This window comes from Nicotiana sylvestris, chromosome 8, assembly GCF_000393655.2.
Source record: "Nicotiana sylvestris chromosome 8, ASM39365v2, whole genome shotgun sequence".
Classification (NCBI taxonomy): Eukaryota; Viridiplantae; Streptophyta; class Magnoliopsida; order Solanales; family Solanaceae; genus Nicotiana; species Nicotiana sylvestris.
The window spans coordinates 220,158,299-220,222,540 of NC_091064.1; the positions used below are offsets into that span (position 1 = coordinate 220,158,299).

Below are 64,242 nucleotides of genomic sequence, written 5' to 3' on the forward strand. Positions count from 1 at the left end.
AACAAGTAATTACATAAAGGAAGGGAAATAAATTTGAATGACCTCAAAACAATATGTCATGAATTGGACATATGTGAATATAAAGTTTTTTAAACGAACTCAACAGTGATGAATTATTCCTTAGATTTATTTCGATATATAACTTAATATTCTTCTTCTTTCTCGATAATTCATGACGTTCCTAATATATATAAAAAAATACGTCACCTGCAATATCGTTCCTTTGGCTTGGCACCTATGATAAAGAAGAACTTTGATAAAGTACACATTCCTGTCAAGCACAATTATTCGAGCTCTAAATTAAACATATATATCAAATTATTAAAAAATTCTATCAGAAATCTGAATCCACATATCTTTGTTGGCCACAACGTCTCTCCAAATGTTGGAAGTCCAAGGCATATCTTCCTCCCTTCCCCACCATTCCAAAGAAAAATAAATACTAGGAAAAATCTTGTTCAATTTGGCTTTATCTTGCAATAACAATAATAACATATCCAGTATAATTTCATAATTGAAATACGAGACGGACTCAGGATTTTTACGCGATGGGGGCATAATATCTACTCAACCAGTGTCCTCTTAAAGTTTTTAATGTTCAGGGTGTCAAATGCTTTAAATTAATCATTTTCAAGGTATATACAAGTATATATACAAAATTTCTGCAGAAGTTTACGGGGTCCGATACACTATGAAGGTCGGCCTCTGGATAGAAAGACTATTTTCGATAGACTCTAATCTCAAAGCAAGCATGCACAATTAGTTACAACAAAATACCCATTAGTGAAAAAGTCAAAGAAGCAGTAACATCAACAAGATAATAGAAAAACCAAATCAGGTAGTAATAGAAATCTGGGAATATGAAAATACGAGGATAACATTCCTACTACTGTTAGGACCGAAAAAGCAGGTGTCATGCGGAAGCTAGCAAAGCAAACCTTGAGCGACGATAAAATCATACAACAAAGGAGAAATATACCAAAAGAGACACAAACATTTAACGTGGTTCGGTCAACTGACCTACGTCCACCGCGAAGATGAGCAATCCACTATATAAAAAGAGAGTACAAAATATCGAGAGAACAACCTCACGAAGAGGCAAACACAAGTGACACACTAATACTTATCCCATAAAGTTCTCCCCCTAAACACGACTCTCAAACCCCATATGGCTGCATTGTGAATGTTGCTGAATGAGAAGGAAGGATCCTCAATTTATAGAAGTCCAAACATTTTCCTACAAGAAAAAGGACTAGCCAAGTATAGAAGAATTATAATTTTATTCTACAAAAAGGAAAAGCCAACTAAGGTAATTATATTGCCCTTTCCTTCAACAAATAGAAAAACCAAATATGGTAAGATAATCATGACAAACACCTAACAATTCTCCCCTTGGTTAAAATTTTCTAACAAAATAAATTTGATCCACCTTCTTCACATAGCCTTCAACAGGTCGCATCTCCAAATCTCCACCACAAAGTTTGTCTCAACGTGCGTAGCACACCGGTCAAATTTCTCAGAAAAAAATCACGATTATCGTCAAATATGTTGCGGCTAGAACTGAACCCGCCAAGATGAACCTGTCTTGAACTTCGCTCTAATACCACTTGTTAGGACCGAAAAAGCAGGTGTCATGCGGAAGCTAGCAAATCAAACCTTGAGCGACGATAAATCATACAACAAAGGAGATATACCAAAAGAGACACAAACATTTAATGTGGTTCGGTCAACTGACCTACGTCCACCGCGGAGATGAGCAATCCACTATATAAAAAGAGAGTACAAAATATCGAGAGAACAACCTCATGAAGAGGCAAACACAAGTGACACACTAACACTTGTCCCGTAAAGTTCTCCCCCTAAACACGACTCTCAAACCCCATATGGCTACATTGTGAATATTGCTGAATGAGGAGGAAGGATCCTCAATTTATAGAAGTCCAAACCTTTTCCTACAAGAAAAAGGACTAGCCAAGTATAGGAGAATTATAATTTCCTTCTACAAAAAGAAAAACCCAATTAAGATAATTATATTGCTCTTTCCTTCAACAAATATGATAAAAAAATTATGGCAAACACCTAACAACTAATACTTAAATGAAAGATTTGGCTTTATCCGAGACTTTCTAAAATTATTTTTCAGGAGAAATAGCCCATGAATAACGGGGAATTAATTAAGAATATGTAAGAATGCATCATTATAGGTTTGATATTTAATTGATCTTTCAATTATTTTCCCATTCTGCTATTCATCATGTTATCTCTATCCCAATCACAATGCTTGGTTGACAGAAGACAGACATGAAAGAAGAGTGGAAACAAAGAAAAAGAAATGCCTCAGACATGTTCTCCCGTCAGTCACTAGCTGTAACAAAAGCTAGAAAAAAAAAAGTAGTAGTAACAATTACCAAAGAGGTAATTAATCACGAAAGATTATGATTGAGTGATAAATATTTTTTTATTTTTAATTAGAGATATCGAATTCGGGGATTTTGAATATATTGAACACCTTGTAATAGGAAGCGTTTTATCTGAAAGTATGGATTTCCTATACAAATCCGATTTAATCGGACCTTAGGCACCAAATAAAAAAGAATTTTGAAAAAAATACGAAGGTAACCTCATACTATGGTTCAATGGACAAAATGGGGGTTGTCCCATGAAATGACCTTTTACTGTGGACATGTGTAGGCGTTTGATTGAAAAATTGGTTAAAACATTTGCAATTGTTTTTTGTTACACTTTTTTTTGGAAAAAAATAAACATCTTTTAGACTTTGAAAAATAATTTTTAATATTTTTTAAAGTTCCACCTACGTTTTTCCAAAAACTTCGCAAACAAAATTAAACATAGTAACAAAAGTTAGAAAAATATTTTTCAAAATTGTTCAATACCACTTTTCCAAACAAACGCTAATATTAGAACTTTTCGCCAAGGAATTGGAGTATAAAGCTACGCATTATATCACATACTCAAGAAGAAGAAAATGCATGAATGGACAAGTACATTAAGGAAAAGGAGTTACTTAATACCAAAACGCGTGAATGGGTGGGTAAGATCTCTTAACTCTTAATCATAATCTCTAATTTAATTTGAGGATTGAAAATGGAATATTTTGGTATAGAGAAGTTTCTTAGGTGACAATATAACGATTTCGAATTAATCCGACCAATATAGTTCAGATATCAAATGCACAAAGAAAAAAAGAACAGTCTCTAGCTTGTTTATACTGTGCTTTTTAAAGCCCAAATACCACTATGTATTCAATAATATTGAAAAATGATAGCACAAAAAAAGTTGGTCATATGACATACCTTTGCCGATAACCATAGCGTATCGTTCTCGCAATGTAGTTCCTTTTTAGGAAAATTTAAAGCTAAAAAGTAAAGATAATAGCTTTCCTATTTATTTTTGTGATAGTACAAAGTATAAATTTAAGATAAATATATATAATTAGAAAATATGAAGAGGAACCTTGGAGCAACAGTTTACTTATAGTTTACAGGTTCGAGTCGTGGAATCAATCTGATACATGTTAGGTATTTGTCCATATTTTCTTACCATAATTGATTTTCCTATCTCATGAAGGAAAGGACAACATATTTATCATAATTGGGTTTTTTCTTTTCTTAGAAAGAAAATATAATTCTTCCATATTTAGCTAGTCCCTTTTCTTATAGGAAAAAGTTTGAAATTCTATAAATTGAAGATTTGTCCTTCTCATTCATCACCATCCACAATGTAACTATATGGGGTTTGAGAGTTGTGTTTAGGAGGAGAACTTACGGGACAAGTGTTAGCGTGTTACTTGTGTTGCCTCTTCGTGAGGTTGTTCTCTCATTTTGTACTTTCTTTTATATAGTGGATTGAGCAATCTCCGTCGGAGATGTATGTCAATTGACCGAACCACGTTAAATGTTTGTATCTCTTTTGGTAGATTTCTCTTTTGTTGTCTGATTTATCGTCGTTCAATTGTTGATTTACTAGCTTCTGCATGACACCTGACTTTTTCGATCCTAACAATACATGCATCAGTATAGGCTGCTTATATCACACTCCTCTGGGGTACAACCCTTCCTCGAATACTGCATGAACGCAAGATAGTTTGTACATCGAGCTGTCCTTTTTTTAAATATACAATTCGAAGATATGTCCCGGTAAATTGAATTTATGTCTACCACTAGCTATGCCAGTTTATTTTATCAATTTCATTCTGGTCAGCAGCTTTATTCTCTGAATTAATTTTTCTTTTTTTATTTCTTCCATCATCATCATCATCACCTGTTAAATCCAACCATCTTCTCCTTTGCCAGCATAATACAAAACTGCCCACATGCTACTGTCCCTTCTTCAGTTGATATGTATCTTCCTTTTTTCTTCTACGTTTTCATTTCATCAACTGATTATTCGTTCTTTCTCCTGCACAATCCCAGCATTTGCTTTTGCATATTGTCATTCTCAAGTCTTTTCTACTCTTCTGTAGTTTCAATCTTTCAGTTACAACTTAACAACACATTGAAATGGAGAACTGAAAATGCTCCCTCCACTTAGTTACACTTCAAGGAAATAGAAATTTTGTGAGCATATGTGAAATTGCAAATTTTGAACCATGAGAGTCAGCTCCTTAATTAAAATAGTTTCTTTTAGTAAAAATATTATGCGACATAACAAACATATACACTGTATTTTTCATTTGTAATTAGACTTTCAGAAAATTACCATTCATTGTTATATTTTAATTTTTGTGATGATCCAAAAGGTCATCACTTGCTTTAAATTAAATTTTGTATTTCCTAGGCCTTGAAAATCTCATTTAGAGTCACTTCGATATGTGTGTGCAGTCCGAGCGCGTAGCCGGAAAGCTTAAATATGATAATCTGTGAAAAACGATAAGTTTTGATTATAGAATGAGCTAATTTGACTTCGGTCAACGTTTTGGGTAAACGGACCCGGACCCGTGATTTGACGGTCCCTGGGGGTCCGTAGGAAAATATGGGACTTGGGCGTATGCCCAAAATCGAATTACGAGGTCCCGAGCCCGAGAAATGAATTTTCAAAGAAAATTATTTTCTGAAATTATTTAAAGAAATTTGAAATGAAATTTAAACATGATGGTATTGTGCCCGTATTTTGGTTCCGGTACCCGGTACAGGTCTTATATATGATTTAAGACATTTATGCGGAATTTGGTGAAAAACGGATGTCATATGACGTGATTTGGACTTAAATTGCAAAGTTGATGTTTAAAGAAGTTTTGAGAAGATTTTATTGATCTTGAGATTTGATTTGATGTTCATGAGGTTATTTTGATGATTTGATTACACGAATAAGTCCGTAGGATGTTCTTGAGGTTTTGTGTGCACTTGGTGTGGAGTTTCGAGGGTTCGAGTGAGTTTCGGGTAGGCTTCGGGATGTTTTAGGCTTAAAAACAGGAAAAAATTGCAGGTTTCTGAACCCCACCATTGCGGTGCGCGGTCGACCTTGTGCGGTGCGCGGTGAAGGCTGTGCGGCCGCGGTCGGCTTTGTGCGGTCCGCACAGGGCGCTGCAGTGTGGTCCGCAGTCGGTTTCGTGCAGAGTGCGGTGGAGACCTGTGCGGCCGCGGTCCATTTCATGCGATCCGCACAGGGTACTGGACCGCAACACTTCAGGAAGGCCTGTGCAGCCGTAATCCATTTTTTGCGGTCTGCACAAGGGGTCTGAGAGGGGTATAAATAGACGAGATTTTCAGTCATTTTTCATTTTTCAAAACCTCAAAAACATAGGAGGCAATTTTTCAAACAACCTTCCTTCTCCAAATCAATTGTAAGTCATTTTTTAACTAGTTTTCTCTAATCATTAACATCTTTTAACATGATTTCAACTTCAAATCAATGATTTCATGGGGGAAATTGGGTGTTTTGGGTAGAACCTAGGTTTTTAAAAAATTGGGGATTTGGACTTCGATTTGAGGTCCTATTTCAAAACAAATCATATATTTGGGTTCGTGGGGGAATGGGTAATCGGGTTTTGGTTCGAACCTCGGGTTTTGACCATGTGGGCTCGGGGCAATTTTTGACTTTTTGGGTAAAATTTTGGAATACTCATTTTTATGCATTGGGGTTGATTCATTTAGCGATTATTGATGTAATTAAGTAATTTGTGACTAGATACGAGTGAATTGGCGGTGGAATCAAGAGGTAAAGCTATAATTGAAGCTTGAGTTGTGTTCGAGGCATAGAGGTAAGTGTTTGGTCTAACCTTAGCTTGAGGGATTAGGAGTTGTGTTCTATTTGCTATTTGTTTCTTATTGAGTACGACGAATAAGCATGGTGACGAGTATCTATTCGTTGGTGTCAAGCATGACCGTTAGGGGTGTTCATAAAAACCCGAACCAAACCGAACCAAACCGAAAACCAAACCAAACCGACCAAAAAACTGATACTTTTTAGTTGGAGGGCTTCCTTCAGTCCACTCGGAGACCCAAGGTAGACCTGCAGGCGTCCGCAGGCCCTGGCGTCTCCCTCTATCTCTATTTCATGTTTCTTTTTCTTTTGCTCAGAAACAGTGTATTGTATTTTCTTCAGACCTTGTATGTAGTAACTCTTAGACAGTCTGTGACACTGTGACACCAGGTTTTGGGTATTTGAGGTTTTAAAAGTTGTAATAGACGTAGACTTAAGATATTTAATTGTTGACTTCCGCTTATTTACTTAAAATTCCGTTGTTATCATATTATCACCTTGTGTTTGTTAAAATGAAGCAATATGAAAGTATAGTAGGTAGTTAAGGTTTGGCTTGCCTAGCTCCCATTAGTAGGCACTATCACGATTCCCGAGGGTGGGAAATCCAGGTCGTGACAAGTTGGTATCAGAGCTCTAGGTTACATAGGTCTCACAGTTCACAGAAAAGCTTAGTAGAGTCTGAGGGATCGGTACGGAGACATCTGTATTTATCCCCCAGAGGCTACAGAATTAGGAAAAAAAACTTCACATTTATTCTTTCCTATCGTGCGGTTTTGTTTCTCAATGCTAATTGAACTTCTACTCTGCTCTTCTGCAGATGGCGAGAACACGCGCTTCCTCATCCTCCGCTCAGTAGCCCGAGCCCCCAGTAGACGCTTCCACGAGGGGCAGAGGGCGAGGCCGAGGTCATGCTAGAGGCCGAGGTAGGGGCAGATCTCAGCCCAGAGTAGCAGCCCCAGTGACAGAGCCTCAGGTTGATTTTGATGAGGAGGTTCCGGCTCCAGCAGTTCTGGTGGGCCCAACTCAGGTCCTAGAGGGGTTTATTGCTACCCCAATTCTTCAGGATGCTCTGGTCCGATTAGTGGGCCTCATGGAGAGTGTCACCCGGGCAGATTTGCTTCCTGCAGCACCAGCCGTCTCTCAGGCTGGAGGAGGAGCCCAGACTCCTTCTACTCGCACTCTGGAGCAGGTTGCTCCTCAGATTCAGACTCTAGGGGTTCATCCAGTTGGAGCAGTTCAGCCGGGTGTAGTAGCTCAGACCGGTGATGGAGCGGCTATGTTTACAGATGCTTTATGGAGGCTAGATAGGTTCACCAAGCTCTTCACTTCCACTTTCAGCGGTGTATCTACTTTGGATCCCCAGGATTATCTAGACAACTACCACGAGGTTCTCAAGAACATGAGTATTGTTGAGACTAATGGGGTTAATTTTTCTATATTTCGCTTGTCTGGATCCGCCAAGACTTGGTGGAGGGATTATTGCTTAGCTAGACTAGCCGGATCACCAGCCTTGACTTGGGAGCAGTTCACACAGCTATTTCTGGAGAAGTTTCTCCCCATTACTCAGCGAGAGGCTTATCGGAGGCAGTTTGAGCGCCTCCAGCAGGGTTCCATGATGGTTACCCAGTATGAGACTAGGTTCATCGACTTAGCTCGCCATGCTCTTGTCATACTTCCTACTAAGAGAGAGAGAGAGAGAGAGAGAGAAGGTGAGGAGGTTTATTGATGGTCTTATTCGGCCGATTCGCCTTCAGATGGCTAGGAAGGCTGGGAGTGAGATCACTTTTCAGGAGGCGGCCAATGTGGCCCGTAGAGTGGAGATGGTCCTGTCGTAGGGAGGTGGTCATGGGTTGGATAAGAGGCCCCGTCATTCAGGTAGATTCAGAGGTGCCTCGTCTGGAGGCAGAGATTCATATGGTAAAGGTCATCCTCCTAGGCCCTTTCAGTCAGCTCTTCAGGTCTCTCACGGCACTTTAGGTAGCCGTGGTCCGTAAATGCGCTATTCCGATCAACAGTCCTACAGTGCACCGCCGCTCCAGAGTTTTCGGGGTGGTCATTCGGGTCGCCAGGGTCAGTCTTAGTTTCCTCAGCCACAACACTCAGGTGGATGTTTTGAGTGTGGCGAATATGGTCATATTAGGAGGACTTGTCCGAGGTTGGCGGGTACTCAGTCGTAGCAGTAGGGTTCCCGTGCTATGATTCAGGCACCAGGTGTTCCACAGACCGCCCAACCTGCTAGAGGTGAGGGTAGAGGTGTTAAAGGTGGAGGTAGAGGTACTAGAGGTGGAGCTTAGGCCGCCAGAGTTGGAGGCCAGCCAGCTGCAAGCCGTCCCAGAGATGTAGTTCAGGATGGTAGGGTCCATCCCCGATGTTACGCCCTTCCAGCCAGGCTTGAGGCTGAGGCCTCCGATGCAGTCATTATAGATATTATTCTGGTTTGTGATATGGATGCTTCAGTGTTATTTGATCCAGGGTCTACCTACTCGTATGTGTCATCTTATTTTGCACCGTATCTGGTCATGCCTAGTGATTCATTGAGTATTTCTGTTTTTGTGTCTACACTGGTGGGTGACTCTATTGTAGTAGATCGAGTCCATCATTCTTGTATTGTGGTGATTGAGGGTCTTGAGACTCGTGTGGATTTGTTGCTTCTAGACATGGTCGATTTTGATGTTATATTAGGGATGGACTAATTATCACCTTTTCACGCTATCTTGGACTGTCATGCCAAGATTGTGACCTTAGCTTTACCGGGTATGCCTCGTTTAGAGTGGAGAGAGACTCCTGGTCATTCCACCCGTAGTGATATCTCTTATGTGAAGGCTCAGTGTATGGTCGAGAAGGGGTGTTTGGCCTATTTGGCATATGTCCGTGATTCTAGTGCCGAGGTTCCCTCTATTGATTCTGTGCCCGTTGTTCGAGAGTTTCCTGATATTTTCCCTTCAGCCTTGCCGGGCATGCCACCCGACAGGGATATTAATTTTTGCATTGATTTGGCTCCGGGCACTCAGCCCATTTCTATCCCGTTGTATCGTATGGCCCCGCTGGAGTTGAAAAAGTTGAAGGAACAGTTGCAAGACTTGCTTGAGAAGGGTTTCATTAGACCCAATGTTTCGCCTTGGGGTGCACCGGTGTTGTTCGTTAAGAAGAAGGACGGATCGATGAGAATGTTTATTGATTACCGGTAGTTGAACAAGGTTACAATCAAGAATAAATATCCATTGCCGAGGATCGATGATTTGTTTGATCAACTTCAAGGTGCCAAGGTGTTTTCAAAGATTGAATTGAGATCTGGCTACCATCAGTTGAGGATTAGGGCATCTGATGTCCCTAAGATAGCTTTCCGCCGGTACAGGCATTATGAGTTCCTGGTCATGTCATTTGGGTTGACCAATGCCCCAGCAGCTTTTATGGATTTGATGAACGAGTGTTCAGGCCTTATTTGGACTCGTTCGTGATAGTCTTCATTGATGATATTTTGATATATTCCCGCAGCTGGGAGGAGCACGAGCAGCATCTTAGAGTGGTTCTTCAGACCTTGAGGGATAGTCAGTTATATGCTAAGTTCTCGAAGTGTGAGTTCTAGTTGAGTTCAGTTGCATTTCTGGGTCATGTTGTATTAGCAGAGGGTATTCAGGTTGATCCGAAGAAGATTGAGACAGTTAAGAACTGGCCTAGACCAGCGTCAGCTATAGAGATTCAGAGTTTCTTGGGATTGACAGGCTACTACCGCCGGTTCGTGGAGGGGTTCTCATCTATCGCAGCCTCGATGACCAGGTTGACTCAGAAAGGTGCCCAGTTCAGATGGTCAAACGAGTGTGAGGCGAGCTTTCAAAAGCTCAAGACCGCTCTGACTATGGCACCGGTGTTGGTTTTGCCCACAGGTTTAGGGCCTTATACAGTTTATTGTGATGCATCTCATATTGGGCTTGGTGCAGTGTTGATGTAGGATGGCAAGGTTATTGTCTATGCTTCACGACAGTTGAAGACTCATGAGAAGAACTATCCGGTTCATGATTTGGAGTTGGCAGCCATTGTTCACGCATTGAAGATTTGGAGACATTATATGTATGGCGTGGCATGTGAGGTGTTCACGGATCACAAGAGTCTTCAGTATTTGTTCAAGCAAAAGGAGTTGAATTTGAGACAGAGGAGGTGGTTGGAGTTGTTGAAAGATTATGATATCACTATCTTGTATCATCCGGGAAAGGCCAATGTGGTGGCCGATGCGTTGAGTAGGAAGTCAATTAGTATGGGCAGTCTTGCTTATATTCCGGTCGGTGAGAGACCGCTTGCTTTGGACGTTTAGGCTTTGGCCAATCAGTTCGTGAGGTTGGATATTTCTGAGCCTAATCATGTATTGGCCTGCACGATCGCTCGTTCTTCTTTATTGGAGCGTATCCGTGATCGGCAGTATGATGATCCCCATTTGTGTGTCAAGCAGGTTACCTTAGATGATGATGGAGTTTTAAGTTTGCAGGGTCGAGTTTGTGTGCCTAATGTGAATGGGCTCCGAGAGTTGATATTAGAGGAGGCCCATAGCTCCAACTACTCTATTTATCCGGGCGCCACGAAGATGTATCAGTATTTGCGGCAGTATTATTGGTGGCGGAGAATAAAGAAGGATATCGGTGCATATGTAGCTTGGTATTTGAATTGTCAGCAGGTTAAGTACGAGCATCAGTGGCCTGGTGGCTTATTTCAGATGATAAAGCTTCCCGAGTGGAAGTGGGAGTGGATCACTATGGATTTCATTGTTGGACTCCCGCAGACTCGGAGGAAGTTCGACGCAGTATGGGTCATTGTTGATAGGCTGACCAAGTCAGCGCATTTCATTCCTGTGGCAGTCTCCTATTCATCCGAGAGGTTAGCTGATATCTATATTCGGGAGATTGTTCGCCTTCATGGTGTGCCTGTGTCAATTATTTTGGACTGAGGTTCACAGTTTACCTCGCATTTCTGGAGAGCAGTTCAGCAAGGGTTGGGTACTCAGGTTGAGTTGAGTACAACATTTCATCCTTAGACGGACGGGCAGTCCGAGCGAACTCTTCATATTTTGGAGGATATGCTCCGAGCTTGTGTCATTGACTTTGGAGGCTCGTGGGATCAGTTTTTGCCTTTAGCAGAGTTTGCCTACAACAACAGTTACCAGTCGAGTATCCAGATGGCCCCTTATGAGGCTTTATATGGTAGGCAGTGTCGATCTCCGGTTGGATGGTTTGAGCCGGGAGAGGCTCGATTGTTGGGTACGGATCTAGTTTAGGAGGCTTTGGACAAGGTTAGGATTATTCAGGATAGGCTTCGTACAGCTCAGTCCAGGCAAAAGAGTTATGTAGACCGCAAGGTTCGAGATGTGGTTTTTATGGTTGGAGAGCGGGTATTGCTCCGAGTGTCGCCTATGAAGGGCGTGTTGAGATTTGGGAAGAAGGGCAAGCTTAGCTCTAGGTTCATCGGTCCATTTGAGATTCTTGATCGAGTGGGAGAGGTGCCTTATAGACTTGCATTGCCGCCGAGCTTATCAGATGTGCATCCAGTGTTTCATGTGTCCATGCTTCGGAAGTATCACGATGATCCATCTCACGTGTAGGGGTGTTCATAAAAACCCGAAAAACCGAAAACCAAATCAAACCGACCAAAAAAATCGATACTTTTTAGGTTTGGTTTGGTTTTGGTTTTAAATTTTAAAAACCGTTCAAATTTGGTTTGGTTTTGGTTTTAATAAAAAAAATAACCGAAAAAACTGAACCAAACCGACTATAAAAGTATCTATTTAAATTTATTATTACACCTATATATATGTATTCTTTTATACAAAGTTTCTAAAATTTTATAGTACATCTTAGTCACTTGTATTTTTAGTCTAGTTCTTTGCTATTATAATAATTTAATTCTTTACTTTTACATTCTCGTTTGATTGGTAGTTTTCTTTTGCTAAATACAAGAATTTATTTCATGTAAAAATAATCGATTTTTTAATTGAGTACTTAAATTAATCATCACTATTTGATTCAATTATAATCTATATATCTTGGTAAATGATAGATTTCTCAAAGAGCAATTGATCTGATAGTGTTACATTGAAAATGTAGTCGCCGGAATATGTGTTTGGTAGTGTATGTCTCATATTTAAGAAAAAAATCGATAAATAACGGAAAAACCGAAAAACCAACAAAATCCGAATCGATAAAAAACCAACTTAATTGGTTTGGTTTGGTTCCAATATTTGAAAAATCAACTTACTTGGTTTGATTTTTTTTTTTTGGGAAAAACCGACCCAAACCGAACCATGAACACCCATACTCACGTGTTAGATTTCAGCACTGTCTAGTTGGACAAGGACTTGTCTTATGAGGAAGAGCCGGTAGCTATTCTAAACCGGCAGGTTCGTCAGTTGAGGTCGAAGAGTTTTCCTTCTGTTCGTGTCCAATGGAAAGAAATGGAGTCAGTTACAAGCACATGGAGTCAGTTGTGCTGATACTACACTCTGCACTGTGTGCAGATTCAGGAGCAGCTTTTGGACAGTAGTTGGAGGGCTTCCTTCAGTCCACTTGGAGACCCAAGGTAGACCTGCAGGCGTCCGCAGGCCCTAGCGTCTCCCTCTATCTCTATTTCCTGTTTTTTTTTCTTTTGCTCAGAAACAGTGTATTATATTTTCTTCAGACCTTTTATGTAGTAACTCTTAGACAGTCTGTGACACCAGGTTTTGGATATTTGAGGTTTTAAAAGTTGTAATAGACGTAGACTTGACATATTTAATTGTTGACTTCCACTTATTTACTTAAAATTCCGCTGTTATCACGTTATCGCCTTGTGTTTGTTAAAATGAAGCAATATGAAAGTGTAGTAGGTAGTTAAGGTTTGACTTGCCTAGCTCCCATTAGTAGGCGCCATCACGACTCCCGAGGGTGAAAAATCGGGATCGTGACATTTTAAATCACATCCGCGTGAAAGTACTGAAACAATAGAGATCAATTGTTTTGGACTGAAACAAGAAAGCAACAAACTCTCGTAACTTAGTTGGTTAAACCGGTTTTGGGTTCGACTCTCAACGAGAGCATTCTATTTTTCTATATTTCACGTTGGTTGTATGCGTTAGCCGTTATGCGAACGAATATAGTCGATACAGGTTGTATCCTTAGTATACACCTTTGTATTTCGTCTTGATTGTATAAACATAACAAATACAGTTAACACAAGTTGTATTCGTTGTGCTTGTGAATACAAATAATACAAGTCGGTAACAATTGAATAGCAACTACAAATACTAGTTAGCAAACTATAGTCACGCATGTCAATAAAGCTCTAAATTTTAGTGCTTTATGAAAATTCTCTTCGGTTTAAGGTCTTTCAACATGTATTCTGCAGGCACCATTAATCTCTTCCCTTAAGATGCTGCTGCTATTTAAGTATGATTTTTGTTTGATTCATAAATAATGTATTTATATACCATGTGTAATAAGGACTTATTCCCATCCTTTTTTTTTTTATTTTAACTTTTAGCTTGTTGAATCAAAAGAGAAAGAATAACGAATTTCATGAAGCTAATTTACATATTTCATAATTAGAAAAGCATACCAATTTAGATGACATGACAAGTATAAAAATATATTATTAATAGAGTTGCAATATATATACCATATATGCTAAGGCTGCCAACTTCCACGATCCTTGGTATAATCCATTTAATAACAAAGTTCTTCATGTCTGGCATTTACCAATAATATATAATTAAAGTATTAAACAAAGAATTCCACTCCTTTTAATAGTTAATAAATCCAAACCTTTTATCATTCTTTCTATTGCTATGTTCCATGAGAAGACAGCATTCCACTTTGGTACTGTATTGGAATCAATAACGATAAGAAATTATTGAAGTTGTACTAACAAAAGTATAAATATGAATTTATATGACCCAAAGGTACCGATATTTAGCAGCATTTTAGGTATTTAATTAAGAAAAGGAAAAAAGCCTTCTAAGTGCATATTAACATCACCAAATCTTTTGGATGGAGTTCTTACTCTTCTTTTTCTTCGATCTTCTTATTTACTTCTTTGTTAAAGTACGAAATTGGAATATTTACCCTTTATGTGTTATATACTCTACAAGCCTGTTTGGTACGAGAGATAATGAATAATTAATCGTAGGACTAAATTTAAGAACGATAATTCATATTTGGTTGGGAGAAAATTGCGGTGTAATCAATGGCGGATCTAGAATTTTCATCAAGGGGTGTCAAAATATAAATAATTAAATATATCGAAAAGTCAAGGGGAATCAACGTATAGTAAATATACATAAAATAAAAAAATTTATCTAAACAAATAATGTAATTTTCCGGCGAATGGGTGTCGTTTGACACCCCTTGCTTCAATGTGGCTCCGCCACTAGGTGTAATTAATCCAAGAATTAGTTATCCTCGGATTGTAGTATTATTTTATTCTCATGAAAAAGTGGAATAGCTAATCCCCGGATAATTAGTCCCGAAATAATTAATCCTTGAATAACATCTTTCCAATCAAATGACCCCAAAGAGTGTGATTTGATGTGCTAATTCTTGTTTAGTCTACAAAAAAGGGAAACTCAACTCTTTTTTTTAGGTCCTGTTTCTTTACACAAAAAATCAACCAGATTTAATGTTTACTTTTCTTAGCCAGTATACATAGGTATCCATTAATTATATATGATTATACCTATATTTATATGAATTATACATATATTATATATAGTCTATTATTTTTAGCTTAAGCAGTAGGGCGGCTGACTATTTAAGTTATTTCGCTTTTTTTTTTATTTCTCAGGAAATTACATAAAAAAAATGGATATATTTGATTTTTTGATCCTCACTTGCCCCATTGGCAAACCGTTAAGGTCAATTGTCATGAGGCAATCAAGGTTGTGAGAGGCAACACTACTTAAACTTGGCATTTGCATCTATATTCGTTTTTTGTGTCACGTTTTAACTTGTGCTCGCTTTGCAAAAAAAAAAATTACAAGTGTACCCGTTTTTTCGCATAATTTCAGCATATGAGGCTGAAGTAGCAAAGACAATCACGAAAACTTCAGCATTCTAGTAGCCGAGCCTCAAGTTCAGCTCTAGAGCTGAAGTTTTTATTTGTAAGCTTCAGCTCTAGAGCTGAAGTTTTTGTTTTGTAACTGGCTTTTTGTTTGTAAGCTTCAGCTCTAGAGCTGAAGTTTTTGTTTTGTAACTATCAAACTTCAGCTCTAGAACTGAAGTTTTTGTTTTTAACTGGCTTTTTGTTTGTAAGCTTCAGCTCTAGAGCTGAAGTTTTTGTTTTGTAACTGTCGAACTTCAGCTCTAGAGCTGAAGTTTTTGTTTGTACTAATATTTTACTTGGTTCTCCTCTTCTGGAGTCAGAATTTTTTTAATCACTTGACTGCTTTTCCTGTACTTAGCAAAGACAGCTATAATCACTGGTGATTTATATGGATAACTCTTTGTACTTTTTGTAGCCAATATGAGAGTAGTTAATCTGTCATTTATCCTTAATTATGGTGGTTCTTTGTTTAGGCGAAAAGTTGCTACAAATTACTTGGCCTATTTGTCATAGTTGTGTTTGTGTACGTATATCTTCCCTTCAAATATGTTACTCCATTCTACTTCATCACAGGTTGCCGTTTTTGAGCTCAATAGATGACTCGTTCCACTTCATGAAAAATCTGAACAAACAGTTAAGTTAAATCCATAACTATGCTTACGTAAAAGAATATTAATTGAGACAAAACGAAGAAGAAATAATCTGCACCAACAACAGCAGAAGAAAGAAGAAGAAAACGAATGAGGAGAAAGGGGGCTGAAATTATTTAAAAAGTGGGTACAAGTTAAAAATTTTAAAAAAAATGGGTATAGGTTAAATGGGGGCGACCAAATAGGGCGCCCCGTGCAATTTTTACACTTAAACTTGAACTTCTGCCCACGAGGCAAACGAGGTCAAAAAATAAAGAACACCCACTTCTATGATCATTCTTGCAAATACATGTGGTCCGGACATTCCTAACAGGGCCGCAGGGAAAATCCTAGCCCACTTCTGGTACAACATTTTGACTATTAGAAGGATCTGTGTTTTTTTTTTTATTTAAAAAAAGGCTAATTATATATAAAGTTCTATCTGAAAATATATATTCTTAGTTTTGATGATCGTTCCAAAGTGGACAGTCTAATGGTTAATCAAAGCTAAGGGATAAAGATGTCCGAGCATGAGGGGTGTGCATTCGAATCGGTTTATTGATAAATCGAATCGATTATTTGTTATCGGTTTATCGATTTATCGATTTCGATTTCGAAATTTTCCTTATCGAGTTATCGATTTCGATTTTGTCCTTTTCGGTTATCGGGTTATCGATAAACCGATAAGATATACTAAAAAGACAATTTTTTTTACCCTTGTTCTGTAATACCCTTTCCTTTACCCTAAGTCCCTAACCCTATTATTTCCTCTTCCACATTTAAGGAATGATCGTATTTAAAACTCAAGAGAATGGAGTTCAAATTAATGGAAAACAAAATTAGCCGTGATAGTGTATTTTTTTTATATCGTTGGAGTGTTGGTGGCATACATTTGATTCCTTACTTTAGTTTCGTTGCATGTGCTTGTTGACACAATTTTTATGTTACAAACGGTGTTCGTTTTATTTTAGCTTCTTTTTCTCCATATTAGTTAGGCGTGTTTATAGCGACATACTTTCCGTGGAATCCCGCAAATTTTCTTATTGGTGTAATCGATAACCGAATCGATAAGCCCCAAAAATCGATAAATCGAAACCTTATTGAAACGATGACGGTAAGCATATGTACAAATCGATAATCGATAAGTAATTATCGATAAGGGTCAAAATTAAATCGATAAATCGAATGCACACCCCTACTGAGTATGATAAATAAACTTTGGCTAGACTCAGTTTGGCACAACTAATAAATATTTCACGATCGAAGAGATTATCGCATATCATGTTTACTAAAAATAATAATTAGAAACTAAGTGAATTGATCATCAATCACATAACGATCAAAATAGGCAATTATATCTTTGAAACTAAGTCTCGTTTAAGCCGTGTGAAAGTTATATCTTTGAGCTAGAACAAGCAAAATACGCAAAGCCATAAAACTTAACTGAACAATGTAAACTTAATAATAATGCAACTTAATTATCGTCTTTTAGTGATCAAGCTATCTAGCTCAGTTACTTATTTCGTAATTTTTACTTATGTCGTTAATCACATCATATTTATTTAATTTTTTTCTAAAAAATATTATATTTACAGTAACATACTATCAGGGCTCTTAAATATGGTCTTTGAATTGGACTATTATTTGACCACAACAGACTCCACATGAGAAAAAATAAATTTAAAAACAAAAAAAAGAATGTAAAATTGAAGAACAGATTTTGAATTGGTTTTGTTTTCCCCTTGTATAAGACAAGAGTATGCTAAATAAAGACTACTTCTAACTGATTTAAACCCAAAATTAAGCATAAAAACAAACCAGAAAAATAACCAATTAAAATTTCTTCCGTTACAAAATCCACAACAATCTCAAATTGGATTTTCTAATCTGTAATATTAATTACTTCATTCAAATTATGTAAATTCTTTTGTATAAAAACCCTTAAAAACACAATCTTTTCATCAATTCTCAATTGGGTTTCTCTTCTTAATCTGTAAGTTTTTGTTACTTCATTCAATTTTGTATAATGGATTCTGATTTTTCTCCCGGGTGTGGGTCGGGTATACAATCAGACTTTGCGTTCGCTTTCAATGATAGCAATTTCTCGGATCGGATCTTAAGGATTGAAATTGTACCCGACTTGCCGGATTGTAAAACGGGCTGTGAAGGTTGTACTGGCGGCATTGATGATTGGGCCCGGAACCGCAAGCGTAGGAGAGAAGACATCAAGAAAGAAAATGGTTTGCTTTTTTCAATTTTAAATTTTCCCAATTAGGGTTTAGCATCTTTTTTTTGTGTGTGTGTGTTTGGGGGGGGGGGGGGTTAGATTTTTGGTTTTAGAAAATGGTTTGTCTTTTTGAATGCTTCATTAGGGTTTTGATTTTCTGTTATCATGTATGAAACAAGGTCATCTTTACATGTATTTGATAATAGTAGTGTCTGGCCAGCTTGTGTACACCCGGACTATTCTACCGCGTAGCTGCTATCTCCCACAAACACAAACACCAAAACTTTAGGAAGCTAAGAAAAAATCACTTAGTGTCTTTTGTCTCGTTGGGATCCTGGGGTCGATGGTTTGCGCTCATTTATTGACAACTAGGCGACACCCTTAGGTGCACTACGCCACAACCGTGGGTGCCATCTTAGCCGAGGAGATATTTAGAAAGAAAATAATTAACTTTTCGATTTTCCATTAGGGTTTAACATCTTCATTTAGCTTAAAATTTTTTTTCCTTTTAATTTTCATTAATAAAAAAGGCAATACTTTAGCATTGATTTTTTGTTCTAGGGGAGAATACAAAAAAAAAAAAACTGGATTGTTCTCTCAATTCTCTATTAGGGTTTAACATCTTTTTTATAATAAGGAGGGCAACATCTTTTTATCCGTAGAATTTTGGTTTCTGTTAATTTTCATGTACCTCTTTATATGGATTTGGATTTCCCTGTTTGCAATTTAGCTTAAAAGGGTGGATTTTTCTAGGGAAATTCTTATTTGGTTAATGCATGCAAAGGGCGGTTTATAAACGATTCATATAGCTGAACCAACTAGTTTAGAATTGAGGTGTCGTAGTTATTTTTGTTATGGGAAAGACAGTTTATTGAGTTAGGGGTTTGTTTTTTTGTGTGGAATGGGGTTGCATTTTCTTTATAGATACAGCAGCTGCAGTTTTCAAAGTTGTTGTCAATGGTCATGTTTGATGAAACTAATGAGATGCAACTTGAAATGAAAGGTTTTGAACTGGGAGGATGAAATGATGTAGTTGATTGAAGTTGTTTGAGTGTTGGCTGTTGGTACAAACTACAAAGCATGCAACTGATCTTGTGGATGTATTTGCAGTTTGTATTCTTATTTAGTCATGGCACTGCAGAGTACTTATGCTGTAGCATCGCTCGAGTACCTCATACCATAATGTTGCATCCCCTTTCCATGTGTGTCTGTCTGTTAAGCTTTGTCGTAGATACTATAGATTCAAACATGCTATTGCTTGTTGGCTGTTTGAAGTCATACTTGAAAGTGTACTTAGGCCTTTGGCCTATTAAAAAAAAGTTCATTCTCAAAAAGTTTGTGGTCTATCGAAGAACAAAATGTAGTTTATCACGTAAACTTACCCTGTTTTAGTCACATATTTTGGGAACTCTGTGCTTTTAATTACTTGAGTTTTCCTGTTTTTCCCCTTTCGTATGCTTATCTCATTCACTTGTCAGATGCGGACGTGGTCATGCAACGTGAGGAGCAAGTAGTAAATTGTAATGTGCTTGAAATGGAAGATGGTCTTGCTGATGATGAACAAGATGAAGAAGCTGTAGGAATGCTTGAGGAATCACCCTCTGGCATTGAGATGACCACAAATCCCCCTGGTACCTATTCACTTCCCTATAATGGAGTACTTTTTCCTGCTATTTCAAGGATATCAATCATTATTCATTAGTGATTCTAATTCTTTCCATAAAATCCTGATTATCAAGAATCCGAGGTTAGATTCTGATATTGCTTACTCTTATGAGAGAAGTATATTCCTGCATGCGTAATTGGAAAGTCAACTTTTCTTTTATGATGCATTAAAAATATTAGTCTACATGATGAATGGCTATTTATCAAGGTCTTTAGACAAGTTTGATGCATTTTATAGGCGATGATGAAGCTTCTAAAAGCGATGATGATTCATCTACAAACATGGACTCTTCAACCCCCCTTCGGGTGAGAACTATACATATCAGTTCTCCCATTTTGGCAGCTAAGAGTCCATTCTTTTATAAGGTGAGTAATCTTTAATATACTAATATTTTTTGCCTTAATTAGGCACCTCCTGTTTAATTTTTTTAAACAACGATTTGTTTTCTTCTTAGTTGTTCTCAAATGGCATGAAAGAGTCGGAACAACGGCATGTAACCATACGAATCAATGCGTCGGGTAAGTACTAAATTTGACTTACTTTCTTGTGTGAAAGATCCAATTCATTCCAGCTTAATGTCTGTTTTTTAAGATTTAGTAAATTTTTCTTGAGCACTAAGTGCAATATTTGAGATTGGAGTAACAGGAAAACGTTGTATTACCCATTGTCAGAAATTTAAGTGTAGTTGTACAGATGAGCTTCGAATATTTCAACTACATTTCTTTCCTGATTGAATCAGGGTATAAACCAATGTCAATGCATGTTTGGCTCTAGCGTACTATGGGCATTGTCACACAGACTCCCCCTCCCCCCCCCCCCACACACACACCCCAGAACTTACAATAGAGGGAAGCTTAGAATAGATGGAAGAAACCCCGTCTGTATCATCTTCATGAACAGCTTCTGCATTCAAAACTTTTTTTTTTTTTTTTAGATAAGTATACATTCACAAATCTCTTTGAGTTGCAACAACTCACATAAATTGGAAAAGAATACTCCTTCTCAAGGTAGGGTTGGAAAAATGCAATGGTCTGAGAAGAGGAGCGATGGATGAACCTGTCGCAATTGCGGTCAGTGGTTATTTTTAGGGTTCAAACTTAGAATAACTAGATTTTACCCTAATAGGAGATTGTGCTTGCCCAAACTAGATGTGTTTTCCATTTACATTCTTCACCTATCAATGTACAAATCAATAGAAATCATACTACCTACTAGTAAATGATAATTGAGATTTTCTGGGGCTGCCAAACAGTTGGATAAGTAAATACCATATAAGGTAGTCTTTATTTATTAGCCTTAGCACGATACCTTTTTTTATATTATATTTTATATATATTTTGGATATTTGATGTGAACCATATGAGATACTCCTAAAGAGTCAATTTGACGTAGATTATCATGCATAATGTTTACGAGTTTAATAGCATTCTCCATACACTTGATGGTTTAATTATAACGCATATGGGATACTCCTAAAGGGTCAATCTGACATAGATTATCACGCATAATGTTTTCAAGTTTTAGCATTCTCCGTGCTCACATAATGGTTTAATTATTTGCAAAATCTCTTGTCCACCTTTTTGTTTGTCTTCCGTTCTTTTCCTTTTAAGGAAAAATTATCTGCATATATTTTCTTTTGTTGTTAGTTGACACACTTTAACTTTTGCCTTTCTCAATCTTATTGAGCAGAAGAAGCTGCCCTCATGGACCTCTTGAATTTTATGTATAGCAATACTTTATCAACTACAACACTCACTGCCGTGCTTGATGTGTTGATGGCTGCTGACAAATTTGAGGTTGCGTCATGCATGAGATACTGCAGCCGCGTACTGCGGAATCTTCGCATGACTTGTGAATCAGCATTGCTTTATTTGGATCTTCCTTCCAGTGTACTAATGGCTGATGCAGTTCTGCCGTTAACAGATGCTGCAAAACAGTTTCTTGCTGCACGTTTCAAGGATATAACCAAGTGAGTAGCTCTATATAGAAATTTTAACTTTTACCTTGTTCGCTCTGGTTTGGTTGAATTTGATAGTGAAACTAGTTAAGTTTTTGATTTTTCTCAGTATCACGAGAAGTTTCTTCATTTCATTATCTTGATTACCAAATGAGTGAATATCTATTACCCAACACTTCCTTTTAACATTCGCACCCCTCTTGGGCTCCACGCACTAGCTGATGAAATTTTCCCTTTTGTTTCATTAGCATACCAAAGAATTGACCTATAATAATGACCTCAGCTTTCAATACTTCATACACTTTTCGTGAGTCTCTTTACCATCTATACTACTAATAAAAGTATGAAAGATTTAGCATTTCCATATCAGTCTGTACTTTAATCAATTGTTTCCTATTGGAAAATTATTTTTTTCTTTTAATTTGGAAATGATCTTTACTTGTTTGCCTCATAGTTAAAGAATAACTTTCTACGCTAACTGCTTTTGGCATGTGCAATGCACATGCATGAAAACTAGTTTGAGAAAGGTATCTTCTTTTGAGATTTTATTTCTCTAAAATTCTTCAGGTTCCAAGAAGAGGTATTGAATTTGCCTCTTGCGGGAATTGAGGCTGTTCTGTCCAGTGACGATCTTCAGATTGCTTCAGAGGATGCTGTCTATGACTTTGCGTTAAAGTGGGCTCGCATCCATTACCCAAAGCTTGAGGAACGGCGGGAAGTATTGAGCTCACGTCTTTGTCGACTCATTCGATTTCCATGCATGACATGCAGGAAGCTGAAGAAAGTCCTAACATGCAATGATTTTGATCCTGAGCTTGCTACAAAGCTTGTCCTCGAGGCTCTTTTTTATAAGGCCGAAGCACCATATCGGCAACGCTCCATTGCTGCGGATGCAGGGAATGCTTTGTGCCATCGTTACATGGAGAGGGCATACAAATACAGACCTGTTAAAGTTCTCGAGTTCGAAGCACCTCGTCAACAGTGTGTTATTTACCTAGATTTGAAAAAAGAAGAGTGTGCTAGCCTCTTTCCTGCTGGTAGAGTTTATTCACAGGCTTTCCATTTGGGTGGACAGGGATTTTTCCTGTCAGCTCATTGCAACATGGATCAACAAAGTGCATTCCATTGCTTTGGGCTGTTTCTGGGCATGCAAGAGAAGGGGGCAGTGTCATTTGCAGTCGACTACGAGTTTGCAGTTCGTACCAAGCCAAACGAGCAATACATGAGCAAATACAAAGGGAACTACACTTTCACTGGTGGCAAGGCTGTTGGCTACAGGAACCTGTTGGGTGTAGGTTGGAGCGCGTTTTTGGCTGACGATAGTGCTTACTTCATCAATGGACTTCTCCATCTTCGAGCTGAGCTTACTATCAGCCAATAGAGAGTTTAAATACTATCGCTGTGCTTCTGCTGACAGCTAAACTATACTTTTTACTTCAGTGAGGCCTTAAGAAGTTTACATTGTAGTGGCATCTTACTTGAAAGTGCAGCACATGTGAGCAATAGTTGTATGGGCTATATATTGCTTGTTACCTATTGGCATATATGCACTGGTGTAAATTAGTAAAATCAGTCTTTGAGCGGTTCATATTTTGACAATCACAGTCTTTGTGAAGTTTCATATTTTGACCTTATAGTGACTTCTCATACAGAATTCATCAAAGTTTCAATTTCTGTTTTTGGTAGTGCATAATACTTGTCTGACTTACCCTCACAGGAATCCTTGTTATCTGGAATCTATGACCCCCCCTGTTGCCTTACAACAACAACAAGAAGCAGCCTAGTAATTTTTCACAAGTGGGGTTTAGGGAGGGTAAGATGTACGCAGTCTTACCCCTACCCTGGAAGGGTAGAGAGGAGGTTTCCAACAGAGGTAATTGCAACAAATAGGAATAACAAAGATTTGTCCGCAAGAAGACAAAAGAAGATGTTTTGGTCCATGTGATAATTCCCACATTTCATGGAAGAATAATGGTCTCTCTTTATCAACAGACAAAGTCATCATTCCTTCACCCTAAGGTGGAATCCCTATTATTAATCTATTGGGACCAACTTAAGCATGACTTTGAGTGTATAACCCTACTCTTTAGTCCAAAAGAAACCAACTTTCCACCTCCAACTCTTCTTTCTCCCTCAGTTTCAGCCATATTTCAAGCTCAAAATCCTTCATACAGTTGGAAAGTAAAGCTAACCAAACACTTAACCAATTCAATGAAATCCAAGAACAGACAATGCCCATCAAGTTTTATTCACAACTTGTACATAGTTCTGTTATTCCTATTCTTGAAACTCTTTCTTCTTGTTCAATGTTCTAATAACAACCTTACAGAATCATTAGACGTTATTCTTCACGAACATGCTTTCAAAACTTTGGTTCATCAACATACTGGAGCTTTATACAATGCAAATCTTCCTTCAAATCTAGCAGGAATGAAACTCTCACTCGTGCGATTAAGAAGCAGAACATTGTGGAAAAAAGGTGCAAACTTTAGTGGTTTTTCTATTCCTCCAAAAACAATTCCAGTACCTTATGTTAAAAGAATCCACATTGTGTATAATGATTTAGGAAACTTGTCTTCTCATTACTTCAACATATCAGGTTACAATCTCTTAACTTCTGTTATTGGTTTCATGGTTTATGATGCACCATCACATATTAGTAGTATTACAAATCTTACAAAGATTGATCTTAAACCAATGGGACAACCTATATCGATCGAGTTCAAGAATTTAACAGAGATGAAGGAAAGAACAAAGTGTGTTATGTTTGATGAAAATGGTAAAGTTTCTTTTAGTGGAATGATATTTCCTAACTTATGTTATACAAGAAATCACGGTCATTTCTCTATAGTGTTACCTTTAGAGATGAAGAAGAAGAGGAGAATATGGGGTTTTTTGGTTATTGGATCTGTTATCGGACTACTCGGGTTGGCATTGGTAGCTGCAGTAGGAAAGATGGTATTGGGAATTTTTAAAGCCAAGAAAACATGTGAAATGGAAAGAGAAGCAGAGAATGGTGAGTTTTTGGAAACTATTGTTGTTGGTAGAAGTAAAATGCCTATTGCTATGGTCACAAGAACTCATCCAGTAATTGAAGGACCATGTTTTCCATAGTTTGTGTCATTTTATTGAGATTAGTTAGTTCTATGGTTTTAAAGGTAAAATCCTTAGTTTGTATAGTTGCATTTATAGTGTGATAATAGCAAAGGCCAAAAGGGAGACCAGTTTGAGCAACTTTTTTTTCTTTTTATAATGCGTTTCTAAAACTTATTTGGGATATTTGTAAGATAAACCTCAGGGATATTGACTCATATTATAATAATTCCATCGCCAGCAATCAGCTTTTATACCTTGGTGTCAAAGGGCAAGTTCTTTTCGCCCAAAAACTTTCTTTACTCTCATTGGAGAAAGACTCTCCCGCGGCAACTACTAGAAAGAAAATCTCTTCTATACATTGATGAAGTCCTATCTAAGGGCCTTTGTTGCCCTTGAATTCTATTCCCTAGTTCAATCCGCGCTCAAGGACCTACTGGTTTAGGTAAATATTTAATGCGTTCCCCGACCAGAGAAGTCATTTTTGGAGGAGAAACTATGCGTTTTTGGGATCTGCGTGCTCCATGGGCATACCTCAACGGGCACCAATCTCCCCCGGCAAAGATCTATCTGTGCGAAGCCGACCTTTTTCATAGAAATGACACCAGATAGCCACTTTAAAGGGCTGCTATTTAGGAATTAGTCAGTGCATTCTGAATTTTAAATTTTCAGGACAAAATGTCCAGACTTATCCTGAAGATAAGATTTTTAGTTTAAAATTTCAGGACAAAAAAGTAGTGGCTAATCTTTAAATACCATCCCTGAGAATGACTATATGTGCGCTTGCCCCTTAATTTTCTTACGTCTAGAGGTCAATTTATTTTTAGTATGATAGTTTTTTGTCTCGACAAAAGGCAGACAGAAATTTTTACGACTTCTTTTCTATAAAAGTTCAGTTATATTTGCTTTAGTTTTGGACTGAATTCCAGTCGTTTGAAAGGAATGTTAATCCAGAAATTCAACCTCCGATGAGCTTTGTGACCAAGACAAATGGTAAAATGGTCAAGGCGCCATTAAGACATAAAATTTTGAGAAGACAGCGTTATCGGGTATTTATGTTAAGGGAAAATAGTAAATACTTGACAAAATAGTGAAAATAGCACGAGCCGACCAGTTTTCAGATTGGTAATCGAAAAATAGCCAGTGTTTGCAAAGTCCTTTAAAAATAGCCATAGTTTTGCTGAAACACATAAAGTTCCAGCATAATATGCGAGATTATGGAGCTCTTGCGTATAAACTTCCAACATATTATGTTGGAACTCCAGAACACGGAAAGTTCCAGCGTAATATGCAGGATTATGAGTTCCTGCATATAAACTTCCCACATATTATGTTGGAACTCCAGCACATTATGAAATTCCAGCACATTATGCTGGAAGCTCATATGTAAAGGATTCGAACTCCAACATATTATGCTGGAATATTTCCATATTTTTAAGAGTATTTTTGTTCAGATTTTATCTTTACATGAAAAAGTGACTAAGTTTCGATTACTTTTGAAACTGTGGGCTATTCTTCAATTACCATTTATAAATCTTGCTATTTTTTATTTTTCCGACAAAATATTTAAGGTAAACAAAAATTGGCTTGGATATCACGTTAACAAAAGAAAGCATAAAAATTTGAGGAGAGCCCAAGTTTGAAACTTTTTTCTTAAACAAACAAAAGACCAATAATGAAATTTAGAGGTTGAGAATATACTAATGTATAAATTCAGTAATGGTGCCCGTAGCATTCAATATATCTATCTATTTGTACTATATTAAAAATGGTAACCCAAAACTTAAAAGTTAAATTAGCTAATATCTTTCTTATAAGTCTAAATACCCTATTTAGTTTAAAAATTCCTACAAATTAAGAATCGGTAAACCTAAATAACCTATTTAAAATGTATGATTTTCCAACCGAGTTCTTTATAATATGTTATTTAGTATTGGTCATTCCAAATAATAGTGAGTAAACAATAATGAAATTAGTAAACAGTAATTATAATTTTATTTCAATAATAAAATGAATAGGTACGAGAAGCGTAGAAAAAAAGTGAATGACTAACTACTAAATGACATTTGGATTTAAGAAAATAGGTAGTTCTTGAATCTTAGAAGATCCATTCAAGTTGCACCATATTATTAAATCAAAGCAAACCGGGCCAACTTTGACTTTAACTAAATAAAAATTAACATAAAATATTTCTAATTGTTCATCATATTTATTCATGAAGTTAATTAATATGGATAAGATCTATTACATAGTTAATCTGTTTGTTCTTCTTTCTTTAATCCATCTAAATTTGGTTTTTATTTGTCTAATATTCTATACTTTTATACATATAACAATTTAACATATCATCAACAATAAAATATTTTAAATAATATATCTAATACTTATGTTTACCCTTAAATTCGAGTGACAATTAAACTTATATTGTGGTTTTAAGGATATGCGATTTAATTCAGTACCAATTGACAAACAACGAATTAGGCAAATAAATTAAAAACAAGATAGATCAAACCAGTGTGTAGACAAAATCTCGACTTCAACCTATAACAATCTCGAGGTATGATGATGGGAATAAATGATAAAATGACTCTGAAGAACAGTAAGTAAAATAGCAAGAGAATAATGTGGCTGTATTTTCTTAGCAGTGAATGATGTATCCTGCAAATGAATGAGGACCCTCTTTCTATAGTAGAGGAATCCTATATAAGGTACAATTCTAATAACGGAAATAAAATCCATGATTGGTGTCAATAATTGCTTGATTCGATCTGTTACGGGATCTCCGCCGAAATCTTCGGACGATTGCTAATATCTCGCCGTTCAGTTATTATGCCTCACTCGAAGTCAGCCATATTCGGCCTTGGTTTTCAATGAGCACTTCGATCTTCAAGTTCTATACTCTGCCACCGGGCTCGAGCCAGATCCGTTTTGAGCTTATTCTCGACGCAACTCCTTGAGCCTACAAAATCGAACATGCCCGATTTCAACCGTATACAGATAGTCCCCGCGTTTCTTAGAGCGAAGTGATAAGAAACGGTTTGATCCTTGATTCTCCGATGCCTCGATCATGCCGTCAATTCCATGATGTCAGTGACAGAGGTGACTAAAAGGTCGCGTTCACACAATTTTTAAGATCATTAATTAATGATAGCTGACGGTAGGCCACTAGCACTCCCAAACCGCCAAAGTGGCCATTATAAATAGATCAATTTCACAATGTTTCTAAACTTTATTTCCAAAAACTTTCCTCAAATCTTTACAAGCTTCTCTATTCTCCTTAAGTTCATCTTCTTCGTCAGTTTGCTTTTGCCATAACATCAACTCCTTCTTCTTTCTTGAACTTCATATAGCGATGGCCAGAACATCAAAGACTGTCCCTCAAAAAGAAAAAGCCTCCTCGTCGCGGTTGGTCGGCGATAAAATACCGGTGGAGCCTTGTATTGAAGAGTGCATTCCTGGGGCGTGTGATCTTACTTCTGACTTTAAGGCCGAGAAAACCTCGTCGGTCCCTAGTCGATTCGAACCCATGTCAAGGTATATATGCTCGATAGCTGAGGGCGACCTTAAACAAGTAAAGGAGGATTGCCACTGGGAGGGCAAGGAGGTGGTGATTCCTACCCCCGAAGAAGATATTACAACTCATGTAGAGGGTTTTTTAAGTGTTTACACTTGCCCTTTCACATTGGGTCCTGTCGATCCCATAATCATCGACTTCTACCGCCAATATGCCCAACTTCCCTTCGCATTTGCGATGAAAGCCCCGCAAAGCGGAACCTGCAGGGTTCGCAATTGCGACCTGATCTCACAAATGCGAGATTAGAGGCCTGCAACAAGTTCAGCTATACCAGCAAAATTTTCTAAGTTCAAAACACCCCCGAGCCCTCGGGGCTCCAAACTAAACATGCACACAAGTCTAAAAACATCATACGAACTTGCTCGCACGATCAAATCACTATATTAACACCTAGAAGTACGAATTTAGTACCAAATCACATGAAATTCTTAAGAACACTTGAAATTCCTATTTTCTCAACTGAATGCCCGAATCACGTCAAATTAACTCCGATTTTTTTAACAAATTTTACAGGCATGACTTAAACATTATATTAAACCTGTACCGGGATCCGAAACCAAAATAGGAGCCCGGTACCAATGTCACGACCCCGGTACGTACCCTCCGTGAACCATCGTGATGACACCTAGTCTCTACGACTAGGTAAGCCTAACAATGCGGAATGTAAACAATAATTGCGGAAGAAATAATTAAAAACCGAAATAGTAAAATGAAATAGTGTTTAAGGTGCCGCTCGACACATATAATAACAACTCTCGAAGCTAACAACAATTCCCGAAACTCGAAATCTCACGAATCACAAGCTAAGAGATACATAAGAAGCTCTAATTCCAGAAATGTCTAAATAAGGAAAAAATACTGAAGAGCTATACTTATTACAGAAGAATAGAAAGGGACTCCTCGGTCTGCGTATGCTGCAGATATACCTCAAAGTCTCTACAGAAACGCCTCCTCCCAAGAATGATAGAACTGAGTGGAAGTACCTGGATCTGCACAGCAAAAATGTACAGAAGAGTAGCATGAGCACATCACAGCGGTGCCTAGTAAGTATCAAGACTAACCTCGGTGGAGTAGTGACGAGGAACAGTCAAGACACCTACCAATCCAATAAACTGTACAAATATAGGAACAACGGTACATGATGTATATATAAAGACTACACAAAATGGCTAATAATACTACAATCTCAATAAGGAAAGAAAACCGCAAGCAACTACTAAAATAATGACACAGAAGAGCAACCAAAAATACAACCCAAATCCTAGAGTCACAATACAGTAAAGGTAAGCAATAACTCAGATCCTACGACAGTGTTCACATCAGGTCTTATCCAATAATTTTGACGGAATACCGAATCTCGGACAATTACAACTCACGAGCCCCAGTACCTGAAATCTAACACTTGACATCTTGTGTCCCCATCAGCCTCATGGTCATACTGACAACTCACTTGCTAACTAGGGCCACTCTGATATATATAATAAGTAAATGAGGGTGTACATCTATACTCAGCAAAATTAGGAGGACTTCACATTCAATAGGAGTGTTCAACTATATGTATGCTTGTGCAAGTGCTCTAACAAAATTCCTACCAGCTAATAGACGTAAGGAGAAGAGCAGACAACACATACAATGTTTCCTCACAACTTCCACGAGATAAAGCTCATACAGGTAAGCGTACCACAATCACAATATTAACAAATAGGAATGCCCCCAGGCCATCACAAATCGTCACAATCAATCCCTGACATAGCCCACCCTGTCTCGCCACGTATGCAAATAATAACATAATAAATGCCCGCCTTGTTTCGCCATACGTGCATCATAATGTTCCCACCTTATCTCGCCACATGCACAACCCACATATAAGTATATAAACGTATCCCGCCTTGTCACGCCGCATGTGCAATATATCAATAGTAACAATAGCACGATAAAGACCTCGTGCAACCCCTCAAAAAAAAAACCACACGGTAGAGACCTCGTGTATAACACAACCACAACCGAACGGCAGAGACCTCATGCACCAACAACCACAACCGCACGACATAGATCTCGTGCACCAACACAACCACAACCACACAACAATAACAGTGACAGTAATACAAAATATAGCGAGTGAATCCACTCCAAAACTTCAAATCTTAAGGAATTGGTATAACCAGTTCACAAGAATAGTCACCGTAAAAAAAATGAAAGGCATAAAAGGGACAGTTCAACGAAAGGGGAAATTAACATGCAGTGACAATCCCAAATAAACAAAATCAGTACAAGGAAGACAACACGAGTCTAGTAGTTCCAAATAAAGGCAAATCGACAAAGATATAGGTCATCTAAACTCGGTTTAAGGTTGGGAAGTTACAAGAATATTCGGTAATTTCAGTTAAGGGAAGGTGATCTTAGCTGCACTTAAGACTAGGCGATTATAGGAGGGATGACAATAACTCTCAGTAATGCAGGAAGTTATGAAAAGGTAGCATGATGATAAGAGAGACGAAGTTCTTCAGTTAAATCAAACAGGATGACAATTAGGCAATAAGAGTAAATCATGAAGCAAACAATTCCAACTAAGCATGTAGAGACGAAACTAACAAGCAGGAACTCAGTCATATCAAGAATAACACCATACATAGTGAATATAAGAACCTAAGAACCTTAAAAGGCCAACTATCCACAATTAAGTTCGGGTACACACTCGTCACCTCGCGTACACGGATTTCAATCAACATAGAAGACTCAATCCTAAGGGGAAGTCCCTCCACAAGGTTAGGCAATATACTTACCTCAAAGACGACAACTTGGTACTCTAAAGTGGACTTCTCAGGCGAAAAGACCTCCTGACAGCTCAAATCCAACTATAACAACTCCAAAACATACATAAATTGAATAAGGAACTATTCCGAATAATAAAGTTTCAATCTTTACAAAAATATAAAAATCAACCGAAAAGTCGACCCATGGGACCGCACCTCGAAACCCATCAAATTTTACAAAATCCAATCACCCATTCCAAAATGAGTTAAACCATACAAAATTTATCCAATTCCGATACCATTTGGTCCCTCAAATCATGATTTTTCACTTTGAAATTTTTCTTCAAAAACCAACTCCTTCCCCAACCCAAAACACAATTTAAATGATAAAAATAAAGACAAATTCATGGAATATATTTAATTCTAGTTGAAGAACACTTACCCAATCGAATTTCGTGAAAAACCTAACAAAAATTGCCAAGAACCGAGCTCTAAAAGTCAAAATGTTATGAAAATGGTGAAACCCTCGATTTTGAGATATATTCTGTCTGCCCAGGTTTTTATTCATCGCGAACGCAAAGAGAGGGCCGCGTTCGCGAAGAAGAAAAGTTAAGGCTGCCCAGGTTGCTCATCGAGAACGCGATGATGAGCTTGCGAACGCGGAGAAGAAAAATGCAAGGCTTCGCGAACGCGAAGGGAAGTACGTGAACGCGAAGAAGGAAAATGCAGGGCTTCGCGAATGCGAAGAGAAGGAAGCGAACACGAAGAATGATTTTGAGGTGATCAACAACAAGGCATCGTGAATGCGAGAGGCTGTTCGGGATCGCGAACAAGGATATCAGAAGCAGCAAAATAGCAGTTCCAAAAATGGGGAAAAACACCCGTAGCCCACCCGGAACACACTCGAGGCCCTTGGACCCCGTCTAAACTCACAAACAAGTCACATAACCTAATTTGGACTCGCTCGAGGTCTCAAATCACATCAAACAACACTGAAACGACAAATCACACCATGAATCGAACTATAAACTTCCAAATTCGAAAACTTGTGCCGAAACCGATCAAATCAACCCGGAATGACGCCAAATTTTGCAGACAAGTCCAAAATGACATGATGGAGCTGCTCCAACTCTCGGAATCACATTCCGACCCCGATATCACAAAAGTCAACTATGAGTCAAACTTCTCCATTTTTCAAACTTCAACTTTTCCAACTTTCGCCGAAATGCCTCAATTTACCCTACGGACCTCCAAATTTGAATCCGGACGCGTGCCTAAGTCCAAAATCACCATACGAAGCTGTTGGGATTATCAAAATTTCATTCCGGGGCCGTTTACTCAAAAGTCTAATTCTGGTCAAATTCTCACCGTTCAAACTCCCAAAACTTCATTCCTTTTTCCAATTCGACTCTGAATCACCCATTAATCAAATTCAACCATGCACACAAGTCGATGGTCATATTACGAAGCTGTTCAAGACCTTACACCTCTAAACGGAGATTAAATTCTCAAAACGACCGGCCGGGTCATTACAACCAATGAGATCAAACATTAATCCAATTCTTTAAACCATTAGATTTTAGACTTACAATTTTTAACAAAAATTCATTACTCGGGCTAGGGACCTCCGAATCCAATTTCGGGCATATGTCCAGGTTTTATATTTCAATACGGACCTACCGGGGCTGTCAAAATACGAGTCCGGATCCGTTTACTCAAAACGTTGACCGAAGTCAACTAAATTAACTTTTAAAGGCAAAAATTATTAATTTTCTCAACTTTTCACATAAGAGCTTTCCAAAAATATGCTCGACTGCACACGCAAATTGAGAAGGAATAAAATAAGGTTTTTAAGGCCTCAAAATATAAAATTTACTTTTAAATCGTAAGATGACCTTTTGGATCATCACATTCGCGTTCAAAGCAATGCGTGAACTGACATCCATCGGATTGGCAACTAGTACTCCCCCGAGATTACCCGGTGGTACTTCAAACCCAGGAGCAATTACATTGTCGTTCTCCCCGTAAAAACAGAGACCATCGTCACCATGTATGGGTGCATTATGTGAGTTTGACATGCTTTAACCTGATAGCAAAAATACTTAACAAGAACAAGTGTGAAAATAACGTGTGTTGTCAGAATCAGCATTGAACCAATCACTATTATTCTTAGCCCCACGGTGGGCACCAAACTGTTTAACCTTAAATTCGAGTAACAATTAAACTTATATTATGGTTTTAAGGATATATGATTTAATTCGGTACCAATTGACAAACAAGGAATTAGACAGATAAATTAAAGAACAAGATAGATCAAACCAGTGTGTAGATAAAATCTCGACTTCAACCTATAACAATCTCGAGGAATGATGATGAGAATAAATGATAAAATGACTCTGAAGAACATTAAGTAAAATAGCAAGAGAATAATGTGGGTGTATTTTCTTATCAGTAAATGATATATCCTACAAATGAATGAGGACCCTCTTTCTATAGTAGAGGAATCCTATATAAGGTACAATTCTAATAACGGAAATAAAATCCCATGATTGGTGTCAATAATTGCTTGATTCGATCTATTACGGGATCTCCGCCGAAATCTTCGGTCGGTTGCTAATTTCTCGCGTTCAGTTATTATGCCTCACTCGAAGTCAGTCATACTCGACCTTGGTTTTCAACGAGCACTTCGATCTTCAAGTTCTATACTCTGCCATCGGGCTCGAGCTAGGTCCGTTTTGAGCTTATTCTCGACGCAACTCCTTGAGCCTACGAAATCGGACATGCCCGATTTCGACGGTATACAACTTACATAACAAAGGATATCACGTCTTAGAAAAATCATAAAATTATTTTTAGAAGCTAGTCAAATATATATATGTTTGAATGACTCTTCTTTGATTATTTTGTTTCTATTTTGTCTTATAGTTTCATAAATTCTTCTACTTTCATAAATATTAGAGTTTAAGCTTGTACAATAATTGTAGTCTAGAAGTATATATAATTAGAATATGTATCACATGGTAGTTACTAGTTCATATCCTATATTTAATTCATGTTGCATGAAGTTATTTAATATGGATAAGATCTATTACATAGTTAAATTATTTGTTCTTCTTTCTTTAATCCATTTATTTTTTGTACCTATTTGTCTAATATTTTATATTTTTATATAACAATCTAACATTTCAACAATAACAAAACAATTTTAAATAATGTATCTAGTAATTACATAACAAAGGATATCACACCTTTAAAAAATTATAGATTTTCTTTTAAAATCTAGTCAAATATACATGCTAATTTAATAATCAAACCAATGAAACAAAAACATTTTCCCACCAATTTAGCGGAAAAATCAAATAACCATTAATTTTTATGGAAATCAAAAAAGAAAGAAAAATTCCATAGCCTATAAAATAATTAAATAATGTATATACATGCTAATTTAATAATCAAACCCATAAAAAAATCACTTTTGCACCAATTTTGCGGAGAAATCAACCATTTAATAATCATTTTCTTTATATTATACTATCGTTCTTTATTGATTTTGACTATCGAATACATTCTTTTTATCATTAAACAATTTCAACGGTTTTTATATTTTAGCTATTTTTGTACTAATTTTGATGATCGAAATTTTTGTCTTCGTTTTAAATTTTGATGGTACAATACCGCATATTTGGTCAATTTATTATTATTATTAAGTAATATGAGTAATTTTTTAATCTTATAACACTAAAGATCGATGAGGATTATTTATTTTTGTTAAGCTCCATTGAGCAATCCTTTGTCTGTGTAATCCCAATTTGTGAGAAACCAAAGTATATGGAATATCTAGGAATGATGTCCCACTATACTACAAAGCACAATCACTCTGAATTTCATGCGAAACCATAGGATGACCTATTCACTCATGAGAGTTCAAGGAAACAACATTTTCATGATGCCCACTCAGCGTGAGTGGCATTTATTTTCTTTCTTTTATTAATAGTACTTGATTTAACTGTAGTTCCTAATGAATACAATTAAAGAAGGGGCTTGTTCATTGATCTTGTAATTCTCGTCGTATGTTCGTGGTTCCCTATAATTCTCATCTGTTGTCTCTGGTTGTGTGGTTTAGTAAAATCATTCAAAAAAACAGCATCCACAAGCATATGTAATGGATTTTGTGACATAGAAACAATACCAGCTTCTTAAGTATGAACTACAGTTTTTTGCTTCTCCTTTGCTGCAGCATTAACCCTCAACTGAGCAGCTTTTAGCATTGTTGTTGGAGACATTCTTTTACCAGCTTTTGGCCTCTTCCATTTGCTTCTCTTGCCCTTATTTTCTCATGGGAAAGGACCCCGAAACCAAAGGGCTCTACTTTTTTTGTTCTCCCAATATTCACTTTCAGCAACTTACAGAATAAGGATATCAGATGACACATCAATGTAATTCTCAAGATCCGGATACAAGGTCTCCTTATCGCTCTTGAAAAAATGTTGCAACGCAGCCCAAGTCGGGAAACAGTATAAGTTAGTGGGTTTTGGTTTGTTCAGGAAGTACCTAATGAATTAAAATTTAAGTGTTTCAAATTCTAGTGGTTCAACCAAGTCAAGTGCTCTCAAATATGACAATGATGCTAAAAAAGATTCAATTCAACACTCATTCACAAGATCTTCAACAACCGATGCAGTCAAACTCCTAAACATAAGATTATATTGTAAGAGATGAGTCTCTTATCTAGTATTAGGAGTATGTTTCCTAGTCCAATTGATTAGTAAAAGCCTTCTTTTTTTTAGTTGGTCAGCCTAGTTGGGTATTAGCCTTAGTAGATCAAGTGAAGCCCCATTCTAGAAGATTACCACGTGTCCTTCAATTAATGGGTATGTTATTTTCTTTTGTTTGTATTAGCTCAGTCCTAGTTGTCCTTTAAATATCATAGAGTCGGTACGAGGATTTAGGGAATTATGAAGAATTTGTATCCTTTCTATTAATTTTCATTTTTGTCTTTCAATTGCTACTGTTCTATTGAGCTAATCACAGCTCAAGTGTTACATATATAAACCTTAGTTCTAAAAAGTCACATGAGACAAAGTGGTCATAGCTTCTAAACTACAGTCAAACTCCTAAAGATTAGATTATTGGTAGTTCAACCAATGTTAGTTACAAATTTCCATTGCAACGCCAATATCCAAAGCTTCAGATATTAAATAGAGAACCTAACATCTCAAAACCCCTCAAAACCCTAAAGTCAGTATCTATACTTTAGGCTCTTGCAAAAAAGTTTCACTAGTATCATCAACTCAGTAGACACAGAAAAATCTTGGTATTCGACAAATTGAGAATCTCAAAATTATTGCTTAGCCACACAACTCTAATAATAATGTTAGTATTTCATGACCAGGCATTTTGAATGTTTCATGATTAAACCAATATCTAGCAATTAGCCCTATAGTCATGATCCAAAATTCACTAAAAGTCCTGATGGTGCCGGATACCACTGCCAGGCAAGCCAACACCAAGAAGTTAATCAAATTCTTGTTTTAGTACTTTTGAAATCATTTCCTTTCATTACATTAAACAATAAATAATGATGTCATTAACAAATTCAAATACTGAATAATCTCATAGTCATCCTAGAACCCAGTGTCAGAAGTGCATGAGCAATTTTTAGGAAACAAATGTAATACGGTGACGGTCCGGAATATAAATTGGACAGTAAAGAAAATTCAATAAAATACTCTGAAGGAGACTCTGGTGGTTGCGGGTCGTCTCCAGAGGTGCAGCTCACCTAAGTCTCCGTATCAACCATGCCACTGTGCCCAACTAGGCCACTAGACATACATGTGCCTGAGCAACAAAAATGCACAGCAAGTATAGTATGAGTACAAAAACCACAGGTACCCAATAAGTATCCCGTCTAACCTCGAAGAAGTAGTGACGTGAGGTCGATTTCGATACTTACTAGTGGTCCAGTAGTAATATATTAATAATCTGAAAAAATCATGCATTTTATAAGGCAAATATAAACTCATAAAACCTGAAGCGGGTAAACAATTCCTTTAATAATAATAGATTTCCAAAGATTTATATTTCATCATTTTATCAAATTTATCTTAGGCCAGAGAGGTAATGTCAATTTTGTAAATATCAAGCAAGCATTACAAGGATGTGCAAATCATGCCGAGGTCGTACGGCCCGATCCAACATAGTAATAAAATGTGCATTGCCATAGGGTCGAATGACGCGAACCATAGATGCATCTATTACCCCGCTCGCGAATCATACGTGCGATGCGGTTAAACATAAATACACACATTTAAACAGTCAATCAAGAATTCATTAGGGAACATTTATCCAAAGAAAAGTCAATCTTCTTTTTAATGATTAAGAAAAATGAAGTTTAACCTCTTTAGAAATTCATTTACTAATTCGATATGATTTAAGCAGTTTAAATTGTCAATAAGGTTTCAAATATTTCAGGTATAGCATGCTTTTGGGTCCTAGATTACCTGGACTTAAGCACAATAGTAGCTACGCACGAACTCTCGTCACCTCGTGCGTATGTAACCCCAACAAATAGTAGTACATAATGGATTATTTCATCTACGAGGACAATTCCCTCTTACAAGGTTATAAAGGAGACTTAGCTCGCTCCAAAGTTCCATAACCGGCTTCCAAGCCCTTCCGACAACTCAAACTGATGCTCAATGCTTCAAAACTAGCCAATAATTATGCAAACCCATTACTATATTCCCAAATACTCATAACAATTCAGTTTATATCAATTTCCAACTCCGCTCGTAAAGTTGACAAATCGCCCTCGGGCCCACGTGCCCGAATTCCAAATATTTTCGAAGATAATGATTACACATAACTTTACGAACTCGAATATATATTTTGTTTCCAATTCCATGCCCAAATTGGTTGCCAAAATTCAAAATACCAAATTCTAGGTCTTCTACCAAAAATCCCACAATCTATACAAATTTTCATGTTCAAATCCATATGTAATCATGTATTTAACTCAAAACTAGTATAAACCACTTACCTCATGCTTGGTGATAAAAATGGTACTCCCAAGTTGCTCCAAAATCGGCTCATGATAACGCCCAACTATGCCTTTTAAAAGACAAAGCGGTCGCTGCAAATATAATCCGATTTTAAGTCCGGAATCGAATCCTCAGGGAACTAACTTATCTATTACACTTTTCAGCAATGTTATTATCAACTCAATCAATTTCTAGATGCAAGATTTTTTGATCAATAAAGACTTGGTTCTTTTGTTTAACTACTTCAACTACTATTAAAAACAACAATAAGCTAAAATAAAGATAATTCAATGGTAAAAAGGTCTAGGGCAGTGATTTCCCTAATTGCTAGTTTAGGTCTTGACTCTTCCGCTATAATCTCACCGTAATACTCCATGAGGATTAAGAGTTATAGGCTATCGTAATTATCTCTCGATCAACTACAATAATTTACTAGAGCATTCTCTCGAACTACTCTAGCTGACTATGGGTATGCAACTCTAAATTATCCCACCAAAATTTTGTTATCCCTAAACCCACTTTTAAGTTCTAGTAATGAATCTCTTCAATTACCCAAAAGTGGTGTTGTTCAACAACTATCTAACCTAATATTCTTTCTCAAGCAATATAAGGTAATTAGACACGATTAATCAAGGGCCCATTCAATTAATCACCATACAAAACATAGTTGAACAATCATATCGTAAATCCGGCTCGATTATAACAACTTGAGTCAAAACTTCAACCAATAATTGGTTCCATCAACCCTAGATAAGTGTTTAGCTACTCATAACAAAATAAGGAAGAACTACTAAATTGTTCATAATGTAAAATTGCAAGAATCAAAAGGAGATAGAAGAACTCTAATGTTTGGTTGATCTTTTCATACTTGTTCTTCCTCCAAAAGTAGTCTAAAATTAGCTTCCCCCTTTATTTGGGTGAGTTTCTAAAGCTTATAAGGGTTTTACAAAAGTTTCTACGAAATTACACTTTGGTCCCCAACTTCTAGCGGAGTGAACAGTTCACCGCGATTGTGGCCAACCGCGGTCGACCGCGGTGAACGCTGAGCTTTCTGCCTCCTTTCATTAATCTGCCGCGGTTCGCCGCGGTGCTATAGCGGTCGTGGTGGCCTTCTTGCCTAGACCATTTATGCTTCTTTGTGTTCGGGTACTTCTCGAGCGGGCGTTTTTCTTCACATTATCGCCTCCAAAACACTCCATGTTGCTTCCTCTCATATAATATTCCCTGCTAAACAAAAGAACACTATTTAGAGCATTTTGTTGGCAATTTATCTATAAAACAACAACAAAGTATGGTCATATTAAGGTATAAATATCAACTATATAGCCTACTATCAACACCTACACTTAAATCATTGATAGTCCTCGAGCAATCCACCACACTCCATCAAGATTTCTTCCCTAAGATTCTCCTTTAACAACTAACACCATGAACATTTTACAAAAATTTGCACCTAGTAGTGAACAACTTTTACTCTAAGAGTCAAACCTTTTGTACCATGCACATCCGCACTTACTCAAACTACTCTATACAAGAGTCAAGACTTACCTTTCCTTTGTGAATCACATGCCCTCACATCACACAAGAGAGTAGTTCCACATATAACTATAATTAAAACAAGTAGGAACTGAGATAGATAGAATTCACTCACTCTCAGAAAGAACGTTCACATGCCACAAAGATGCATCATAGGCTTGCTCGTAGTGTAATACTTCACTAATTGAGCTCATTCAGTCTAAGATCAATAGGACTTTACTTGGTTGTAATGTAGGCTAAGTGACAGGAAGGATATATTTAGATATAGTGACTAACCTCCCTAAGCACTTTTTAATACAATTACATTAACTTAAAGATCATAATTATGCCAACCAGTACTCCACCTCATTTGTTTAAAACATCCCCTTCCATTAGGTACAATTTGTACAAGCCACCACTTCTCAACCATTGTGAATATTTTTTTTTTCATGGTGCTTTTTCTTTTATGCTTCAAATTCTACCTCTTTTCTCTATCTCAATGGTTCCACTCAAAAACCAAACCACCACCCCACACTTTTACTTTTGCATATTTCCATTACCGTTCAAGTGCTTATTGGGAGGTAAAAAGGTTTAAACAACCAGCTATTCAAACAATTGGGTAAGGTTCGCAATGTGGTTGCCAAAGAAGTAGGCTTATATGCTCAACAGGGTTAACTATGATGTATTGCATTCAGGTGGGTCACTTTATATATCTGGATCAACAAAGAATGCCTATATCACTTCTAAAACTGAAAGAAACTACTATTCCGCTTTGCAAACACACAGGGCAAGTTCTAGGCATCAAATATGAAACATGGAACACAGTAAAACTCACACACACATGGCACATGACTCACTCCGGATTGGGTTATCAAGACATTCTCTTTTGAGTGTTCAAGTTAGATGCAAACGTACAATTTTAAGGCACTCTAACAGGATTTAACCAATGAAGCTAGGTGTTGAACTCTAGTGTCTATCGTGTTCAGGTGTAAAAAAATTATTTTTCGCTCGTGGCCCATTAATCCTAACCTAAACTAAAAAGATCAAAAACAAAAACTACCTATACCCCGTTCAAGTTAAACCCTTGGAAAAGAACCGTGACCCAAAGAAAAACCAAGGGGGAGTTACTACACTACCTAAAAATAAACTAAAAAAATAAATTCTTTTTGGTCTTTTCTCTAGACTACTTCCCTCAAGAAAATTGTCTAACGGATCCGTCATCAGGAAGAGTCTCCATATTCCACTTTTTTTTCCGACTTAGTCCCTCAAGAACTTCGCCGAAAGAGATCCGTCATCGGGACAAGTCACTTACTATTTTAGCTTTCCTAATGAACTATTAATCTACATCAAAACAATCAAAGCAAGACAAAACAAGCAAAATCAAAAAGTCAATTATTACAATTACAAACATACAATGAAATATCCCTACCCCACATTTAAAATGAAGACATGTCCCCATGGCTCAAAATTTAAAGAACAGTGAGGTTAAGGAACTTCCCTAAAGACTCACTCCTGATCGGAGACAGTGTCTGGGTTCATGTTGCATGCACGTCCCATCGACCTCAACCAACCCAAGAATTTCTTCTCCGATTTCACTTGCCTCTCGGCCACCGCATCAACACGGACAAAGAAATCAGTGATTGAGGCACGCAAGCCAGCCATATCCTGCTCCAAAGCTGTCATACAGGTGCTCCGGTGTGGCTGTGATGGGCCTGCCATATCAACTCTCGGAGGAGGGGGAACCTCAGCTACCTCATCATCATCAGCCGAATCATCATCAGAGTCATCAACATTCACCACCGGCTCTCATTCAATTCCAATTTTTCTTGCCCGGAATGGGGCTTTTAGTGGCAATCTCCCATCAACCCGAGGGTCTTTAGGAACTCGAGCAATCCGGCACAGCCGGGTGATCAACGAAGGGAAGTAGTGGCCCTTTGTTAGCTCAGGTGATTGAATGAACATCTCTTCATGAAGGATCCGGTCCACATCAAAGTCACTATGGGACATAAAACAGTGGATTACGGACGCCCGTGGTAGAATAACATCTGTCGTGTTGCTGGATGGCAACAGTCGACTGTTGACAATGGTTAGCCAACACTTGGCCTCCCAATTCAAATAGTGGGAGTTGAGAGTAATCCTATGCTTGATCCATAGGTGTTCTCCATCCGGCCCACAGATAGTATCAAGAAGAGTTCCCCACAAGGCCCGTGATCCTCTAAAAGTATGATAAGGATCAAATTCACCCCGAAACATATGCAACCTGTATACCCTGCGGATGGCATCGAGGGATGCATTTACCGGGGTATTGCGTATCATCACAACCCCATTCTCATGTTCTGGCAGGTTCGCATAGAACTCCCTTACTAATTGAACATTATCCTCCTCCGGTACCTCGAAGAAAATGTCCAGCTGACACCACCGTAGCTCATTCAACATATTGGGGCATTCCACCTCCAAAGCCATTCGATCAATGTGTACCTCTGGTTGTAAATTCTTAGTTGCTTTCTGGTTGTACCTATTCTCTGCTGCGCTGGAGACAAACCAAGTGCTGTCAAACTAAGGTGCACTGGCTTGGCTCCTAGATCGTGAGTAGCTTCCCGGTCCACTGATGGAGGGTCCGGTGTTTCGTCTCTTCCTGGAGAAGCTCATTGTACCTGACATACAATGAAACGCCTATTACTGAGTGCGCAAAATGTGTGACTATGGATGGTTACTCAGACTTCACCATAACCATGTCACAATAGCTCCTTATATCTCTATTGGGGAAATTTCCCAAACACCTTGTGAGCAAAGTGCTATCCAGACACATCTAGCCCTCATGGGTACATCCAAGCTCCTCCCCAAATAAGTATACTACCACACCAACACACCCCACACTTACTTCATTCAATCACCCACCAATAACACCGTTCAAATATGCAATTCACAGCCCCTTCACCAATCAAACTCAAAAATAAAATTGAAAAGAAAAAACAAGAAGAAAAAGAGTAGACCAACAAATACATCTCAACACAACATAAAATTACATAACTACAACACAATACAACACAATGCCAAAGAAAAGAGAGAGAAGAGTTAGAATCTTACCTTAAGGGGGAAAGGAGGAGAAGAGTGGGAGATGGGGGTGGTGTGAGTGAAGGAGAAGAAGAGAGGAATTGGGGAGGTTAGGGTTTAGAGAGAGAGAGAGAGAAATTGGGAATATGGGGGAGGGGGTCGTGGTTTGGATTTAAGAGGGGGAGGGGGGGGGTTTGGGTTGTAAAATTAAAAGATGAAGAAAGAAATTAAGAAAAACGAAAAAAAGGAAAAAAAATTAAAATTATCTGGACCGACCGCGGTGGGTTTTAAAATCTGAGGTAGGGTGTTCACGCCTCATCGCGGTATACCACGGTCCACCGCGGTCGCGGTGGGATGGAAAAATCGAGGCAGAATGTTTGCCTTCCACCGCAGTTTGTCGCGGTTTACCGCGATTGCTGTGCTATTTTTTTTAAGTTACATGAATAGCTAATCAACACACTTGTGGGTTGCCTCCAACACAACGCTTGAGTTAACTTCGCGGTACGACGCCATCATTTGACCATCACTCCTCATCCGCGTACTGGGGCTCTCCCAAAGTGATTACCACTCTATCCCCTTTTTCATCAGACATGCCAAGGTAATGTTTCAACCTTTGCCCATTTACTGTGAACTTGTTTGTCCCATCTTCTGATTCAATCTCTACAGCTCCACTCAAGAACAATTGCACCACTCTGAAGGGTCCTGACCATTGAGACTTTAACTTACCTGGGAATAATCTCAATCTCGAGTTGTATAACAACACTAGATCTCCGGGTTTGAAGTTTAGATCCAATATGTGCTTATCATGCATTAATTTCATCATTTCTTTGTATAATCTAGCACTCTCAAAGGCCTGGAACCTGAATTCCGCAAGCTCATGTAATCCCGTGACTCTGTTAGTGCCTGCTGTCTCCATGTCTAAGTTCAACTGCCGCAATGCCCAAAGTGCTTTATGATCTAGCTCAACTAGGAGGTGGCATGCCTTACCAAACACCAACTTTTACGGTGACATCCCAATTGGGGGTTTGAAGGCTGTGTGGTATGCCTACAATGCATCATCCAATTTCTTTGCCCAGTTAGTCCTTGTTGCATTCACTATTTTTGTAAGGACACTTTTAATCTCCCTGTTGGACATTTCAACTTGCCCGCTCGATTGTGGGTGGTATGGGGTGGTCACTTTACGATGAACTCCATATTTTTCCAGCAGCCGTGCGAATGCTCTATTGCAGAAATGGGTTCCGCCATCACTGAGTATAGCTCGTGGGGTACCAAAACACGTGAAAATGTTCTTCTTTAGAAAGCCTAGTACCCCCTTAGCATCATTGGTCGGGAGAGCCACTGCTTCGACCCACTTGGATACATAGTCAACTGCTACCAATATGTACTTGTTACCGTACGAACTGATGAATGACCCCATGAAGTCAATCCCCCACATGTCAAAAATCTCCACCTCTTGACTTGTGGTCATTGGCATCTCGTGTCTACGAGATATGTTGCCAGTTCTTTGGCATTCATCACAGCTTTTAACCCAAGCATGGGCATCCTTGAACAGAGTAGTCCAGTACAAGCCTAACTCTAATACCTTAGCTGCTATCCGAATCCCTCCAAAGTGTCCACCATATGGTGAAGCATGGCAAGCCTGCAAAACAGAATGTTGATCTTTCTCGGGAATACACCGCCGGATCATGTTGTCTACACATATTTTAAACAATATAGGTTCATCCCAATAATAATATCGACAATCACGAAAGAACTTTTTCTTTTGAATTGAGGAGAGTTCATAAGGTACAATACCACTTGCTAAATAATTAGCAATATCAGCATACCAAGGTGCCTCCTCCATTGTCATTTCCAGTAATTGTTCATCTGGGAATGTCTCTGTTATATCCTCAACCTCTCCTTTCTTTTCAGCTCCTTCCAACCTTGTGAGGTGGTCAGCTACTTGGTTCTCTATCCCTTTTCGGTCATGTATTTCCAGATCAAATTCTTGTAACAGAAGAACCCAGCGAATCAAGCGTAGCTTTGACTCCTTCTTTTCTATCAAGTATCTAATTGCTGCATGGTCAGTGTAAATAATAACTTTCTAGCCAATCAAGTATGACCTAAATTTATCGAATGCAAAAACAACAGCCAACATCTCCTTTTCCGTCACAGTGTAATTGAGTTATGCACCGCTCAGCGTTCTGCTTGCATAATAAATCGAGTGTATCAATTTACCCTGTCGCTACCCCAAGACTGCTCCTATGGTGTAGTCACTGGCGTCGCACATTATCTCAAACGTTTGCTCCCAGTTGGGTGCAACAATGATGGGTGCAGTCACCAATCTCTTCTTCAGTTCCTCAAATGCCAACCTGCATTCATTAGAAAACACAAAGGGGTGATCCTTTTCAAGGAGTTTGCACAATGGGTTAGCAATTTTGGAGAAATCTTTGATGAATCGCCTGTAGAACCCGGCGTGCCCAAGTAAACTTCTCACCGCCTTGACCGAAGTGGGCTGTGGTAGTTTTTCAATCACGTCAACCTTGGCATGGTCGACCTCAATTCCCTTATTGGACACTCAGTGTCCCAGGACTATCCCTTCTTGTACCATAAAATGACACTTTTCGCAGTTTAACACTAAATTTGTCTCCACACATCTTTTAAGCACTCTTCTTAAGTTGTGAAGACAATACTCGAATGAATCTCCCACCACGGAGAAGTCATCCATAAAGACCTCCATAATATCCTCCACCATGTCTGTGAAAATGGCTAACATGCACCGTTGAAATGTCGCCGGTGTATTACAAAGCCCAAAAGGCATTCTCCGAAAGGCGAAGATGCTATATGGACAAGTGAAGGATGTTTTCTCTCTATCTTCCGGGGCTATTGATATCTGATTGTACCCCGAATAACCATCCAAGAAACAGAAGTGTGAGCGCCCGGCCAACCTATCCAACATTTGGTCAATGAAAGGTAAGGGGAAGTGGTCCTTTCGGGTGGCTGTGTTCAATTTTTGGTAATCCATGCAAATCCACCATCCCGTGACTGTACGAGTTGAGATCAACTCATTGTTCTCATTTTGCACAACAATCATTCCCCCTTTTTCGGCACACATTGGACAAGGCTGACCCAATTTCTATCAGAGATGGGGAAGATGATTCCCGCATCTAACCATTTGATCACTTCCTTCTTTACTACCGCTTTCATGTTTGGGTTTAGCCTTTGTTGATGTTCTCTAGAAGGTTTGTGCCCTTCTTCCAAGAGAATCTTATGCATACAGAAGGTTGGGCTGATACCCTTTATGTCTGCCATGGTCCAGCCAATGGCAGTCTTGCTTTCCTGCAGTACTTGTAAGACAGTTCTACCTGCACATCTAACAAACCGGATGATATAATCACATGCAACGTAGAATCGGGGCCTAAGAAAACATACCTGAGGTGAGCTGGGAGTGGCTTCAGCTCCAACTTGGGTGGTTCCTCTACCGATGGCTTTGCTGGGGGTGTAGCTCTTTTTTCTAACTCAAGGGACTCGAACTGAGGTTCCCATTTCCAAAATCCTTGGCCTTCAAGTGCCATGACCCACTCAGCCAACCCTTCACCATCCATTTCTTCTAAATTTATCAGACATGCCTCCAATGGATCTTTAGCAGTCAGGGTCACATCATCTTCTTGCAGTATCATATCCACTGCCTTCACTAGAGAGCAATTCACATATTCACTGGGTCTCCTTATAGATTGCTGAACATTGAATATGACTTCTTCATCGTTCAGTCTCATTTTTAATTCCCCAGTCTTACAATCAATCAGGGCTCTCCCAGTGGCCAAAAATGGCCTACCTAAAATGATAGGTATCTCCTCATCTACCTGACAATCCAGAATAACAAAGTTTGCAGGGAACACGTACTTCCCCACTTGCACCAATACATCATCAAGAATCCCAGTAGGTCTTTTTACCGTGCAGTCAGCCAACTACAGCAGCATCGAAGTCGGTCTAGCCCTGCCAATGCCCAGTTTGGTGTATATAGCCAAATGCATCAAATTTATGCTGGATCCCAAATCATATAATGCCTTTGCAAAGGCGTAACTCCCAATCATGCACGGAATAGTGAAGCTAACTGGGTCGAACATCTTTTGAGCCATCGGTCTGGTCACTACTGCGCTACAAGTCTGCATCAGAGTCACTGTGGATAGATTTTGAAAATCAAACTCCGTGAAATTAGGTCTTTCATCATTTTTGCATAACCTAGAATCTCCCTCAAGGCATCCATCAAAGGAATATTCAACTGGATTTGATGCAGCATCTCCATGAATTTCTTGTATTGATCTTCCTTCTTTTGTTTTACCAGTCTCTGAGGGAATGGTGCAGGTATCACCCTTTGTGCACTGCTTGTTGGCTTCTCTCTGTTGGGGTTCTGTGGCACAAGAGGCACCACCTGTTCTGTAGTTTGTTCATTTACCTTAGCCTTATCCTTTTCATCTTGACCCTGTTCAACTACCACTTCAGTCAGATTTGTTGGTTCATCTACCTCTAGTGGAATTGGAGTGGCTAGCGTAGTCTCCTTGCTGGCTTGGGCAACCTCCTGCTCTTTGTCTAAATCTCTCCCATTCTGAAGCCTTACTACCATTAGCTGATTCGGGTTTTGCTTCTTGGGGTTAATATTTGTATCCGCTGGAAATGTTCCCTGGGGGTAATTGTTTAAAGCCATAGACAACTGCCCCAATTGAGTTTCAATGTTCTTTATAGTTGAATCATGTACTGCCAACTTTTATTGCATCTTACCATTTGTCCCAATGAGTTGCTGGAGCATCCTCCTGATCTCTACCATGTTGTTATCTTGCTGCTGAGGAGGTGGCTGATATGTCAACTGTTGTTGGTTCTACTGTGGGTAGCCTTGTTGTCTCTGGTGGTATGATACCATTTGGTCTTGAGCTTGCATACCCCCAGGCTGAGGCATATTGGGTCTGTATTGCTGATTTGGTGCAGGTCTCCACTGTTGTCCTCCTTGTCTCTGACCCCCAAAGTTGTTAACATAATTCATATCTTCCCTTGCCCCTTGATTTTCACCTTCTCCGCTCCATGAACACATAGGGCTGATTAACACAGGGTGTATACAACCCTCCATTTGTTGTGTCAACAATATGCACCTGTTTGGTACCCATCTCATCTATCTTCTTTGTCAAAATACTCATCCGAGTTAGAAGTGTGGCCATGTTCTCTGCCTGCGAATTATTTAGGTCAAGAGGTACTGAATGCACTATAGGTGTCAGTGTTGTACCTCTAGTCATCCACCCCGAATTCTGGGACATCTTGTTATGAAGGACCTTGCACTCGGTGAATGTCTTACTCAAAAATGCACCTCCAGCTGAAGCATCCACATTGGCCTTTAGATTGTTAGCTAATCCCATGTAGAATCTCTGGCCAAGCATCTGGTCTGGAATGCCATGGTGAGGACACTTCACTAGCATCCCTTTAAATCTTTCCCAAGTTTCTTGCAAGGTCTCAGTCGGCTGCTGCTTGTACTGTAATATTTCATCAATCTGCCTTGCAGTCTTGTTGGGTGGGTAAAACTTATTCAAAAACCGCTTTACTAATTCCTCCTAGGTGACAATGGAATTGATTGGGAGGAATTCAGCCAAGTCTCAGCTTCTCCAGTCACAGAGAACGGGAACAGTAATAGCTTGATAGCTTATGGGGTCACATTTGACTGCCTTTGAGTCACACAAATTGACAAAAAAAAATTCAAATGTTGCTGAGGGTCTTCAATGTGTGACCCAGAGAACAATCCCTTATTCTGCAGCAGATGCAACATGTTGTTGGTGATCTGGAATGTCTCCGCTTGTATTGTAGGTACAGCTATGGCAGTTGCCAGGTTGTCAGCTGTGGGTTGAGCCCAATCATAAAGTGCAGCTTCTGTCACAAGAGGTATCACCACTCTGACATTTGGGTCAACTTGCTCAACCCTGATGTTTCCGTTGACATTCTCTACGTCACCCATGTCAAAGTCAAGCTGTTGTGGTTGTTGTGATTGTTGGATCCTCCTGTTGGCACGGTTTAATGCCCTGAATGATTTCTCGGGGTCTGAAAGTCCTTCAAGCAGTTCTCCAGTCCTCGAAGGATTTCTAGGCATACACCTGAATTCCACAAGAGTTCAAACGTTAGAATTTCAATGAAAATTTAACACCTTTGAAATTTGATTTGAACTAATAATTTTTAACGCTACTTCTAAGTAGTAATAAATAAAACCGTTAGTTCCTCGGTAACGGCGCCAAAATTTGATAACACCCAACTATGCCTTTTAAAAGACAAAGCGGTCACTGCAAATATAATCCGATTTTAAGTCTGGAATCGAATCCTCAGGGAACTAACTTATCTATTACACTTTTCGGCAATGTTATTATCAACTCAATCAATTTCTAGATACAATATTTTTGATCAATAAAGACTGGGTTCTTTTGTTTAACTATTTCAACTACTATTAAAAACAACAATAAGCTAAAACAAAGATAATTCAATGGTAAAAAAGTCTAGGGCAGTGATTTCTCCAATTGCTAGTTTAGGTCTTGACTCTTCCGCTATAATCTCGCCGTAATACTCTATGAGGATTAAGAGTTATAGGCTATCGTAATTATCTCTCGATCAACTACAATAATTTACTAGAGCATTCTCTCGAACTACTCTAGCTGACTATGGGTATGCAACTCTAAATTATCCCACCAAAGTTTTGTTATCTCTAAACCCACTTTTAAGTTCAAGTAATGAATCTCTTCAATTACCCAAAAGTGGTTGTTCAACAGCTATCTAACCTAATATTCTTTCTCAAGCAATATAAGGTAATTAGACACGATTAATCAAGAGCCCATTCAATTAATCACCATACAAAACATAGTTGAACAATCATATCGTAAATCCGGCTCGATTATAACAACTTGAGTCAAAACTTCAACCAACAATTGGTTACATCAACCCTAGATAAGTGTTTAGCTACTCATAACAAAATAAGGAAGAACTACTAAATCGTTCATAATGTAAAATTGCAAGAATCAAAAGGAGATAGAAGAACTATAATGTTTGGTTGATCTTCTCATACTTGTTCTTCCTCCAAAAGTAGTCTAAAATTAGCTTCCCCCTTTAGTTGGGCGAGTTTCTAAAGCTTATAAGGGTTTTACAAAAGTTTCCCCAAAATTACACTTTGGTCCCCAACTTCCAGCGGAGTGAACAGTTCACCGCGGTCGCGGCCAACCGCGGTCGACCGTGGGTGAATGCTGAGCTTTCTGCCTCCCTTATTAATCTGCCGCGGTCGCGGTGGCCTTCTTGCCCAGACCATTTATGCTTCTTTGTGTTCGGGTAGTTCTCGAGTGGGCGTTTTTCTTCACATTATCACCTCCAAAACACTCCATGTTGCTTCCTTTCATATAATATTCTCTGCTAAACAAAAGAACACTATTTAGAGCATTTTGTTGGCAATTTATCTATAAAACAACAACAAAGTATGGTCATATTAAGGTGTGAATATCAACTATATAACCTACTATCAGTTCCCATGGAGGAAATATGGTGAAAATGAGCCAAACCCTCGCTTTAAAAGAACACTTTGCCTAGCTCGATTTTCGCACCTGCGGTCACTTGACCGCTTCTGCGGTTCCGCAGGTGCGACCCCCACTACCGCTTTTGCGGTCTCTCACTAGGCCCTCACTCCGCTTCTGCAGCTCCACACACGTAGGTGCGGTTCCTGCTTTTGCGGATCTCGACAGCCTACAGTCCGCGCCTCCCCAGCAAAATTCTGCTCCTGCAAGTCCCTTATCGCTCCTGTAGGCCCGCACCTACGGCCCTTTTCACGCAGGTGCAGTTACGCCAGAAGCCCAGTTGCTTCAGCCTTTCCTCAAATTTCATTTTCAATCCGTTAACCACCTGGAATCCACCCGAGGCCCCCGGGACCCTATCCAATCATACCAACACGTCCTAAAATATATTACGGACTTGCTCGAGGCCTCAAATCACATCAGACAAAGCTAAAATCACGAATCACACTCTAATTCAAACTTGATGAACTTTAGAACTTCAAACTTCTTCATTAGATGTCGTAACCTATCAAATCACGTCCGATTGACCTCAAATTTTGCACACAAGTCACATTTGATATTATGGACCTAATCCAACTTCTGGAATCGGATTTCGACCTCGATATCAAAAAGTCCACTTCCGGTCAAACTTCTCAAAAACCTTCAAATTCCTAACTTTAGCTAAATGACTCCAAAATGACCTACGGACCTTCGAATTTACTTTCGATCGCGCTCCCAATACCAGAATTACCATACAGAGCTATTCCCAGACTCAGAATCCCAAACGGACATCGATAACACTGAAATGCACTTCAATCCAAACTTATGAAATTCTTCCAAAGGCAAACTTCCACAATAGGCGCCGAAATGCTCGTGGAGTCATCCAAAACCCGATCCGGACATACGCCCAAGTCCAAAATCATCATACGAACCTGTTGGAACCTTCAAATCACGATTCCGAGGTCGTTTACTCAAAAATCCGATCTTAGTCAATTCTTTCAACTTAAAGCTTCTGAAATGAAAATTTCCTTTCCAAATCAACTCCGAGCTTACCGAAATTCAATTCCAACCACATATATAAGTCATAATACTTGAAGTAAAGCTGCTCATGGTCTCAAACTGCTGAACGATGTGCTAGAGCTCCAAACGAGTCGTTACACCTATCAAAATTAAATGGACAGGGGATGAGCTGGTGCATTAAGGAAGGTACATGGGATTTTAACAGGCTCCACTCTTCCAAGAGAATTGACCTTCGGAACTATAACACCACAGTGATTTTATTTAATAATTCAGACATAATTTTTTAAATAGGTTCTATGTAATTTTTATAAGGTACATGCAACACACGTAATCAAGAAGCCGTTTCAACCAGCGTTTGTTACTTATTTTCTTTGAAAAAATGGGTATCTAACAAATGACAGATCAAAACCCTCGTTTTTCTCCCTCTAAATTATTGTTTTGTCATATTGGCAAAACCCCAACCTTTAAACCCAAAATTAAATTTTTACAAGAACTTGGCTTTACCTGGGTCAGACCTTGTTATATTCATCAAAAATGCAATTCTTGAGAAGAGGCTTACATGCTATTTTTTCACAGAGAATGGAACATACAACAAAACCAATTTTCTTTTTTAACCCAACATATTATTTCTTTCCAATAACCAAGAAATTGAATAAAGATTTTCTTTTTAGCAAGAAATTAAATAAATTACATTATTCTACTAAGAAATATGGAAAAAGAAACATTAAAAACAAGAACTTACAAATACCACCCTCAGTGATTGAAAAATATTAATCAACATATAAATTAACACTCAATAACCAAAAATGATATAAACATAATAAAAAAAGATAAAACAAAATAATTTGCCCGTTTTAATAGTTTTACTAATGCAATCAAAACATAAGAATCTCGTTACAACTGAGAATAAAAAAATGGTGAAAACATTATAATTTTTGAAATCACTTGTATGAATTTCTAGATCCGCCAGTAAAAAAAAATAATTTAAGTATATACTTAATGTACGTTATATTAAAATAAGAATCACAAAATAGTAGATTGTGTAACAGGGAGCACATTTTTAGAATTAGAAACAAATGTATTCACAACTTGTTTTATTGGTGTAAAAGCAGTGTATCAGTGGAACAACAACAGTTTGTAGAGTTTCTAAATCTACTAGGAGGCTTGTAGGATATGGTTTTGAGGTGTTTTTTGTAACTTTTTGTACCATCTTGGTACCTTATTAATAAAACCTTTATCTTAGCAAAAAATAAAATAAAATAGCAGATTGTGTAACAAATTCATAAAAGAACAGTTGTATTTCTAATATTGGTGAACTTACTTACAATTTTAGAGAGGTATAACATCATTTAAATTATAGGTAAAGCTTAGGCAATAAAAAAAATAAAAATAAAACGTATAGTACGTAGGTAAGGGAATTCAAATGATATGGACAAAATTGACACGCGCTGCGACATGAGATTTTCTCCACATGTTATTTTCATAAATAAAATATTAAAAACGTAATACTATGTAACAGTTCTCAAAATAATGAGTGAAAATTATAATTTTTGTATATATTTTGTGTGTGTATATATAATTCTACATATTATATCAAATTTTTAATATTTTTCTGGCTACCGAACGTGAATAATTTTTGATGCGGGCTAAAAATGATCTTTGCCCTAAAATATTTACCATTTTAAGTTCATTAATTATTCAGGTCCTCTTCTTTCGGACAAAAATTGTTAGAAAACTTGCATGGAACATGCTTATCTAGGCGATAAAAATTTTATTTGACTAAATATAATAAAGTTTCAACAATGTTTTTTACAGATATGACTGGAAAATAAAAAAATATACACGTGGATTAAATAGTCACTGCATAGAACAAAGAAATAAAAAGAAATACGTAGTTGAAAACACCATTAAGCTATATAAAAAATTGCTACAAATAGTAAAGAAATTTCAACCAAGTTTTTTGAAAACAAAATTTGGCCTGCAAAAACAAATACATAATTAGAATAATAGCTTGCATCTAAAGAGAAAATAAAAAGAAATAAACAGTTACAACTCTATAATGTTGGCTAAAAAAAATCCTTTGGTTAAAAATAATGGGGTTACAACTGTGATGATATGATAGGTCATTTACAGTATTACCCTTCATTTCTGCGTTCCGAAACATCGAATAGCTCTGTTTACCTTCCTCGATTTGCGTGCACAACTCGTGTCCTTTTCCTGAATATTTTTATGAGAAAATTGATGAAAATGGGAAATCGTGCCTTAAAACTCTTTTGAGTTGACTACGGTCAACAGTTTGTGTAAACGGATTCGGATCAGTATTTGGACGGTCCAGGTGGGTTTGTATCATGATTTGAGACTTGGGCGTATGCCCGAAATCGAATTCGGAAGTACCTAGCTTGATTAAACATAATTTGTTGAAACTAACAATTTAAAGATTTAAAGAATTCTAAAGTTTGATTGTAGGTTGACCTTGTTGCTGCCGGATTCGAATTTTGATTTCGGAACTTGGTATAGGTTCGTTTCAGTATTTTATGACTTGTCTGTAAAATTTGATGCAAAACGGTGTTGATTTAACGTGATTCGGACGTCCGGTTGTAAAATTTCATGTTCTTAAGTTTCATTAAATTTTTTAATTGTTTTGGTGTACGATTCGTGGTTTTAGGTGTTATTTTGATATTTTGATCGCGCGAGCAAGTTTGTATGATATTTTTAGACTTGTGTACATGTTTGATTTGGAGCCCCGAAGGCTCGGGTGAGTTTCAGATAGGCTACAGATGATTTTTGAACTTGGAAATTATTGGTTTTTGAAAGTCTGCTATCAGCTGGTGTCTTCTTCTTCTTCTTCTTCTTCTTCTTCTTCTTCTTCGTCGTGATCCCGAAGATACTCCCGCGATCGTGAAGAGTAATCTGGGCTGGGGAGGCTTTCCTTCATTACGAACGCGATGGCTGGTACGCGAACACGAGGCTTGGGAGGTGGGGAGGGTTTACCCTTCGCGAACGCGGATAACTTATTGCGAACACGCAGTGTTGAGGGACCTAGGAAGGGGGATCTGGGGTTTGCTCTATGCGAACGCGAGCCTAGGCTCGCGAATGCGAAGGTCTGGGTGAAAAAGCCTTCGTGAACGCGTAGGCCATTTTGGCTGCTATGCTTTATGTATGTAGCAGGCCCTTCGCGAACGCGAAGAAGGCCTGACACCTAGTCTCTTAAATATCCTAAAGACGAGATTTTACCCATTTTTCATTATCTTTTCATTAGAGCTCAACCTAGAGGCGATTTGGAAGATAAATAATCACCCTTTCATAGGTTAGTGTACTTTAACTTATTTTCTTCCTTCCATCAACACTTATTAATTTCTAACATTAATCTATGTTCTTTCATGGTAGAAAATTAGGGATTTGGTAAGAATTGAGGGTTTTTGTAAATTTGGGATTTAGACCTCAAATTAAGGTCGGATTTCGAAATTAATTACATACTAAGACTCGGGGGTGAATGGGTACATATGTTTTGGTCCGAATCTCGGGTTTTGACCAAGTGGGCCCGGTGTTAACTTTTGTTGACTTTTTAAAAAAGTGTAAAATCTTAACTTTATGTATTGTAATTGATTTTTCTAGCATTATTTGATGTTATTGAGTCAATTTTGCTTAGATTCAATTGGGTTGGAGGTGGATTTTAGAGGAAAGGCTCTGGTTGAGCTTTGATTTGCTTGCGGAGCGAGGTAAGTATTGGATTTAACCTTGATTTGAGGTAATTAGGAACCCTTGAGTTATGTGCTATGTGAATTACCTATGTAGCGGCATATATGGGAGGTGACGAGTGTATATACACTGTCAAAATACTTGTTTCCATGCTTTTCCGTATTTCATTGGTTATTTTATTTCATGTCTTAAGTGTTGCATGCTTTAGTTGCTTCCTATGCCTTAACTTGCTATTTATTACTTATTTCTCTCGTATTAAATGTTTGATGCGTTCATGCTTCCATGATTAATTGCTACTTGCCTTAATTGTCTTATTTGTACGCTATAATTGTCATATATTTGACTCGTCTTGTTGCTTTGTATTAATCGTAGTATTCCTTGATTTGGTACGAGGTTCTTTTGTGGCTTGCTTTCATATTTCTTTAATCGTAGAGATTCTTGTGATTTGAGTTGTTAAGTTATTTGCACTTAATGATTTTATTTATGGATCGGGTTGCACGCTACAACGGGTGAAATCAGGGAGGATTGATATTGATATGGTAGGATCGGGTTGCGTGCTGCAACAGATTTTATATGTGATTTTCATATGGTGAAATAAGTGAGGAATATAATATAAATTCTAATTATATGCTGGGATCGGATTGCGCGCCATAATGGATTTTACATGTTATTATTGAGATTGATATAACAAAATAAGGGAGGATTGTGTTTGAATGGTGGGATCGGGTTGCGCTCCGCAACGGATTGTGTGTTTTGTATTCATTGTTGTACTGTGTTAGTTTTCGATGCTTTCATACGAAATTCTGGATACTAGTGTTTCTGGTTTTATCGATTCTGAGGATTGAGTTTATTTTCATAAGTTAACTGCCTTACTTTCCTGTATTCCTTTCCTGTTATGATTATTATACTGCGTACAGGTTATTGTAAGTGACTCGCCTTAGCCTCGTCACTACTTTGTCGAGGTTAGGCTCGGTAGTTATAGAGTACATGGGTCGGTTGTACTCATACTACAGTATGCACTTCTTGTGCAGATTTTAGAGTCGGTCCTAGTGGCAGTTAGTATATGGCTCAAATTGATTGCCAGATTAGAGACTTGAGGTACAACTGCTCGGCGTTCGCAGCCCTGAAGTCTCCTTCTATCTTATCCTAGATGTGTATTTCATTTCAGACAGTTTTACTTTCATTCAAAACATATCTGTATTATTCTAGTCGCTCATGCACTTGTGACACCAGTTCTGGGATTGTATCTAGATATTGCGGTTATTATGTTTTTTCATACTCTATTTCAGTTCCATTTCAGTTATTACAGTTAATTTGATTCGTTAAAAATGACTAAAAACTATTCTAACATTGGATTGCCTATCAAGCGAAATGTTAGGCGCCATCACGGTCCCGAAGGTGGGAATTCCGGGTCGTAACAACAATTAAGTCTTTTTACATATTTTATTTGAAATAAAGAAATACATAATTGGAAGAAAAAAATGCATTAAAAAAAAGAAATACAAAATTGAGGTAAAATATGGGTTGTACATCAAGAAAGGCATCTCGTTGCACAAAGCATTCCCTGTTTATACTGGGTTCGAAGAAGGTCACACCACAAGAGGTATGATATAGACAACTTACTCTAATGCAAGTATTAGTGACTGCTTCTACGATCCGTAAATTATTTTAAATGACTATGTGGCAATTAACATTGAAAAATATCCACTTGAAAGCTACTTTTTGAAGTTTTTCTTCACGTGGTGCTTATACTTTCTTGGGCCGAGGGTCTATTGGAAACAATATCTCTATTTTCAAAAGGTAGGGCTAAGGTCTGCGTATACATTATCCTCCCCAGATCCCAGAGTGTTGGATAATACTGAATATGTTATTGTTGTTGTTCACGCCCATACACCTAAATGAGGAATACACTTTCATTTTTTTACCTCATGTGAAATGAGAGATACACTTGTGCAGTTGAAATTGCAAAATATAATTATTAAAAACTATGTACTGCATCTTAGGCCTTTTGTTTTTACACGATAAAACTTTATGTAATCAATTGCCTATTGACAAACATTTAAACAAACGAGACCAAGACAATTTAGTGAATAAATTAGTAAACCTCTTATTAAAATATGAGTATCTATAACATTTCTTCTATTACTTGGATATTTTTTCCAATTAAGTCAATAGTTTTCATGTTCAAGAAAATAAATTCTTTCAATACATTTTCGGAAGATTAACATAGAAACTTCATGGATCGGAAAGTTTAAGCAGGCTCTCTTATGCATTAGTCACTACCTTCTTTATTCACACTCATTCATGATAGACTATAATTGCGTATTTTAGTCGCTTATTACACTCTAATTTACTGCACTTTAATTGAGTTTGAGCTTTAATCGCTGGTATTTTGCACTAATGGTGTATTTTATGCCTTGTAGGAGTGATTCCGAGCTATATAGATGTTATGGAAGGAATTTTAGTGATTTGGAGCTTTGAAGTCTGAGTAAAAGCCCAAGAAATTAAGTCGGGATCGAGTTCGAGGGTCAAATTTGATAGTTAAGAACAAACAAAGACTCGAGTAAGCATATTGCGCACTGTCTAGTAAAATAGACATAAATCTTTGCTCTAAACTCCACTTGGGCTATATAATATATGGTTGGAAAGTTAACTCAAAGATATACAACTTTAAGGTTTTATGTTTTTCTAAATTCTAAACAGAACAGGGTGAAAAACGTGACCGGGGATCTGGAAGCAGACTGAGGCAGTGTACTGTGAAAATATCGCGCCCGAACCGCGCCCGAACCGCGATCGCGAGCGTCCAGACCTAAAAAATTATCCTTTTTCGCTTCGGAGAAGGTATAATTATTTGAGCCCGACCCTACTTGGTATATATACATGGAAAAACGGTATTTTGAGGAGGTTGGACACTCTTTTGATACAAATTCGACCTAAGGAAGCAGAGACACAATAAGAGCAAAGCGGGGAATTCTTTTACGAGTTTTTCCTTCCTCTTCCTATTTTTTAATTGTTGGTTATGACTTTTAGTGTTGTAGTTTTACATACTATTATGAATAGCTAATTGAGCTATTGGATTTCTCTACTTGTTCAACTACGTGTTTATTGTTGTTGATTGAATGACCATCGATTGATTGTGCCTATTTATTGTGTGCTGCTTGAGAAAGGATACATATTTAGGTGGTTGTTGAACAACGTCACTCCTAACATATGTGAGAAATCAATACAGCGGATTTAAAGACAGGTTTAGAAATAACAAAGCTTTGACGTCGTCATAATGAGCGGTTAGATAAAGTCAACTAGCGTAGTTCGAGAGAATATGTCTAGTAAGTTATTCTAGTTGCTCGAGAGAGAATTACGACACCTAAAGTGCTCACGATCAGTAGAGAATACATTGACAAAATTGTAGGGAAATAACTAGAAGGATTCCGATAATTGGAGAAATCATAACTCCTGACCTCCTTAATTTAGTCTCCCATCCTTTGTCTCGTTAGTTGATAATTTTATCGCTTTCTAGTATTTGCTAGTTAATTAGTTAGAAATATAAATCTCAATCTTTATAATTTAGAAAATTGTTCAAACTTGTCTTTTTAGTGATATTAAACAGATATAGCTAAGCCTTAGTTCTCTGTGGGATTCGACTCCGGACTTTTAGATCGGATTATAACTGCAATGACCGCTTATTCTTTTTAGGACTAGAGTTGGGCGTGATCACTCATCTGCTAGAATCAATGATAAATTAGTTATGATTGGATATATAGTTATATACCAAAGTCATTAGTGTAAAATGAAAGATATTATTATATTAAAATAGAAAATGGAATGACAACCTGATATAAATAGTTAAATTGTAATGATACGTAGGGTGTGTTTGGTACAAAGAAAAATATTTTTCAATTTTCTTAGAAGTGTTTTCTTGAAAAATGAGTGATATTATCACTTATTTTCCCTTGTTTGATTGGTGAATAAAAAAAAATTCGAAAAATATTTTTTAGTATTTTTTTAGAGAGTAATTTTTTTTAAGAGCATAATTTTATTATGCTACTCTCCTCACCCCACTTCCCTCAAATCTCCTTGAAAAAGAGTTTTGAAAAATATTTTCTTCTTTCAATAGGGAAAATATTTTTCTCCAATTAGAGGAAAATGAGTTCATGATGAAAATATTTTCCAAAGCATTTAAGCCAACCAAATATGGAAAAATTAAAAAATATTTTTCGAAAAATATTTTCCTTCGTACCAAACACACCCATAGTGTAAAATAAATCTCTACTGTAAGTGGATACATAATTTAGATCTTTTTTGTTATTATAGTAGTACTAAAATTTAGGAATTTGTTACGTCTGAAACTATCTTCCAAGAACATACATATACATATATATATATATATATATATATATATATATATATATATATATATATATATATATATATATATATATATAAACAATCTACCCTAATACAAGTATCAGTGACTGATTTCACGATCGTAACCTATAGGTTATCCGAAATAACTTTATTTTTTATGTTCTGAAACTGTAAAGCCAATTACTTTTTACACTATCTTAATTAAAAGCTAACTATAGATTAATGTCTATTAAGTATGAATTGGTAACCTGAATAATAGATAATTAACTCGCTGTAAGCGACTAACTGCATTGTTAATGTAAATTTTTTTACGTGTATATAGCTTAAATGTTTATTCATGAATTCCATTGGCTAGCTACTCACGAGAACGTGACCCATAATTAATTAACAAGCTGCCTAAATAATGAACTTTCCTTAATCATGAGTTTCATTGGCTCATCATGCTCTACCAATTTCCCTGTATATCACTACTAGAAATCCGGTAAAAAGCGACCACAAAAAGCGATCAACTTAGCCTAAAAACGACCAAAAAACGACCAAACATGCATGATCGCCATATTGCTGGTCCCTTTGTTTTAGGGACCAAAGTTGGTCGCTAGTTGCGACCAACTTTGTCTCTAAGGTAAAAGGACCAAATATTCCGGGTAAAGACTATAGCGTCCAACTTTGGTCGCTTTATTATTTTAATAATATAATTTTGGCGACCAAAGTTGGTCTCTAAATGTAAAATACGTTATTTATTTATTTATTATTAATCATAAAATAGCGACCAACATTGGTCTCTAATCCAAATATTATATTTTAAAATCTGGAAAATAGAGACCAAGATTGGTCGCATTTTTATTAATCTTTTTAATTTTTTTTAAAAATAAGCGACCAGAGTTGGTCGCTAACTTCAAGAAATAATATTTTTTTAATTATAAGCAACCAACTTTGGTCGCTATATTTCCAGAATTTTTTTTTAAAAAATGGAATAGCAACCAAATTGCGACCAAAGTTGGTCGCTTTTTTTGGTATATTTTTGGCAGAAAATGCTTGTATTGCGCAACTACACCACCTGTCAGCTTAGCAAAAATCCTAAATAGGCATTTTATGCCAACAACAACATTAAAACTAACAAACTATAAAGTTCAATAGAAGTAACACATTAAGCTAACCAAACTAAGTTAATTGTTATTACAAGTCCATTCGAAAACCGATTGTATTTGTATAGTTGAAAGTGTATAAAAGTCAAGGATTGTTTTGTACATCATTATCATCACCGTCTGATAAACTTTCATCACCAAGACGGTATCCAGAAGGGTGCACTTGTCTAGGATGGGAAGAACGATCACGGGGAGGACGGGAGGAATGGGCACGGGGAAGGCGAGCCTCTGGCGATGAGTCACGAGACCGGGGAATCGAAAAACTGCCTGAAGCTAGGAGAGATTTGATCTGCTCTTGCATGCCAATGTACTGAGCATCTCTAATCTTTTCTCTCTCCTTGGCGGCTTCTAGCTCGGATGTGAGCTTTGTCACAGTCTCCCGCATAAAGGAGAGGCTCTCCCCATCAAGTTGCTCGGCTTGCGAGGAAGTCCCTATTCCTTGCATTCCACACTTATAGCGATGAAATTTCTTAGTAGGAAGCCTGTATATCTTCCCCCATTTTGGACCCCCAGCAGCCTGCATCCAGATTCTTTCAGCATCCTCGTCGAAAAGTTGGATTGGGTCGCTCGACTCACTAAGTAGCTGACTGCGTATGAATTCCTCCACTTCAGCTGTGAAGCGACCCTATAAGAAAAATTACATTGAATTAGTATTTCAAAATTCATATAAAAGTAAATCAAAATACTTAATGAAAAGTGAAAACTTACATGTACAGTCGAGGCTCGGCCCTCGACCCACCTTTCTTGATCCGTCTCTTTCTTCTTCTTTACAATATGAGTCTCCTTGAATAGCTCATCTTGGTTCATCAGACGCCCCAACTTCTTCTCCTGAAAACTCATAAATTTTAGTTAATAAACAGAATAGATATACTTTGAAAATTAAAATAAATTAAGCAATTACGAACCATTCTTCTCTTTATTGTCCCTAGGCTGATCGCACCTCCAGTGTGCAAGGATCCTCCCTTCTCAGATGCACGAGCTTTCTTTCCTTTTTCGCTCTTCTCTAAGAACTCTGCGGTAAGCCATTGTTTTTGCAAATCCTTCCATAAATTCTGAAGCAACCAGCCAGGCTTCTGGTTCAACTTTCTAGCTTTGGAGAAACAACGCGACAACCGCTTGCGAGCTTTGAGAAGAAAATTTACAGCCACATCCGCGCTATAGCGGTGTTCCCATACACACTTGCTCTGTATTTCAAAAGTTAAATATTATATGGAAATATCATAAATTGTATATTCGATATATTATACTTAGCTTTTGTTAGCTAATAATTATTCAAAAGTTAATTGCATTAACTGCTTATAATATAGTATATAGTATATTAGTGCATTAGCTAATATATATATATATATATATATATATATATATATATATATATATATATATATATATAAAAGCTATATTCGATATATATATAAAAGCTATATTCGATATATTATTAGCTAATGCACTAATACTTAGTGCATAGTATAGGGTAAGTATATATATAATATATATATTTACACTATACTATGCACTAAGTATCAGTGCATTAGCTAATATTATATCGAATATAGCTTTTATATATATAATATATATACTTACACTATACTATGTACTAAGTATCAGTGCATTAGTTAATATTATATCGAATATAGCTTTTATATATATAATATATATATATACTTACACTATACTTTTGTAATACAAGGGATAAATAGTACTACGAATCGTGCGTGTGTGTCTATATATATATATATATATATATACTTATACTATACTATGCACTAAGTATCGGTGCATTAGCTAATATTCGATATAATATTAGCTAATGCACTCATACTTAGTGCATAGTATAATGTAAGTATATATATATATATATATATATATATAGACACACGCACGCTTCGTAGTACTATTCATCCCTTGTATTACAAAAATATTAACGACTTACTATTATTTAGATAGTAAATATAAAAGTGATTTTTAATTTTGACAATTGTTGACCTGAATAGAGACCAACGTTGGTCGCTAATTATACATGAATTTAATTTAGCGACCAAAGTTGGTCGCCAAATTTAAATCAGATTTATTTATATTTTATATAATATTTAAATTAATAATATAATTGTTAAACGTTAGAACTGGGCCCCATATTAGCGACCAAAGTTGGTCTCCATTCCGTTAAGCGACCAACTTTGGTCTCTAAGTTTGAATTATATTTATTTATATTTTATAAATTTTTTTAAATAAAAATATATTTATTAAAATTTTATAACTAGGTCCCAATTTGGCGACCAAAGTTGGTCGCTATCTTCTGACCCTTTTGATTGGCGACCAACGTTGGTCGCCAATTTTAAATTATATATATTTATATTTTATAATTTTTTTAAAATAATAATATAATTATTAAAATTTTGTAGGTGAGTCCCACTTTAGCGACCAACATTGGTCGCTAATATCAGTATACCTTTGACCAAGCAAGTCTGACCAGTCCAGTCAACAGTTTGACTAAATTAGCGATCAAGTGGCGACCAACCTTGGTCGCTAATTTATTTCAAATATTCATTTTATTATTTTCGCTAGTTTGGCGACCAACTTTGGTCGCTTTTTGCTCCAGAACAACTTTGGTCGCTAAATTTTGGTCGCTTTTTTCCGAAATTCTAGTAGTGGTAAGAAAAATGTGATTGAACATTTCAATATTCTTGTAACTTCACATAAACCATATTTAACATTTTTTAATGAAGAGTGCATTAATGCTACTAGAATTCATTTTGCATTTAAAAAAGAAAGAAGAAGATATTTTCCAATATTAGATTGGTGAGGGAAATATATTTTTCAGAAATATATATATATATATATATATATATATTGACAATAATTTTTGAGTATTAAATATTGACAATAATGTATAAATGGTGATTCGAATAGTAACATGAAGTTAAGAGTTAGAGACAGTTTCGACGGAAAATGCTTCTACCCAAGGCTTACAATATTAGGTTGGAAACTCAATAATTTTTATACGAACCTTGTATTTGTATTGAGAAATCTATTAAACCTATAAGTATTTTTAGTTTGGAACTCCTAAGTAAAATCAATTGTTGGTCTAGTAGCAAACGGAGGAACCAACTTAAGTTATGTTCTTGAATATCTGGCGAGGGTTTGAATCCATTGTACTCTCTTTTTAATCACTTTTTTTTTCCGCAAAACAACACCTTTGGAATTTATAAGGTTCAAATTTTGAATTCGCCTCTGCTTCTGTCCAAAGTGTGAGAAGTTAACCAAACACCAGAAAATAATTTTGTCCACGAAATACATTTTACCAAAATTGAGACTCCCACCATATCAGTATACCCGAGATATGGAATTATTTTCTTGAACCTTACCATCATTTATAGCAAGAACCATTGTGCAGTCCATGAAGTTGGGATTCTGTGAGCTACTATTATCACTGCGCAGTACTCAAATTCTATCCATATAGTTTTCTGGATTATGAAATCTGTCGCTTCATCAAGCACTAATATTTTCCTTCTTTTCAACTGTTACTACCCAAAATCCGTTAAAGATCGTGATGGCGTCGGACACTACTGTCAAGCAAGCCAACACTAAATAGTTAATTAATTTTTCATTTTTATATTTTTGAGATCATAAATTTCCTTCAACTTAACTAGTAATAGATGAACTTTACAGAATAATAATAATAATAATGTTT

At 37.4% G+C, this 64,242-nt stretch overlaps 4 protein-coding genes across 5 annotated transcripts; 2 read left to right on the top strand and 2 right to left on the bottom strand.

The window, feature by feature from the left end:
* Window positions 1–17,651: 17,651 nt before the first annotated feature.
* On the top strand, window positions 17,652–23,392 carry LOC104223035 (BTB/POZ domain-containing protein POB1-like). Of its 2 annotated transcripts, none has more exons than XM_009774385.2 (6): window positions 17,652–18,148; window positions 19,614–19,766; window positions 20,039–20,166; window positions 20,256–20,319; window positions 21,491–21,770; window positions 22,326–23,392. In XM_009774385.2, the coding sequence occupies exons 1-6, from the start codon at window positions 17,935–17,937 to the stop codon at window positions 23,137–23,139; spliced, it is 1,653 nt and encodes a 550-aa protein (XP_009772687.1). In that variant the 5' UTR covers window positions 17,652–17,934; the 3' UTR covers window positions 23,140–23,392. The 2 variants fall into 2 exon arrangements, with proteins under 2 accessions (XP_009772687.1, XP_070011588.1); XM_070155487.1 differs by lacking the exon at window positions 17,652–18,148 and adding an exon at window positions 18,253–19,244.
* Window positions 23,393–23,729: 337 nt separating this feature from the next.
* Window positions 23,730–24,872, top strand: LOC104223036 (uncharacterized). The gene has a single exon (XM_009774386.2). The coding sequence runs from the start codon at window positions 23,730–23,732 to the stop codon at window positions 24,870–24,872; it is 1,143 nt and encodes a 380-aa protein (XP_009772688.2).
* An 18,438-nt stretch (window positions 24,873–43,310) lies between these two features.
* Window positions 43,311–43,703, bottom strand: LOC138876392 (uncharacterized). The gene has a single exon (XM_070155306.1). It carries the CDS (start codon window positions 43,701–43,703, stop codon window positions 43,311–43,313), a length of 393 nt encoding a protein of 130 aa, XP_070011407.1.
* A 129-nt stretch (window positions 43,704–43,832) lies between these two features.
* Window positions 43,833–47,471, bottom strand: LOC138876393 (uncharacterized). The gene is made up of 5 exons (XM_070155307.1): window positions 47,109–47,471; window positions 46,199–46,629; window positions 45,939–46,139; window positions 45,044–45,138; window positions 43,833–44,842 (listed from the first exon to the last, which is right to left on the bottom strand). The coding sequence occupies exons 1-5, from the start codon at window positions 47,469–47,471 to the stop codon at window positions 43,833–43,835; spliced, it is 2,100 nt and encodes a 699-aa protein (XP_070011408.1).
* Between the last annotated feature and the right edge of the window lie 16,771 nt (window positions 47,472–64,242).

Coding starts and splice junctions, on each gene's coding strand:
- LOC104223036 (XM_009774386.2), top strand. CDS start 23,730: ATGGTCTCTCTTTATCAACAGACAAAGTCATCATTCCTTCACCCTAAG.
- LOC138876393 (XM_070155307.1), bottom strand. CDS start 47,471: ATGGCTTTAAACAATTACCCCCAGGGAACATTTCCAGCGGATACAAAT. Junction 46,630..47,108: donor CACCATTCCCTCAGAGACTG/GTAAAACAAAAG, acceptor CTGGATTGTCAG/GTAGATGAGGAGATACCTAT. Junction 46,140..46,198: donor CCACTCCCAGCTCACCTCAG/GTATGTTTTCTT, acceptor CCGGTTTGTTAG/ATGTGCAGGTAGAACTGTCT.
- LOC138876392 (XM_070155306.1), bottom strand. CDS start 43,703: ATGGAGACAGCAGGCACTAACAGAGTCACGGGATTACATGAGCTTGCG.
- LOC104223035 (XM_009774385.2), top strand. CDS start 17,935: ATGGATTCTGATTTTTCTCCCGGGTGTGGGTCGGGTATACAATCAGAC. Junction 20,320..21,490: donor CATACGAATCAATGCGTCGG/GTAAGTACTAAA, acceptor CTTATTGAGCAG/AAGAAGCTGCCCTCATGGAC. Junction 21,771..22,325: donor CGTTTCAAGGATATAACCAA/GTGAGTAGCTCT, acceptor AAAATTCTTCAG/GTTCCAAGAAGAGGTATTGA.